Raw genomic sequence first — 72,089 nt, 5'->3', positions numbered from 1 at the left:
GAGCTACCACAGGAGATGTCAGCCATCCATAATGTATTTCATGTCTTTACGCTGAAGAAGCACATCCCAGATGCCACCCAAGTGATTGAGCCCCAGTCGGTACAAGTTCGCGAAGACCTCAACTATGACAGTCCGCCTATTCAGATAATAGACCGAGCAGTTAAGAAATTACGGAACAAGGAAGAACCATTAATCAAAGTTATTTGGCACAGTCACACAGCAGAAGAGGCAACTTGGGAGACAGAAGCCAGTATGAGACAGAAGTACCCAGAGTTATTCTAAGTTCGAGGATGAACTTTTTATAAGGTATGGGGGATTGTAATGCCCAAAAATTCTCAAAATTATTTTATAAATATTCTACGATTTTTCTGGAATTTTAGGATATTTTTATAGAATTTTTAGAGCAGCGGAAGTAGCAAAAACAAATAGAACCGTAAATAGCCTACGCGGGAATTGAACCCGAGACTTATTTGGTCCTATGACTTATGGTGAACCATGGTAACCAAGTGAACCCAGCAGAGCCGTGCTGAAAGGAAAGGGGAACAATTTTATTTAAGTTAGAGTTGGGCCGAAATTACCAGTTAATATAAATAGGGAATTATTAAGTGAGGTTTTATTTTTGATCGGGAATTTTCTTCTCCTCAAACCCTCACCGCCGCCCACCTCTTCTTCCTCTCTCTCTCTCGGCGCACCAAGCCAAGGGTTCTAGGAGCACCTCCCGGCAACATCAAGGATACGGGGACGCTCCTCTCCGCGTGAAGAACGCGTAGACGCGAAGAGATCGTCGAAGAGATCTCTCCTCCGGAAAATCTAGCGATTAGAATCGTAAGAAACTACGAACAGAGGTAAGAAACCCCTCACCTGCAGTATAAGTAGCTTTCGTATGAATTGTAAGCTTCAGTTTAGTAATATGTAAACTTTCGGCACAAAGGATGCGAACTAGCGCATACCAAGTGTTCGAATAAATTGTTAGCACAGTTAAAATGCAACTTAGGCATTTTATTAACTTAGATAAATGCAATAGAAGCATTTTCACAGCTTATTTAGTCTTGCTATAGCTCTTATAGGACTAGATGTCCAATGGGTGGGCTCCCACAGTCGCCTCTAGGTTTAGACAACCTAGCTCTAGGTTCAGATAACCTAGAAAGAGCAAGACAAGTAATAATTAGCTATGCTCAGTATTTTATTTTCTCAGTGGCACTGTACTGGATTATATATCCATTGGATTGAGCTCCCATAGTCGTCCCTAGGTTCAGCTAACCTAGTAACCCTACTAGATTCGGAATTTGCAACCCCGGGTTTAGTTAGGGATGCGCGCACAGCAAGTACAGTTGCCGGGCCCAAACAACAGCTTGATTATTATTTTAATCTACTTATGAATATAGTTTTCAAACATCACAAAATAATTATGTGAATCAGTACAACTTTAGTATCAGTTTAGTATTAGCTTAGCTCAGCTTTGGTATCAGTTTAGTTTCAATTGATACAACATGATAGATTATGATTTGCATTTATTGCCATGATCAGTTTCGATTTCCATGTGTTGTATGCCATGCCATGTTTAGCATATTCAGTATGTTCTTTTCAAATAGCATGTTTTCAAAGCATAAATAGCATCGTATGCATGTCTTTGTGAGGTAGATGGTTTCTTACTAAGCTCTCAAGCTTACAGATATTATTTTCCTTATACTGCAGATAAAGGTAAAGGGAAGATGGACTAGTGGAGGCTGGAGGTCAATGCAGTGATGAAGATGTGTGTGGATGGAACTTGGAACAAAGATCTTAGGGATTTTAGCAAGTTTAACTATTAGAACTTTGTTATTTTAGTTTTTGCCGTTCAGTTTGCTTAAATGTTATGAATTAGTGGATTATGCACCATGACATGTGTAGAATGCTAGATAATTGATGTTAGGAGGCATTTCATTTAGTTTGGAATTGATATGAGTGGTTTTGGCACGAAACAATGCTGAAATCAGGCTTCTGGTGTGAAATCAGAAACCCCAATCGATCGGCCGATCGATTGGGGCTTCTCAATCGATCAACCGATCGATCGAGAAGTTCGCACCGCGAACGGTAAGCTCCTGGATCGATCAGCCGATCGATCCGGATGCCTTCTATCGTGAACAGAAAGCCCTAGGATCGATCACTGGATCGATCAGCCGATCGATCCAGAATATTGCCCGGAGCACAGTAGCGTGCTGAATCGATCACTGGATCGATCCAACCTAAGTTCCGTATACAGTAGCTACCTGGATCGATCAATGGATCGATCCGGCCATTTCAATCGATCCGTGGATCGATTGGGAGGCCTGATATCAGCAGGAAACTCTTAGTTAAGTTCCTTGACCATTGGGGGATGTAATATATGTCATGAATGGTTTAGATTACACCTCTTAGCACATGTAGAACCAAGAAATGATAATAGTTTAGGAAAATTTTAATTAGTACAGCTTCCGTACTTAGATTTAATGATGGTCATGGAATAGTTAGCACAGCATAATGTGACGATCGTCCTCACAGCCTAGTTAGTAGGAGGCGGGTCGTTACTCTGCCTTCGGTCGGTTGGTAATATGCTGAAAATCTTATATAAGGCTAAATGCCTTTATGCTCGGGCAGGATTTGCTCAACCGAGCATATATGAACGCGGAGGCACTTGCTCGGCCTTTATTTGACCGGCGATATACCTTTCCTATCTTTCTAGACTTAAATCCCTCCTTCACTCGCTCAGTCGATCTATCATAACCTATATCACTAGCCTCCCCTTCGAGTCTAGTCGAAGGAGGTATTGCTGGTTGGTCCTAGAAAGATCGTACCGGTTCCACTATACAAAATTTTGTACAAGTGTTGAACCTTTCCTAACAACCTATTATGTTCTTTAGAAATTAAATTCGGAATTACAAACGGAACTTAATATTATTGATTCCAAATTTAACTTATATGTTCTTAATGGTTTAGACTTGGATCGCAAGCGGAACTTAACAATATTGATCCAAATCTACCTATGTTACAAATTTAATTAAATATTTATTTCGGAAATTAGCTCCCAGGCCAAACATGGCGAGGCACATGACCTTCTTGGGTATGGGAGCATCCACCACTATCTCGACAAAGCCTCTTAACGAAATTCAATATTTAATTTCCTAAAATAACATTAGGTTTAACAAAAAAAAACAATCGAATCACAAGATCGAAAAAAATAAAAAACACAACTTCGAATATCTAATATGAAAATCTAGAATTATATGTCTCTTGTGTTTGGAATTCATACAAAGAAAACCTAGTATGATGTGGAAAATAATTACTAATTATACCTTTCTTTGTATGCAACGACCTCTTGATTTTCTACCGTATTCCTCTTCTTATCTCGGACGTTGTGTGGGCAACGATCTACTGAGATGAGAACCACCCAAGCCCTTCTTCTTCCTCACCAAGTTTTGACCACCAAAAACTCCTCCAAGGATGTAGAGGTTCGGCCACCACCACCAAGCTCCAAGGGATGCAAGAAACAAAGCCTCCTTTCTCTCTTTCTTTTCCAAGCAATATCCAGCCACCTTCCAAGCTCCAAAGAATGAAGAGTTTCGGCCAAGGAGAAGAAAGAAAAAGGAGAAGGGAGAACTAGAAGGGTCGGGCACACCACCAATGAAAAGAGGAGGAGAATAGAATAGAGTTCTTTGCCATGAAGGCACCCCTACCCCCTCTTTTATAATCCTTGGTCTTGACAAATAAGGAAAAATTAAATAAAATCTTCCTTATTTTCTTTGCCATGAAAAGGAAATTTTAATTAATTAAAACTTATTTCCTTTTCTTAAAACAATATGGTCGGTCACCTTATAATCCCAAACAAGAAAAGTTTTAACAAGAATTAAAACTTCCTAATCTGTTTCCGAAAATTTTAAAATAAAAATTTCTCTAATAGTTTATCCCGTTGGTTATAAAAGGAAATATATAAATTAAAATTTCTCTATTAAAACATGTGGATGATTTTCAAAAAGGAAAGTTATCTTTAAAATTCAAATCTCCTTACAATCTACAAATAAGGAAAGATATCAAATCTTTTCTTAATCTTTTGTAGAAACTTATAAAAGGAAATATTTAATTTTAAACTCTCTTTTTAAATCATGAACATGGTTACAAAAAAAGAAAGTTTTATCAAAATTAAAATTTTCTTTCAATTTACAAATAAGGAAAGATATCAAATCTTTTCTCAATCTTTTGTAGAAAGTTATAAAAGGAAAGATTTAAATTTTAAACTCTCTTTTTAAAACCATGGAATCCACATAAGAAAATTTTAAAAATAAAAATCCTTTTAATTTTCTTAGGGTCGGCCACACCATGCTTGGGCTCCAAGCATTGGCCGGCCACATACTTGGCTCATCCTATTAGTCTTGGTCGGCCCCTAGCTTGGGTTCCAAGCTAGCTTGGCCGGCCCCATTAGGATGGGTATAAAGGTGGGTATAAGTGGGTATAATACTTTATAAATAAGAGGCTACGATAGGGACCGAGAGGAGAAATTGGTTTTGGTCTCCCGATGAAATTAAGCTTCCCGTGTTCGCCCCGAACACCCAACTTAATTTCATCAATAATAATTCATACCACTAAAGAATTATTATTGAACTACCGCACCAATCCCAAATTACGTTTTGGGCTCCTTCTTATTATGAGTATGTTAATCTCCCTGTGTTTAAGATGTCGAATGCCCATTAATTAAATGAGTTACTGACAACTCATTTTAATTAATTTCTTAGTCCAAGAGTAGTACCACTCAACCTTATCGTCATGTCGGACTAAGTCCACTTGCAGGGTTTAACATGACAATCCTTATGAGCTCCTCTTGGGGACATTATCAACCTAGATTACTAGGACACATTTTCCTTCTATAATCAACAACACACACTATAAGTAATATCATTTCCCAACTTATCGGGTCTATTGATTTATCGAGCTAAATCTCACCCTTTGATAAGTCAAAAAAATAAATACTAAATATATGTGCTTGTTATTATATTAGGATTAAGAGCACACACTTCCATAATAACTAAGATTTTATTCTTTTATTAAGTCAGTATAAAAAAAAACTTACCTTAAATGGTCCTACTCAATACACTTAGAGTGTACTAGTGTAATTTATTAGTCAAGATAAACTAATCCCTAATCACACTATGACTTTACCGACGGTTTGTTCCTTTCCATCTTAGTCGTGAGCTATTGTTTATAATTCATAAAGAACCGATAACATAATCTTCTGTGTGTGACACTACACACCATGTTATCTATAATATAAATTAATTGAACAACTACATTTAGCATATAAATGTAGATATTGACCAATATGATTCTTATTTCTAAGTAAATGTTTATACAAAACATTAGGCTTTTAGTATACATTCCAACATGTATAGCCGATTGACTAGACCTAAGTTTATTTATGCCCTTTTGCTATTTTCTATAGTGATCCCGTGACAACCTCTACAGTGATCCCGTGACACCTCCTACAGTGATCCCGTGACCCTTTTAGCAAGTTAAATAGAGATGTGATCCCACCTTTTACACCATCAACCTTTGTTCTTTCTCGCTTTACCTTCCTCTAAAGATTTTATTGGGAGTTATGGCTTCAAATCTTCCCCTCTGGGATCAACTATTGTTCGAGAAGGAGAAGTCCTTAGCTGAGGCTATGCAAGCTTTAGATCTACATCATTCATAGCAAAGAGAGCTAGAGGCACGTTTGTTAGCAGCTCAGTCTCAAGTTCGGTCGAAAGTGACTTTAAGGGACAAAACTTATTTGGATTTGAAGCAAAAGAATGAGGAGTTGGATGATCTGAAAGTTCAACACGCTTCAGAGATAACCATTTTAACCAAGAAGGTTCATGTAGATAGTTTGCTAATATCACAACAACAACAAGACTTAAACCAGCAGAAAGCTAAGATGGATTTTCTACAAGCTGAGCTGGATCATATTAGATCAGAGATAGCTTCTCAGTCACAGGTCTCAGAGGGTGAGTCACACAAATGCAAGAGGATAGGATGAGTTTCTCCCTTTTGTCCAGGCTGTCATTCTATTACATGCCCATACCTAGGATGGGAAGAATAATCTGGTGGTTCCAAATAAAAGTTAAATTTCGTTGGATGACAAATTTTCCTATCGGCAACCATACTGGGTAAAATATTCCTGATCTTTAGAAAGTTTGTTTTCATCCCACAGAACATGATAATGAGTCGGCTTACCTGCCCCCTACTTGAAATGGGTAGAATGATTCACTCACTCCAGGTAGCAAAATTAGTAGAAGTTTGTTTATTTACTGTATTTGTTTATGGAAGTTTAAGAGTTATGATTGTAACATTACTACTGTTGATGTAAAGTTCTGTGTTTATATTTGATTTGTTGGAGTGCATACTAAAAGCCTAGCTTTTGGTATAAACATTTATCTAGAAATAAGAATCACATTGGTCAAATGTCTACATTTATGATAAATGTAGTTGTTCAATTAATTTATATTGTAGATAACATGGTGTGTGGTGTCACACACAGAAGATCATGTTATCAGTACCTTATAAATTATAAACAGTAGCTCACGATCATGATGGAAAGGAACAAACCATTGGAAGGTCGTAGTGTAATTAGGTATTAGTTTATCTTGACTATATAATTACACTAGTACACTCAGAGTGTATTGAGTAGGACCATTTGAGGTCGTTTCTTTTATACTGACTTTATAAAGAAACAAAGACCTCGGTTATTATGGAAGTGTGTGCTCTTAATCCTAATGTAATAACAAGCACATATATTTGATATTTATTTCTTTAATTTATCAATGGGTGAGATTTAGTTCGTTGAATCAATAAACCCGATAAGTTGGGAAATGGTATCACTTATAGTGTGTGTTGTTGATTATAGAAGGAAACTGTGTCCTAGAGATACTAGGTTGATAATGTCCTCAAGAGGAGCTCATAAAGATTGTCATGTTAAACCCTGCAGTGGACTTAGTCCGACATGATAATAAGGTTGAGTGGTACTACTCTTGGACTTAGATATTAATTAAATGAGTTGTCAATAACTCACTTAATTAGTGGACATTTGATATCTTAAACACGGAGACTAACACACTCATAATAAGAAGGAGCCCAAAATGTAATTTGGGATTGGTGCGGTAGTTCAATGATAATTCTCTAGTGGAATGAATTATCATTGATAAAATTAAGTTGTGTGTTCGGGCGAACACGGGATGCTTAATTTTATCGGGAGACCAAAACCAATTCCTCCTCTCGGTCCTATCGTAGCCTCTTATTTGTAGAAGTTCTATACCCACCTATACCCACCTTCTATACCCACCAATAAGGGGCGGCCAAGCTAGCTTGGGAACCAAGCTAGGCCGGATTATTGGGTGGCCGGCCTAGCTTGAACCCAAGCTAGTGGGGCCGCCAAATTAAATTAAAAGGGATTTTAATTTTAGTTTTTATTATGTGGAAGAAATAATTTTTAAAGAGAATTAAAATTAAAATATCTCTCTTGTAAAAGATCTACAAAGATTAAAGAAAGAGATTAGATCTCTTTCCTTATTTGTAGATTAATGAGTTATTTTATTTTCTCTTTAAAAATTATCCACATGTTGATAAAATTAAAATTATAGAAATTTCCTTTATCAACCATGAAGAGATTTTTAAAGAGAAATTTTATTTTTAAAATTTCCGGAAACAAATTAGGAAGTTTTAATTTGTTGATTAAAACTTGTCTAATTTATTTCCTCTAGAAGTGGCCGGCCATTAGAGATTAAATTGGGAAATTTTATTTAATTTTTCTCAATTAAATCATGTCAAGGAAATTAAGGAAATTTTATTGTAATTAAATTTCCTAATTTGCCTAGGCCAAGGAATATAAAAGAAGGGGTGAGGGTGCCTTCATGGGTGAACCTCTATTATTATTCTCCCTCCTTTTTCCTTGGTATGGTGGCCGGCCCTTCTCTTTCTCTCCTCTCCTCTTGATGGCCGAAACCTATCTTCTTGGTGGAGCTTTTGTTGGTGGCCGGATCAAGGAAGGAGAAGAAGGAGAGAAAGCAAGTCTCGTCTCTAGCATCCCTTGGAGCACTGGTGGTGGCCGAAATTCTTCATGCTTGAAGAAAGTTATTTTGGCCGGCCATCTTCTTCTTTTCTTCCTCTTTGTGGTGGCCGAAACTTATATCTTGCTTGGAGCTCTTGTGGTGGCCGGATACTACTTGGAGAAGAAGAAGAAGGAGAGGAAGCTAGCATCTCTTGGAGCTTGGTTGGTGTTTTGATTTTCTTCCTTGGTGAAGCTTCCTTGTTGTGGCCGAACCTAGCTAGGAGGAGAAGAAGGTGGTTGGTGGTTTCTCATCTTGGTAGATCGTTGCCCACACAACGTCCGAGGTTAGAAGAGGAATACGGTAGAAGATCAAGAGGTCTTTCTAGAAGGTATAACTAGTAGTTTTTCCTTTTCCGCATCATACTAGTTATTCATGGAAATAATACCAAATACAAGAGGCTTACGTTCTAGAATTTCGAATATATTTTTCGATGTTGTGTTCTTTTGTTTTTTCTTTTCCTTGTGATTTGATTGTTCTCTTTGGTTAACCTAAAGTTATTTTAGGAAATTAAATATTAGCTTTCTATAAAAGGTTTTGTCTAGTCGGTGGTGGTTGCTCCCATATCCAAGAAGGCCATGTGCCTCGCCACGTCAGTACTGGGAACCAATTATGGAAATTAATATTTAATGGAATTAATAACTTAAGGAGACTTGGGTCGAACGTGTTAAGTTCTGCAGGAGATCCAAGTCAAAACCTAAAAGAACAAATAGATTAAGTTTTGGATCAAACGTGTTAAGTTCCGCAGGCGATCCAAAATTTAATTTAAAAGAACACATGGTAGCTAGGAAAAGGTTCAGACCTTTGTACAAAATTTTTGTACAGTGGAACCTATAGGTTTTCCGAGTAGCAACCAACATGATTATGCTTTTTACCTTGCTAAGTGTTTCTTGCGGTCGATCGCGTGAGGATTAGTCGAATGAGGGATCCCATGTGTACTCCCAACCGAATATGAGTTCGACCGGACTTTGGGCTTCTCTTCTACACACACGGTCGGTTGGGATTACAATCAATCAGGGTAGCTTCCTTATTTACAAGTTTTGTTTATTCATCTATATTTTAAGATTCACACCATTTTTCCCAATGGTCTTATTGGTAATTGATCCTTCAACGGAAAGAGAATGTTCGAAGATATGGTGGTTCAGTGTATGATTCGATTTGTTCTGTCTATCATAAATGCCTCTTCCTGGGCAAGCGTCACGTATTCTTTTCTCTCCTTTTTCCGAGTAACCTCGGTATGTTTTTCATGTTGGTTGCTACTCGAAAAACCTAATGGTTCCACTGTACAAAAATTTTGTACAAAGGTCTGAACCGTTTCCTAGCTACCATGTGTTCTTTTAAATTAAATTGGATCGCCTGCGGAACTTAACACGTTTGATCCAAAATTTAATCTATTTGTTCTTTTAGGTTTAGACTTGGATCTCCTGCGGAACTTAACAAGTTCGATCCAAATCACCTAGGTTATTAATTCCATTAAATATTAATTTCCAAAATTGGCTTCCAGTACTGACGTGGCGAGGCACATGGCCTTCTTGGATATGGGAATAACCACCACCGACTAGACAAAGCCTTTTAAGGAAAGCTAATATTTGCCTTCTTGGCTTCCAGTACTAGATGCTCTTTGCCTTTTTCAATGAACCCTTCTGATTGCTTCATATGGATGTTCTCTTCAAGACTTCCATTAAGGAAAGCTGTCTTGATATCCATTTATCAAATCTCATAATCCATATGAGCAGCAATGGATAAGAGTATCCGGATAGACTTAAGCATGGCTACCGGTGAAAAAGTTTCCTCATAATCGATTCCCTCTTTCTGAGTGTACCCTTTCGCAACAAGCCTAGTTTTGAAGGTTTCTACCTTTCTGTCTGTCCCTCTTTTCCTTTTGTAGATTCACTTGCATCCAACGGCTTTTACACCATCGGGTGGTTCTACAAGCTCCCAGACTTTATTAGAGTACATAGACTCTATTTCAGAATTCATTGCCTTTTGCCAAGATGCTGCATCTATATCTTAAAGTGCTTCATCATATGTTCGGGGATCAGGTTCATGTTTACCCGGGATTAAGTCCGAAGACTCTCCCAAAAACATGAATTTATCAGGCTGCCTTACAACCCTCCCATTACGACGAGACACTGTCTGTGGTTGTGTATCATGTGTGACACGTGTTGCAGTCTCTTGTGGTACTTCATCTTGTACTGTTGGTACTAAGGTAGACGTGTCCTCTCTAAATTCTTCTAAAACAACTTTGCTACTGGGCTTGTGATCCATTATATAGTCTTCTTCTAAAAACTGGCATTGGTACTAACAATGACCTTCTGGTCTTTAGGACTATAAAATAAACCACCTTTCGTTCATCTGGGATACCCTACAAACATGCGAACTTCTGTACGTTCTAACTTATCAGCATCTGGTTTCAGCACATGTGCTGGACTACACCAAATCCGAATATGTCTTAGACTGTGCTTTCGCCCATTCCACAATTTTGTGGGAGTAGTAGAAACTAATTTAGAAGGTACTAATAAGTTCAGAATGTACACTGCCGTTTCCAGAGCGTATCCCCAAAATAAATTTGGTAATTCTGAATAACTCATCATCGATCTAACCATTTCCATAAGAGTCCTATTCCTTCGTTCTGCCACACCATTCTGTTGGGGTGTACCAGGTGCGGACAGTTGGGATTGAATCCCGGCCTCTGATAAGTAATTCCTAAACTCTCCTAAGAGGTATTCGCCACCACGATCAGACCGTAGTGTCTTAATACTTTTACCTAGTCGTTTCTCCACATCAGCCTTGTACTCTTTGAACTTATCAAAGCACTCGAACTTGCGGCGCATTAGGTAAATGTATCCGTATCTTGAATAATCGTCTATAAAAGAGACAAAATATTCAAAACCACCTCTTGCCTGGACAGACATAGGACCACACAAATCAGAATGAACCAATTCTAACACTTCTTTGGCTCTATACCCCTTGGCCATAAAAGGCCTTTTGGTCATTTTACCTTCCAAGCAAGATTCACAAGTTGGAAAAATTTCCAACTCTAATGAACTCAAAAGTCCATCAGCTATAATCCTCTGAATCCTACTTAAGTTAATATGACCAAGCCTTAGATGCCAAAGATATGCTTGGTTCATTTCCAAAGGTTCTTTTCTCTTATTAGCGTTAGAAGATGAGTTATAAATTTTCATGTTTTGCTTTGTGGGAGAAATTAGATTTAAAGTATATAAATTGCCAACTAATGTACCAGAACAGATAATCACTTTATTTCTCTTAATAACTACATCGTTACTAAAGGAAACTGAATATCCATCCAAAAACAGTTTAGAAATTGAAATTAAATTCTTTCTAAAACTGGGTACATAAAGACAATTTCTTAAAACCAAATTTATATTTCTATTAAAAGATAAGTAGACGTCTCCCACTGCAACAGCCGCCACCTTAGTAGCATTGCCCATGTAGACAGTAATCTCTCCTTCAGTTAGTCGTCGGGTTTCCTGGAACCCCTGCAAGGAATTGCAGACATGATCAGTGGCTCTCGTATCTACACACCAGGTGCTGGTAGATAACACCGCTAAACATGTTTCAACAACTAGAGCATGAGATATACCTTTATTATTTTGATTCCTACGAGGACAGTCCGCCTTCCAATGCCCTGACTGCTTGCAGATGAAGCACTTACCCTTTGGCTTCTTCACTCCAGCTTTAGGTCCTATACTCTGAGATTTATTCACTTTCTTTGCTGGACCAACTTGCTTCTTCTTCTTCTTTCCTTTCGGTTTAGAAGTAGAACCATTTTCAGCATAGTGAATATGAGAATTGTGACGAAACAAACCTTCTGCTGCCTGAAGTTCTGTCAGTAGTTCCGCCAATGAATATACCCTTTTGTTCATATTGTAATTCAGGCGGAATTGCTCAAAACTTCTAGGTAGTATTTGGAGGATCATATCGATCTGGGTTTCCCCATCAATTTCTCCTCCAAGGATCTATATTTCGTTCAGATAAGCCATCATCTTTAGGATATGATCTCTCACAGGAGTACCCTCTTGCATGGTGACTGTCATTATTTTTCTCATGGCTTCTTGTCTAGAAGTCCGATCCTGATGACCAAAGAGTTCTTTGAGATTGTTCATAATATCATAAGCTGTTGGTAAATCTTGATGCTGATGTTGCAATACATTTGACATTGAAGCCAAAATGTAACACCACGCCATCTCATCTGCCTTTACCCATTTCTTATGATATTCAATCTCCTCTTGGGTAGATTCACCAGTGGGTGCATCAGGACAAGGCTCAGTCAGTACAAACTTATAGCTTTCAGCAGTAAGAACAATGTCAAGGTTCCTTTTCCAATCTATGTAGTTAGGACCAGTAAGTCTATTCTGTTGTAGTATGATGGACAGTGGGTTGAAAGTCATCCTAAGAATCACAAATAACTTTTGGTCAGAACTCTAAATTTAGAATAATATTGATTCCTCAAACAATACTATTTTAAATTAACCAACACCTCAAAACAACGTGAATTTTGTATGCCACGATAGTGTGGACGTATACAAATTCAACATTTGTAAAAGGAGGGTTTTAACCCATTAATTTTATTATCTTGTCAACCTAACATTTTGACAAATAAAATTAATAGTTGGTATCCTTTGGTCACACAAATAATAGCAGTGACTCCGATGGGGAGGATACTATTAGTTATGCCTAAGTGTATACCATTACTTGACACTAAGCCCATTAATAAGATTGTGCCCCTTCCGATGGGGAAGATCACACGCTCTTAATTAACTTCCTATAGTCATCCCAAATGGAAGTTTGTTCTAGTGATCTACAAACAAGCTCATCCGATATGGAGGAAGGCACTCAGAGCCAACGCGCAAACTTGTTTGCATCACTTACAAACCAGTAATGGAGACCGTGGAATTTATTTAAAATCTATCTCTCACTTAGTTATTTATAAATGAGGAATTTTAACTATGCTAGCCTAGTAAACATGTATACTAACATGCACAAACAACACAATATAAAAGCAATAAATAGAAAATCTAATTTTCAACTATTATGACTTTTATCTATGGTTGTCTTCTGTGTTGTCATCCCAAGCTGCTGCCATATTTGGCCACCGCCACCGGGTCTTGATGTCGCATCCATCTTGCTCCTTGTTCCGCTGCGCCTCTGGTCCTCAAAAGGTTCCACGCCTTGCAAGATTCGATCCGCGACACAAATAAAATTTTACATTTTTCGATCCTATATTCCTCGAAGGAATGCACATGTAAACTAGATCGAACATAAAATAAAAATTTACATCCATCGATCCTATATTCCATAAAAGGAATGTACATGTAACTAGATTAAAAATAAAATCCTAATAAAACTAAATACAGCTCCTGCTGTATTTTATAATACAATCATGCACACACATATAAATGCCCTTGACATGTCCAAGGGTCCAATCACACACATAATAACTAAAAGCCATAATAGTTGGATCTTGCATCCATAAAGTTAGCACATCCTACTATTAACCTGCCTAAATTATGTATGACATGTGCATAATTAAACTAATACAAAATATACAAAGGCAAAACCCTAGCTCTGATACCAATTGTTGGTTGCTACTCGGAAAACCTAATGGTTCCACTGTACAAAAATTTTGTACAAAGGTCTGAACCGTTTCCTAGCTACCATGTGTTCTTTTAAATTAAACTTGGATCGCCTGCGGAACTTAACACGTTTGATCCAAAATTTAATCTATTTGTTCTTTTAGGTTTAGACTTGGATCTCCTGCGGAACTTAACACGTTCGATCCAAATCACCTAGGTTATTAATTCCATTAAATATTAATTTCTAAAATTGGCTTCCAGTACTGACGTGGAGAGGCACATGACCTTCTTGGATATGGGAACAACCACCATCGACTAGACAAAGCCTTTTAAGGAAAGCTAATATTTAATTTCCTTAAATAACTCTAGGTCAACCGAAAAGAACAATCAAATCACAAGGATAAGAAAAACAAAAAAAAACACAAATTCGAAAACTATTTCGAAATACTAGAATCGCAAGCCTCTTGAATTTAGTATTATTTCCAAAAATAACTAGTATGATGCGGAAAGGAAAAATACTAGTTATACCTTTTAGAAAAACCTCTTGATCTTCTACCGTATTTCTCTTCTAACCTCGGACGTTGTGTGGGCAACGATCTTCCAAGATGAGAACCACCTAGCACCTTCTTTCTCTTCCTTCAAGTTTCGGCCAAGCACCAAAATCCAAGGATGAAGAACTTTTTCCACCAACTAAGCTCCAAGGGATGCAAGATTTCTCTCCTTCTTCTTCTTCTTCTCCAAGTAGTATCCGGCCACCACAAAAGCTCCAAGCAATGGAAGAGTTTCGGCCACCACAAAGAGGAAGAGAGGGAGAGAGGATGGCCGACCGCAACACCAAGGAAAAAGAAGGAGAGAATAATAGAAGTTGTGTCTCATGAAGGCACCCCAACCCCCTCTTTTATATTCCTTAGCTTTGGTAAATAAGGAAATTTAATTACAATAAAATTTCCTTAATTTTCCTTGACATCAATTAATTAATAAAAATTAAATAAAATTTCCTAATTAATTATGTAATGGTCGGCCACCTCATGGAGAGCAAACAAGACAATTTTTAATCAACAATTAAAAATTCCTTATTTGTCTTCGGAAATTTTAAAAAATAAAATTTCCCTTTAAAATCCCTTCATGGTTGATAAAAAGAAATTTCTATAATTTTAATTTTTCAACATGTGAATAATTTACAAAGAGAAAAAATAAAATATCTTTCCCATCAACAAATAAGGAAAGAGATCTAATATCTTTTCTTAATCTTTTGTAGAAGAGATATTTTAATTTTAATTCTCTCCAATAAATTATATCTTCCACATAAGAAAATTTTAAAATTAAAATTCTTTTAAATTTAATGGGGGTCGGCCACCTAAGCTTGGGTTCAAGCTAGGGCCGCCCACCCATGAATCAAGGCTTGGCCGGCCCTAGCTTGATCCACAAGCTAGCTTGGCCGGCCCCCTTATCATGGGTATAAAGGTGGGTATAGGTGGATATAGTATTCTATAAATAAGAGGCTACGATAGGGACCGAGAGGAGGAATTGGTTTTGGTCTCCCGATAAAATTAAGCATCCTGTGTTCGCCCCGAACACACAACTTAATTTTATCAATAATAATTCATTCCACTAGAGAACTATTATTGAACTACCGCACCAATCCCAAATTACATTTTTGGGCTCCTTCTTATTATGAGTGTGTTAGTCTCTCTGTGTTTAAGATGTCGAATGTCCACTAATTAAGTGACTTACTGACAACTCATTTAATTAATATCTTAATCCAAGAATAGTACCACTCAACCTTATCATCATGTAGGACTAAGTCCACCTGCAGGGTTTAACATGACAATCTTTATGAGCTCATCTTGGAGACATTATCAACCTAGATTACTAGGACACAGTTTCCTTCTATAATCAACAACACACACTATAAGTGATATCATTTCCCAACTTATCGGGCTTATTGATTTATCGAACTAAATCTCACCTATTGATAAATTAAAGAAATAAATATCAAATATATGTGCTTGTTATTATATTAGGATTAAGAGCACACACTTCCATAATAACTGAGGTCTTTGTTCCTTTATAAAGTCAGTATAAAAGAAACGACCTCTAATGATCCTACTCAATACACTCTAAGTGTACTAGTGTAATTATATAGTTAAGATAAACTAATTCTTAATTACACTACGACTTTCCAATGATTTGTTCCTTTCCATTTTGGTCGTGAGCTACTGTTTATAATTTATAAGGTACTGATAACATCATCTTCTGTATGTGGCACCATATACTATGTTATCTACAATATAAATTAATTGAACAACTACAACTAAATGTAGATAATTTGACCAAATGTGATTCTTTATTCAAAATAAATGTTTACAAAAGCTTAGACTTTCAGTATACACTCTAACATTTCATTCATGTCTTATCATACATTCTCTGTAAAATATGGCACCCAAATAATAATGAAATAACAAGATTTAATATGCAAATAGCATTAACAAAATTTTTAGGATTTTTTTAAAATTTTTTGGGATTTAATCAGAGCTCGTATGACGAGTTTAAGGGGATGCATTTATAGACATGGGAAAAATCTGTTTGGAATATCCAAAAGTGAGAGTTGATTGAGGAGTGTACTTAGGGGTTGTTAAGCAAACCTAAGTTCATTTTTCTTTTCCTATTCTTTTCTTTTTCTTTTCTTTCTTTCTCCCCATGCACCGAACCCTAAGCTTCCCGATTCCCTCTTTTCCCTTCCGATCTTTTCTCCTCATAACTAAAACTTCTCCTCTCCTCATCTCCCTCACGCGACGCTGTGCCACCCTGACCTGTGAGACGCCGGCGCTGACGCTGCCAGCCCTCGACGTCGCTGGCCATGGGAGGTTCAGTGCCACCTTTCCTCTCTCGATATCCTCCCGAATCCAAAATCATTGATCGTCCTCTCTTGCATCGTCGTCGACCGCCATGGTCCGACGCTGACCATCGTGAGCCCAACAACTGGTGTAACCCTTTGCCAACCTTCTTTCCCGATCTCACTGTCGTCGTTCCTCTTCCTCCTCCCAATCGACGCCGACACCCACTCCTTCGATCAACTGCCATTTAGTTTTTTTTCCCTCCAACCAACTGTCGATGATCCTTTTTCCACCTTCAAATCCAGTGTGCTGCTCCTCTTATTTGTGGTCCCTGAGCAGCAACGACTACTGCCATAGCAAGGTCGTTGCCCGATTTCTCCACTCTACTCATCTTCGTCGTCGTCATGAGCTGTGGTGGGCATTACCGGCTGAATGGTAACTAGTTCCTTAGCCTAAGCTTTGATTAACCTATCTTAGATCTGATTAGAAGTTGGAATTAGACTGTGGATTAAGAATTGGGTCTAATGCTTGAATGTGGATGTGTTGATTGTGATTTAGGTTTGTCGATTTGGGAGATCAGCAGTTTAACCTAGCTTTGGCTATTGAGTTGCGGCAGCAAACACCTCCGGTCGTGGGTCAACAGCGGTGCAATCAGATTTAGATAAGTTGTGGAGGTAATTTTGTATATGAACTAGATTTGATTCTATTTGTGGAATGGATAGGGTGTCCTAATTCTATTTAGCGGTGATCTGATGCTTGAGTGGATTTGAGTTGTTGGGATTGATTCAAGTTAGTTTAACCTAATTTGATTATGGTATGCTTAATCCAATGCAATTATGATTTGTTTATGGGATAATTGATTCAGGATGGTTATCTTGTTGATTTGGTTGATGTAGAAGGTTACATGATCATTATTAGGATTATGAGATTAGTATTATGGTTTGTTATAATGGAGTGTTGATTAAATTGATATTATGATTAATAGAATCATTAAATTGATGTTGCGATTTAATTGGGTGGATTTCCATGTATGGATCAGTTGATGAAAGGGTGATTAATAGAAGAGTTCATGATCGATATCAAAGATCATTGGATTGATTATAAAATGTGGAGTATTTTGGAAAGTTTAAAGGATTCATGGATGATTTGATTAGGGTTTCTCTAATTAGTTTGGGTTAAGATTTAGCTAGTTGTTGCATGTGTAATTAGCTAAATTATAATCATGTGATTTGCATGACGTTGCTTCGAGACGAGCAGCACAACGTGGATTTTATTCTGATACGATCTTCAGTTAAAGGCGGATACCTTTGACTTATCTTTTGATATTGTCTTTCTGATATGCTTAGTAGGTTATAACTAGTAGTAATAGTTATGTTTATATCTGTTTGGTATGCCACTACATGTTACCTATAGCATGCCTTATTTGTTGCATGTTATGCATTCATGCGTATATTCTCTTGATTGTTGTTATGTGTACTTTTGTTCATAGAAGTAGTGACATACATTGCCCTACTGTGTACCGGACTAGTTAATTGACTTACCTGATTTACGTACCTAGATTTATGATACTTAGATCATTGTATAGATTTGTTTCCTTTTTGGTACATATTATATGGAAGTGTATACTGTCAGGATTTACATGCTTAGTGTCATGCAACATCTTGTATGATTGAATGCTGAGCGATTGTCGACTCCATTATTGTTGAGCACATCACCAGTTACATGATCTACACACACAACCACTCATGAGTTAGTGGTACATCAGGCAGGGTGTGTGCAGTTTGCTCTGTCAGGCTCCGATAGTCCACTCATGGGTAGTGTTGACTGCAGCGTGGTAGCGGGCAGGGATCCCTCCTCTGGGCTGACTTAGGGAGATGAGAGCATTGAGCTCCCCCACTCTGTTTGGGGTAGGAGGATAGGTATGCTCCAACAACATCCTGTCCACTCGGTCACTCAAGAGTGGTGATGGCAAAGTGCACAGTTGTCATAGCCCTACCCACTCGATCTCACCATCGTGTGTGAGATGGCTGACTGACGTTAGGGGTGACCATGCCATTTTTGCATCATATGCATGGATTACATTTATTATTTGTGATTGTTGCAGTTTGGATGTTGCATTTTTATGGATGCATATGTTTGACATGCATATAGGATACATTATGTATTTTGGTCAGACGACCCTTATATTAGAATAGGAGGCCTTGGTGAGTATAGTTCCTCTCCCCTTGTTCAGTTTTTCATTTTATGTTATTAGACAGGAGACTGTACTCTATGATTATCACCGGTAGTTATATTTTACTATGTATGTCAGCTTGATATCCGCTGAGTTGTTAAACTCACTCCGTTGCATTATTCCTATTACAGGTAAATGTTTAAGCAGTTGCTTGGAGGTATCATGTCTGCCGGTCCCTCGTCACATCAGAAGACGGTTTTACTTCGTTTTGATTTCTTTTATATATATTCTTAAATGTTTTAGCATTGTATTGGTGTTTAGCCATGTGACTATTTTCTTTGATTTTGGTATTGTATTTGTGTTTAAGTTGTGCCGACACGCATTGTGTTATTTTGGTTGTATGGATTTCCGTTTATTTTTCCATTTTGTTTGGCATGATGATAATTTCGTTCCAATATTCGATCACCGATTCTCGATGAAGAGACTATCCTATCCGATCAAAATAATTAATTAAATAATATATATTAATTTTTTTCTTTTCAAAATCTACTCATTATTTTTATGATAGTAAGAATAAGTTATATATATATTTAATCTATTTTTAATTATATATATATTTTAATATGATATTAATTTTAATATGTTTTTATTTAATTATTATAATTGGATGACAATAAGAAAAATCATTAGTATAAAAGATATTTAATTTTTGAATGAATATGAATATGAGTACGAGGATGATGAATGATAAATATAGAAATGAATGATATAAAATCCGACTCTAACTCATAAGGTCATTCCTTATGCAGCTTTGTGTTTCCAATTCATAGATGAAAGGAAGTACTAGATTTTTTGAACTAGAAATATAGAAATATTAAAACTTTTTCAACGTGTTGTACGTCCAAACGAATTAAAAAATATTTAATTCATATTTTAAATTTATTAAAATCGAACTGAACTCTACTATATTAAATATTTTTTTTGAGTTAAATTTGAACCCGCTAAAAGAACCGGCTGCTTAAGCTTAATTCCAACGGAACGTGTGGTCTTGGGCGATGATCTTTCGATCTCGACCGTCACTATCGCTTTAAATCGCATCCCAGCCGTGAATCAGCCAACTTCCTTTGAGGGACTTATCATATGTTAATGGGCCGGTTTGCCAATTGATCTAATTGGCTTTCAGTGGGTTTGGATTCTATCGAGCCTCGATTGGGGAAGAAAAAGGAAGGAATCACTCGACCTCACCTCGCAGTCTTCTTTTCGCTTCCTCCTTCAATCGGCGACGTCCAGCCGAGAACCGGAGCTCCGGCAACTCAACGTGTCTACGAGGTACTGACTCTTCGAAGATTCGGCCTCTTTCTTTTCCTTCTCGCGTTATTCCTCCTTTTTGTGGGACTAGGAGGATTTTTGGGTGTTCTCTTTGGTGATTGCTTGGAGTCGATTGAGATGAGCAGCTCTGAGCTGGTTTTCCTCTGATTTTTCTCAATTTATTCGGGTTTTTTCTTTGTTTCCTTGATTTTTATGGCCTCGATAAGCGGTCTGTGCGTCGCTGGCTAGACCTCCCGAGCAGATCCTTTACCATCCCCTTGTTAGGTTAGGCGGTGAAGAGATGCAACGTAAACTTTTAAAACCTTTTATTTTTGCTCTTGCAAAAGCAAGGCCCAATAATGCTGGGTAAGATTGCGTTAGGTAAAGTTGTTGTTATGGCCACTTGTTCGAATCGCGGAAATGACCTATTGTAATTCAAGATAAGGCTGCATACAATAGATATAATGTAGCCCGACCCTTCTCCAGGATCTCTCATTGACAGAACTTTTGTGTACTGGGCTGCCTTTTAAAAGCAAAGCCTACTAATAGGCGAGCAATTAAATATTAGAAATATAAGAAAAAAAATAGAGGAAACAATATTCAATTCTAGCATAGAAATTTAATGTGGTTCGGAACCTAGATTCCTACCCTACGTACTATGATTCTTTAAGGTTAGTCACCCATCACAATCCCCTACATGAAAATATTTTTTACTTCTCGGAGGTGTAGAAATTGTTGGATACCGTTTGATGCCGGCTATCGGAGGGTTGAATAGCCCTGCAAAAATAAAGCCAAAATACCTTTCTCGGACTTTTAAAAGAAACACTTGTGTAAATTAAATAACGAAAGAAACTAAAAAGACGAGGCTCACGGTTTTGACTTGGTTACAACCGGGGAGGTTGTTAATCCAAGGAATGGATCTCACTAAGTATCTCCTTTAGGCGGAGAAGCCTCTTACAACAGTGAAAGTACAGAAATGAGAAGCTTAAACTGAAAGAAGAGCGCACAAGTGTTGTAATGCTAATTGCTTGACTGAATTCTAGCTTTTGGACCAAGGCTGTATTTATAGTCTTGGTCGGAGCGCCTGGAGGGTTCCAGGCGCCTGGAAGGGGGATAAAGTTTTATCCCCTTTGCAACGGATCGCGGTCAAACGCGATCTGGTCAAAATTGGGTTCCGGGCGTCCGAACCACTGACTTTTGGTCTGGGCCCTCTGCTCCGGTGCTGCTCACTTCGGTCCGGGTCTTCCGCTTTGGGTCCGCTTGTTTGGGTGATTTTAGCCAACCGAAATAAGGCTCACCGGAATCTAATTTCGGCCTTTTCGAGCAACCTTCCGCTCCGGCTTCTCTTCCCTTGGAAACGCCGTGCGCTTCCTTCTCGTCCGCCCACATACTCTTCCGCAGCATCTCGTCCCTCGGACGCATCGAGCCCGTCGGCTCTCTCCCGTGCCGTCCTTCTCGCTAGTTGCGTCTTTTGCTCAACTTCTTGTGCTCCTAAGCTTCTGCACACTTAGACATAAGGTTAAAACACCACAGTACCTAACCTAACTTGGTTGATCACATCAAAACATCCTTGGGGTTCCAACAATCTCCCCTTTTGATGTGAGCAATTCAAGTTAAGTTAGGGTAAAAAGACATAAAATTATAACAATAAATTTTGTAATAAAGTGAAAAAAATAAAAAAATTGAATCTACCTCCCCCTAGACTTAATCTTTTCCTTCTTCCCCTTTGATCACATAAAAATGGGGTACCAAGAAAAATCTAAGGGTACTAAAAAAAACTTGGAAAAAATTTGAAAATTACTTTGTTATCACCAAAAATTTGCAATAATTCTAAAAAAAAATTTTAAGATAAATTTTCTAACAAAAAATTTCTAAGTTAGACAACTTTGCAAAAAAAATTTGAGAAATTTTTCTAAGTAAAAAAATTTCAAGCAGCAAAATATTTTTTGACTATTAAAGAAATAATTTTGCTAAGTTTTTGCAAAAATTTTATTTTTTTAAAAAAATCTAAGTTAGACATTTCCAAGTAGAAAATATTTGAAAAAAATTTCTAAAGCATTAACTGATCCTAATTTAATGATTTATTAGTTAGTCAATTAAACATTTTATTTCAATATTTTGGCTTCCAGGCTGTGGCGAGGCACTAGACCTTCTTGGTTATTGGATCCTCCAACCACTTCTAGACAAAGCCTCATAAAGAAATTAAACGTTTAAAGAACTCTCTGAAAGCCCTAAATCTAAATTAAGGTTTAAGTTAAACACGACTTCGGAACCCAATATAGGTTCCAGTCAACTGGGTTAATTAGGTATTTCTTAGGGATTTATTTCTTTGAAATATTTCTAATTTGTCCCTTGTGATATCTAAAATACCAATTTAGATTATTGAATTTTCTATAACTTGTATTAGATGAGCATGCAAGATTTTTTAAGATATTTATTTCTTTTTGCAAATTATCATTTTCTAATTTTACTTTGTCAAACTCTTCTACCGGGCAAGATTTAGTTAGAATTAATTTCAAATTTTTAATCTCTTTTTCTAATTTGCAGCAATCTTTAGTTAATATTTTAACAAACTTAGATAATTTATCGGACGGAAGAGATCGTACCTGACTTACCTTATCGATCTCGTTATTCGTGGCTCCCCCTAAACTGCTGCTTTCTTCCGACGTAGCTCCCTCTTCATCGATGCTCTCGATTCTCATTTCGGACGAGCTTGAATCATAGTCCTCGTCTTGATGACTTGCCATTAATGCAAGTCCGGAGAAGGCATCGACTTCCGATTCAGACGATGTATTGTCCCACGACGCTTTTAGTGCCTTGAACTTCTTTGTTTGGATAGACTTCTTTCCTTTGTCCTTGTCCTTGTTCTTTAGCTTGGGGCAGTTATATTTGACGTGCCCTTCTTCGTTGCAGTGGTAGTATCTGATCGTCCTTTTATTTCTACCCCGTAGATGGTTAGTTTTACTTGAATTAAACAACTTTTTAAATCGCCTTACCATCATAACCATTTCCTCGTCGTCGAGAGAAGATTCTGATTCATGTTCGTCTCTCGCTGCCTTGAGGGTGATGTTGTGCTTCGGCTCCTTTGTACCTGCACATCTCGATTCATGCACTTTAAACGTAGAAAATAATTCTTCTAAGGTAATATTTTCTAAGTCCTGAGAGATATAAAAAACATCTACTAGTGAAGTCCATTTCGTATTCCTTGGAAATGCATTTAACGCGTACCTTAGCGAATCTCGGTTACTTACATTTTCTCCGAGATTCGATAGTCCGGTGATGAGCTCCTTAATCCTCGAGTGGAGATGCGCAATTGTTTCGTCTTCTTCAAGCCATAGGTTAGTCTGGTTGCGAAGTAAGTCCCGTCTTGCGAGCTTGGCTTTGGACGCCCCTTCGTGAAGCTCAAGGAACTTCTCCAAAAGCTCCTTTGCTGAGTCGTAGTTGTCAATCCGGTTGACTTCTTGTGGCGGAAGGACGCTCAGCAGATGAAACTCTACTTTGCCGTTTGCCACGTAGTCGGCCTGCTCCTTTTTCGTCTACTGGTATTTTTCTTTCCCTTTCGGTGCTGTAAAACCGAACTCCATTATCAAAAGTAATCGAAATCCGTTTTGAAAAATACATGCATTCGTTTTTTCCAGTTAGCGAACTCCCCCTCGAATTTTGGCGGGTATATGCTTGGTCCGTCCATCGTCTTTGCTTCGATCGGCGGTTAGTCCTCCTGAAGCGTCCTAGATCTGATACCACTTGTTGGATATCGTTTGGTGGCCGACTATCGGAGGGTTGAATAACCCTGCAAAAATAAAGCCAAAATACCTTTCTCGGACTTTTAAAAGAAACACTTGCATAAATTAAATAACAAAAATAACTAAAAAGACGAGGCTCACGGTTTTGACTTAGTTACAACCGGGGAGGTTGTTAATCCAAAGAATGGATCACACTAAGTATCTCCTTCAGGCGGAGAAGCCTATTGAAAGTACAGAAATGAGAAGAGCGCACAAGTGTTGTAATGCTAATTGCTTGAGTGAATTCTAGCTTATGGACCAAGGCTGTATTTATAGCCTTGGTCGGGGCGCCTGGAGAGTTCTAGGCGCCTGGAAGGGGGATAAAACTCTCCAGGCGTCTCGAAGGGGGATAAAGTTTTATCCCCTTTGCAACGGATCACGATTACACGCGATCTGGTCAAAATCGGGCTCCAGGCGCCCGGACCACTAATGTCAACTTAGTTGACTTTTGGTCCGGGCCCTCTGCTCCGGTGCTTCTCCCCTCGGTCCAGGTCTTTCGCTCCGGCTTCGCTTGTTTGGGTGATTTCAGCCAACCGAAATAAGGCTCACCGGAACCTAATTTCGACCTTCTCGAGCAACCTTCCGCTCCGGCTTCTCGTCCCTCAGAAATGCCGCGCGCTTCGTTCTTGTTCGTCCGCGTACTCTTCCGCAGCACCTCGTCTCTCGGATGCACCGAGCCCGTCGGCTCTCTCCCGTGCCGCCCTTCTCGTAGCTGCGTCTTTTGCTCGACTTCTTGTGCTCCTAAGCTCCTGCACACTTAGACACAAGGCTAAAACACCACATGACCTAACCTAACTTGGTTGATCACATCAAAACATCCTTGGGATTCCAACAGAAATCTTGTACAATATTTTCTTTTCTCTTTTACAAATAGATAGAAAAAAAATAAGCACACGAGAATAAAATACGAAAATGAATTTTTTAGAAGAATCTCCTAGTCAAGGTCGTTGGAAGCACTTCAAAACAAAGAGTAGAACTCACAATGTAAGTTGTGAATATGTTGATGTTCTAAGTCACTTCGCTCCTCTATTTATAGTCATGTCTGTGAACATCTAGTCAACTTAGTCTTTCGTATCAATCAACTAAAATCTCGATCTCGGAATGTGATTGTCTATTATCTAGTTGATTCAAAGTGCATTTAGTTAACTTAATCCATACTAGTTGATTCGATTGGATAAATCTTCAATCTTTTCTTCATTTTATTCAATTGTCCTTTAGTTGACTCACCATGATAACTTCGTGAATTTTCTCCAATGACTGCGTGTTCAGTCGATTCACTTGGATAGTTTTGTAACCTTACAGTCGATTCAAAGTGCATTTAGTTAACTTAATCCATACTAATTGATTCAATTGGATAAATCTTCAATTTTTTCTTCATTTTACTTAATTGTTCTTTAGTTGACTCACCAGGATAACTTCGTGACTTTTCTCCAATGACTGCATCTTCAGTCAATTCACTTGGATGATTTTGTGACCATACAGTTCTTGCATAGTGAAGGGAGTCTTGGTGCAATGATAAAGTTATTTCCGTGTGACCTAGATGACATGAGTTCGAGTCTTAGAAATAACCTCTTGCAATGCAGGGTAAAGTGTACTGTAGGACTCCACATTAGCGGGAGCTTTGTGCCCTTTATTGTTCATGCATCGTGTTTTGACCGATTTTTGCATACTTTTAGTGATGCACAGACTAAGGATTTTATAATGGTAGTACATTGCATTCACCTTATCCATTTTATTATCATCTATCTTTACTCACCTTATCCATTTTATTCTCATCTATCTTTACTCTTGATTTTTTATGAGAGACTCTCCTGTTAGTTTCCACAGATTTCTTGTACTGTAAATTCAGTTTGACATGAGCTCTTAGGCGTACTACTACTATTGTTGCTTAGACGCCATTACTTTTGGCATTGGAGTTTTGCGTGACATTTCTAGCCTTTTCCTTTGATATATTGCATATTTACTATTTCTATTTTGTATTTATTAGATATATGTTGGTCTAAACTCTAAATATTGTTAGAATATCTACTTGCACGATCATTTAGTATATACATAGTGTTGTTGCCATGCTTCAATGCTAATAATCCTTTGTTTATTAATGATTGTTGTGCAAGGATTTATGAGCATTGTTTATTAATGATTGTTGTGCAAGGATTTATGAGCATTGTATGACATCTCCACAACATGGTCCAATAGTCACTCAAGAGTGTGCCTACGGAGTTGTGCACAAATTGAGAAGAGCTCACTAGGAGTGTTTTATATGTTGTTACGACTAAACCATGGTTATGCTTCAATGATATATATTGTGTTGTTATTGTGCTCCAAGGATAATCATCCTTAGTTTATTAATCATTGTTGGTCGAGGAATTATGAGTATTGTTTAGCATCTCCATGACATTTTCCAATTGTCAAACAGGAGAATGCCAGTGAAATTGTGCAGAGTCGAGAACTTAATATATAAATCTTCTTCCTTGATTTCCCCTTCAAACTAAAGAATTCACGGGTTGCATGGTGATCTGTGAGAGTATATGCAAAGTGAAATAAATAGATTAGAATTTTACTATTCATTCTTGAAACTAGGAGTTAATATAGGATGAGAGACGGAGTAAAAGTTTATATTTCTTTCAGAGACTAGGATGACACACATGTACTAATTAAAGTTTTGACATCTACTCAGAGTTTTCTTGAGAAAGACTACTAATCTCTCTCACTAAAGTTTCAACCAAACAAGGATACTTGTTGCAATAATAAATGAGATCAGAAATCAATGTGATTTCCTTATCATTTTACTACTAGAGAAGTAGATGTTGGAAATGACAGATTGTAACTAATCTCATTTTAGATCATGCACACAAATGAGTGAAAGTAAAAGAAACAAAAATTGATGAAATTGGACTCCTAATGATAAAAAAAATTGATTAACTAGGCTGGGTAACGTCGAACCTGGGGTGACCTAAATCCTAATGATAATTGAGATAGAAGGGAGTAGGAAAGATGAAATTTGAAGATCAACTTTTTTTCTTATCTCTCTTATTTTATCCTTTTTAATCCTTTTTTCTTTTTGAATTTACTCTCCCCTCTCTTTTTTATTAGTGTCTGGGGATAAGTTGTTTCTGATCTTTAAGTAATGAGGAGGATGAGGTTGCAGGACTATCTGCAAAGGCAGGGGTACTTTGACAGGAATGCAATATTGTCTTATTGATGTACAGAGTTGCAACTCATGTATTTGTAGCCCTTGAACATATTAATTCTATTAATTCTATCTAAAATTCAGGCATAACTCTAGGTATAGGTTATATCACATACTTTTATTTAACATATATTAATATGATGTCAAATCTGCCTTTTTGTCATCCTCTAGAAAATCTTATACAAGGATGGTCAATTTTGCCAGTTTGCTCACAATTCTTGATACTTCAACTCTTAGAAGGTTCTTGATTTGTGTACGGTTGGCTTGACTGAAAGTCAATTGTTTGTATTTATTGAATTCTATATTTTCTAACCGAAGTTTTATGGAATCTATTAAACAGGAAATAATTGTGAAGCCTACAACTGCAACATTTAAGGAACTTAACATTTTTTTTATATGTTGGCAGTTCTTAAACTTTTTAATGTCCAAATGGATTTCAAACAAGATGTAGTTTTCTGTCAAAAGTTGACACTGACAATTATTTTCAATTCTCGTGGACAGAGGTTAGAGCTATGATCTAGCACTTCTTAGATAGCTGGTAAGATGGGTAGTGTTGGTCCTGCTAGACCACTATACGGACGTTGCCTATAAAACCTGAAATTTTTTTATAAGACTAGTACCATTAGTCTTTTCATTGTTGGTTGAGTATGTACTGGTTATGCTACCAGAATATCAGTATCAATCAATTGAGTGTTAGGACCTTGACAAAATTCCTCTACCAATTTCATCACAAAAACAATTATTGTTTTCATACCATTGATATTCATGCTCATTTATCTTAGTGACCAGATATGTGGTGTAACATTGGCCCTTTTATCTGCTCAAGCCCCTTTGAAGAAAATCATTTTTTATGCTTCTGCCTTTCTCCTCAATATGATCGTGGTATCATTTATCAATTTATTTCTTTAAATTTATTTTTTATGTATATGTTTTTTTTTTACTTTACACGTTGTGACTTTGTTGATTTGTTTCTGTTTGCCATAATAAGCAGCGTTGTTGGTGACTAGTTTTTTTTCAATTGCAAGTTTGAGATAATGGGGTTTCTAGAGAATTTAGAATTCTATCTCAAAATGTCGAGAAAGGAGCTTCAACAATTGTGCAAACAGAATGATCTTCCTGCAAATAGGAGTCATTCTCAATTGGCTAAGTCCTTGGTTTCACACTTACAGGTAGAATTAGAGGCAATGAAAGACATTTACCCTTAATTTCTCATCTGAATGTGATACACGACTGTTTTAATTTTCCCTTTTGTCAGAAAAGAAATGCTGTTTTGGTAGCTTCACTGGAAAAATCAGTTTATTTCATGGATGGATCTTCTAAGAAGCCATTTGCATCAGAGTCAATCACTAAACAAACAATCAATTGTCCTGTTGAATCAACCACAGGTAAAATTGACAAGCTTTGACATATGCAATGCACAAGAACCATTGTTCATCAATATTACCACACTTTCTTGAAGTTTGTGGGTGATCAAATTGTGCTAAGTTATGCATGGTTAGCCTATTGATATTATTGAAATTCCAGGTGACAAGCGACTATTATGTCAGCTTGATAGCGAGAAGGAAGTTACTGAGTCTCTAGTCAATATTACAAATGAGAAGGTGTAAATAATGTGTCTGGTTCTTTATACTTTCCATAGTGACCTTTTCTTGTGTGGTTCATTTAGGACATCATTTGCATTTAGTTTACATGAAAACCTCTGTTTTCTGATGCAGCCAGAAACTGTAACAAAAGTTTTTTGCCCATTATGGCCTGCAAATAGTAAAGGTATGGAATCTTTTAGTTGTTCTATTTTCAACTACTGTAACATGGGAATGAGATCTTATAATGTTGCTGAAGCCCAAGAAGTTAGAACGAACCAGCTTCTTGATTTGAGGTGCAAGAATATGGGTGTCAGAAGAAATCTAACAAAGATGTTTTTTGGTATGCAGAGCAGAAATATATCCAGGATATTGTTCCATGTAGACATGATAGGCCTCATGAATACTCAATGGAAAGTGGGTTTGTTTCTGGTGATGAAATTTTGACTAGAATTCCTCCATTTCAATTCTTTGTGATGTCAGAAGGTGGAATAGATTTATTTGTTGACTTGAGTTCTAGCCCATTGGATTGGATCAATAGCCTAAAAGATGATGTGTGTGTTCATCAAAATGCAAAACTTCATGAATCAATGGCTCCTTCCAAAGACATCAGTAATTTACCAGAAGCTGATGATCATATGAACATTTCACCATCTGTTAATACTGGGCTAAACCTTAATGACATTGAAATTGAGAGGAACAGTGGTTGTACCAATTCATCATTGAGTTCTGTTGTTAGTGAGAACTGTAATTCTGAGGCTTACCCACCAGATACAACTGTGGCGACATCTGGATCTTCTGTTTTAATATCGGGCAGTGTCCCTGCTGGGTCATCAGGACTTTTGGAGGAAATCCAAGTAGTTTCGTCCTGTGCACCGTACACAGTCCAAAACCACATGGCATCACGCATTGCATCTTGCCCCCCTGAAGAGCAAGAATCTGCTATTGTTTCCTTTGCAATGGCCAAGAGCAATGCATCACTAAGCAACATGCCTCTTCAATCAGCTGCTGACATGGGCAATGGGGTCAGTAATCCTGTTGCAGTTGGTGACTGCACTCCTAAAACTGCATCTGTTAATTTTGTTGATTGCGAAGTTGAAGCTCCATATAATACAGAATCTGATGTTGCAGACAAAGATAACCTTGCATCAGCAAAAGAAATGGCAGATAATATAGACACAGAGAACTATGTTCATAAAAATCATGGGGGAGCAAGTGAGTCATTTACAGATTTTATAATTGAGCAGCCAGACAATACAACTCACGGGAAGTTGTCAAATTCGTGTCAGCATAGTGGACAGATGGTACTGGATAGTTCAATGGCTGATGCACAATCGGAAGTCGGGACAGTGGATCTTCCTTTCTGTCAGCAATCATGTACTAATTGTGAAACATTGGTTCCTGAGGGATCAATATCAACGTTTCAAGATGAATCGGTAATTGATATTTCTTACAGTAAATATATTATACCATTTTGGTCAATAGAATTTCAGAAGAAATCTGTAAGTCCATACCACATAAAAGCTATAGAATATAGTAGAGGATTATGAGTAATCGTTGTAGATAAGCTTTCATAAAAAAACTAAAAATATCTGCATCTTCATTTTGGACAATAGTACTAAGAATTGAGATGCACTCTTGCTGGTCAGTACAACTGTAAAAAGAATGCTTCACCTATAATGCGAATACTGGAGTGAATTGCAATCATGCTACTATATTTTATATTTTGTACACAGCAGAAGATAGTGGCTGTTTCCATGTGTTAGCTAAACTGTGCCTTTTGAAGCAGGGTCATAGTACACCAATGGAGGAAAAGGATGCCTCAGAGTAACTTCTGTTTGATTAAAGCTCAATTTATATATATATAGATTCCAGAAAGCATCCAGTCACTTAAAATGAGATTTAACATGCAGATGCTCTAGAATCCCTTCAACCTCAGCTGACACTAAGAGACCTAACAACTTAAAGAATCCCAAGGATCCCCATGTTAAGAGGCATCTTGTTTGTGACAAAATCATGAGTGTAGAGATTGTCACAAAATTAAGAAACAGCAGAAGTTCAGCAAAGAAAATTCTGTCTGGTGCTATAGTTCAGCCTAGGCGGTCCACAAGGCTTGCTTCTAAGGTTCATGCCGCTCCTCTACTTTTGTCCTCCAGTACAGTTGTTTACCATTGTTGCTAACAACATTTTTTTTCACTATAGTTTCATTGAAAAATTCAATTTATCAGCTTCCTTTTTTGCCACTATAGTTTCATTGAAAAATTTAATTTATCAAATAATTAAAATTTTGTGTCTTCAATCTGTGGTATTAGCTCTCTGCCTCTTATTATAGTTTGGCTCTTCTCTGATCCAAGACTTGTCTGCATCATGCTTGTTGCTAAAGCATCCAGGTGTCATCCAATGTTGGATCTTGTGAATAGAATCAACAGATATTGGAAATGCTGAACGTTTTTGGTTTTTAATACTACAAGAATTCTTTTAGGTTAAATTTACATGTGGGTTGGAAGAAAGGGTGTAATTGCTGAGCAACAAACGTATTGGTCAACTGTTATTATAGATGGGTTTCTTCACAGTTATCTTCAATCATTTTGTTTGGTTGTGGTGATTATGCTTCATTGCATGGTTTAACCTCGTCCTTGTCTGATTCCTTTGCCTATCTTTGGTTCTGTTTCCCCATCTTGTTGTTATAAAGGTGTTTGCGCCCTTTAGTTTGACCCATTCGTTATTTCCATTGTAGTTTTCATTATGTTCCTCATCTCCTTTTGCATTTCGCTTATTCAGAGGATCTTTCACCCCAAATAATTACTAATATCTGCTTCAATACTCAAGTGAGGTAATAATGACTGATAATGCACACTGAGGATGATTAGTGCAGTCATCTTTCTTCTCACCGTATACTTGTCTATGATAGAAAAACATGCTTTTGTCTGGAATATCTTAAGCAAATCATTAAAGGAGGCTTATGTTTCTTTCATCTAAAAATTGTTTATTCTTTTACTTGGAAAAACATTTCCTCATCGCTGAGCATTTTCCGGCACTGTTGGTTCTGCATGTGATCACTAATCATGTAGACCCTTGACTCTTTTGGAACGACAATGGTAGCTGGTATTGAGAACCCATATTCATGTATTTACTCAGTCTAGTATATTGAAAAAAGCCTACTTGCAAAAAGGATGTCAAATCTCTTTTCTCTTCCAAGCATGAATTCATCGAGAAATACTGAACTGTCTTTTCCATTTGTTGATGTACTAAGTATCTGTCACTCTATATATATATAGATGATCTTGTCCAAAAACGGAGAAGATGGTTCTCATGTCACAAAGAAAAGATAGCTCTAATTTTGGCCAAATGAAGACTCCTTGCTCGCTTGCATGTCACAAAGAAAGTTAGCAATCGGGCTAGGGAAAAGGTTCCCGGCGTAGGTCCTCCGACACTTAAGTCAGTGATCGGGTCGAGTAGATGAATAGTCGAATGAATAGTAGCTACGAGTGTGTAAAATTATATAGCATCGCATACCTGCGTCTATAGATGGAAATTCCCTTTTATAGTGTCACTCTTTTTGCATGAATCTCAAAGCGTTTCTAGAAAAGGATAGATCATAAAGATGTTCCGACACTTTTCTTAAAATATACCCAGAATCTCTGTATTTGGCAAAGAGGAAGCTTTTAATGTACTACCATAGTTGTAAAAAGCGATTGCTTCGCTCGCTTAAGCGCAAGGCGCAGCGAGGCGCAAGCGTCTCGCTTCTGAGAACTCAGAAGCGCAAGACTTACAAGAAGTGCGCGCTTCGCTACGCGAAGCGTTCACTTTTGCGCTACTTTCCTTTTTTTGATCTGTTTTTTTTGTTTGTTTTTTTATAAGTTTAAAGCCCTAAACCTCATTAATTTTCATCTGCTTCAAACAGCCTCTGCCTCTTCATCTTCCTTTCGCTGTCTCGATCGCCTCTTCCAGGTAAGTGTTTCGTCTCTTCTGTTATCTGTGGAATTTTCCAACGTTTTCGAGGAAATCCTGCTGTTGCACAGTCACGAGGACATGAGACGCTTCCAGCGTCGCCTGAGGCGTTCGACGACGCTTTTGGCGCACCTGAGGCGTCTGACAAAGCTTCCAGCACCGTGGGACGTGTCACGGGACGATTCCAACGACATCGGAGGCGCCCCGCGACGCCTCCGTCGGCGATGGAAGCTTCGCCGGATGCCTTCGGTGGCGCTGGCAGCGTCGCCGAACGCCTCCGGCGGCGTCGGTAGCGTCCTGTAGTGCTTTCGGTGTCGCCGGGGCATCGCGGCCGCGCGTGAGCACTGTTCGCATTTTTTTTAGCATTTAATTAAATTAAAGAATTCCTCACTTAAATGGGGCATTTCAAATAGGTTTTTATAATGGCTATTAAATTATCCCAATTAAATATATAAAATTATATTTAAATTAAAATTTTAATAATTTTTATTACTTAATATAAATCAGATTTAAAATTTATAAAAATATATTTAAAATAAAAAAAATCTAATAAATTTTATTAAATAATATAAATCAGATTTAAAATTTCTAAAAAATATATTTTAAATATAAAAAACTAATTAATTTATAGAAATCATATTTAAATATATAAAAAATATATTTAAAATTTAAAAAAATAATTTTTTTTATTAATTCAAATAAATCAGTAAATCAGATTTAATATTTAAATATATAAAAAAATATATATTTAAAATATAAAAATCTGATAGATTTTATTAATTAGATTTAAATATATAAAAAATCTAATTAATTTATATAAATCAGATTTAAATATTTACAAAATTTATTTAAAATAAAAAAATTATTAATTCAAATAAATCAGTAAATCAGATTTTAAATTTAAATACATAAAAATTATATTTAAAATAAAAAAATCTCATAAATTTTATTAATTAGATTTAAATTTTAAATATATAAAAAATAAATTTAAAATTTAAAAATCTAGTAAATTTTATTAATTCATATAAATCAGATTTATATTCTATAATTAATTTTTTTCATGTTTTATATTTTATATATAAATCAGATTTATATTCTATTTTTCTATAATTAATTTTTTTTCATGTTTTATATTTTATGTATTGATTGATTATTATTGATTTCGTTTTCAGCCGTCTTGATTTTTAATCATGTCAAATACAACAATTCCACCAACTCGAAAGGATATTGCTTGAAATTATGCAACATGTTCGGATCCTAAAAATCCAAGTATTGTCAGTTGTATTTTCTGTTGTAAAATAACAAATGGCGGAATTTATCGACACAAGATATATTTAGTTGGGGGCAATAGAAATGTGAAAGTTTGTCCGAAATGTCCCGAGCATGTTAAAGAAGAAATTAGGGGGTTCATGCAAAAAAAGAGTAATTTGAAGAATCAAATAGATGAAATTCCTCATTCTGATCATGTTGATAATTTGAGATTCTTTCTATAGATGAATATTGAGTTCCTCTTTCTAAAAAAAAAATTGGGGTTAAATTTATTTCGAATAATAATTAAACTTAAAATGATTGTTTTTTAAAAAAAATCAATTGCAAAAATAATTTAATACAAGCATGATTTTGGAATCCAAAATAGATTTCTTCTTACTGGATTAACAAGAAATTTTTTAGGTACATGCTTTCTTGACAATTTTCTAATCTGTCCATTGTGATATTTAAATTTCCAATTTAGTCTATTATAATTTCTAAAATTCGAAGCAGAGAATTTTGAACATGCAGAAACTTTTAAAGTTTATATTTGTTCCTTTAACATTTCATTTTCTATTTTCAGTTTGTCGAAATCCTCTAATTGACAAGCTGTTGCTAGAGTTCCTTTTAACTCATTATTCTCTGTTAATAATTTTTTATTTTCAATTTCTAATGTGTAAGAATCTTTCGACAATATTTTTATGAGTTTAAACATTGGGTCAGGAGGTAGAGACCGTACCTGACTTACTTGTCAACTTCTGATGCTCCTCCTGTGGAGCTGTTTTCTTTCGAAGACTCTCCCCCTTCATCGATGCTCATCTAGGATGAGCTTTTTGTGTCCTCAGGAAGGAATTCGGCTATAAGGACTGCCCCGACAATTTCCTCGGTCTCGGATTCTTCTGATGATGACTCTGTGTCCATCGAGGAGTTGGATTTGACTTCAATTGGTTCTTCGTAGAGCTTCAAGAACTTTTCCCAAAGTTCTTTCGCACCTTGGTAATTTCTGATTCTGTCGAGATCCTCCACCGGTAGTACCCTTATTAGATGATATTCAGCCTTACCGTTTGACGTAAAGTCGTCGTGCTACTTTTTGGTCCAGAGGTGTTTTCCAATTTCTTCTCTGTTTGTGTTCTTTGGAGTTTCATAATCAGATTTCATTATTAATAAAATATTAAAATCTGTTTTAAGAAATACCTCCATTCGTCGCTTCCAAAACGCGAACTCCCCTTCGAACGTTGGTGGGTAGATGTTAGCTCCGACCATCTCGTGTGCTTCGTTCGACGGTTAGTTCTCCTGACTCTAATACCACTTGTTAGGACCCTTGGCGGTCGGGTAGAAGGGGGTGAATAACCCTTGTACAAAAAACAAAACAACATTTCTCGGCTTATAACTTAAATAAAATAAACACTTGCATAAGAATAAATAAAAGACTAAAAGGAAAGAGGCACTGAGAATTTACTTGGTTATAACCGGGGAGGTTGTTAATCCAAGGCAGTGAAGTTGCACTAATTTCTCCTTCAGGCGGAGAAGCCTCTTACAGCAATGAAAGCACAGAAAAAGAAAGCTAAAACAGAACAGTGAATGCGTACAAATGTTGTATTGATCTTTCTTATTCTACTTAGCTTCTGCAACCAGGGCTGCTTATATAGCTCTACTCGGGGCGCCTGGAATGGGATAAAACCTTATCCTCGACGCAATGGTCAAAGACCTCGTTGAAATGACTAAAACTTGAGTTTCGGTCGCTTGGAAGGGTTCCGAGCGCCCCGGACTGATCCGGGCGCCCCGAAGGGGAAAGCCAATATTTTGTTGACTTTCTCTTTGGGCCTCCAGCTTTGGCTTCGCTTGATTTGGTCCTGATCTTCCGCTCCGGCTCTCCTCGCTTAGGTGATTTCGACCATTCGGAATATGGCTCACCTGAACCCAACTTCCGGCCTTCTCCTCGAGTAAGCTTCCGCTCCGACTTCTCGTCCCTCGGAAATGTTGCGTGCTTCCTTCTCGTCCGCCAGCGTACTCTTCCACAACTTTTCGTCCCTCGGACAGCTGCGGACAGCTGCGTCTTTTGCTCCTCGAGCAATCTTCTGCTCCGGCTTCTCGTCCTTTGGAAACACCACACGCTCCCTTCTCGTCTGTCGGTGTACTCTTCAGCAACACCTCGTCCCTCAGACGCACTGAGCACATCGACTCTCTCCCGTGCCGTCCTTCTCGCTAGTTGCGTCTTTTTCTCGACTTTCTGTGCTCCTAAGTTTCTGCACACTTAGACACAGGGTTAAACACAACAGGACCTAACTTAACTTGTTTGATCGCATCAAAACTACTTTGGGGTACCAACAATACTGGACTCCATGTGCAGCTCATTGTTTAGATTTGTTGCTCGAGGATATATTCAAAATTCCTCATATCAGAAAATTGCATGAACGGGCGTTAATGGTGAATGGTTATATTTACAACAGACCACAAGTATTGAGCATGATGAGAGAGTTTACTGGATAGAGAGATATGGTAAGAACCGCAAAGACACGTTTCGCAACCGTTTTTTTGACTTTAAAGTGGTTCCATGTACAATAAGCAAATCTGAGAAAGATGTTTATATCTAAAAAGTGGGCAAATAGTCGATTTTCTAATGAGGTTGCAAGAAAACGTGTAACAGAAGTGATATTGAGCCTTCTTTTTGGAAAAATATGGTTTTTGCATTAAAGGTTAGTGGCCATTGGTGAAAGTATTATGGCTGGTAGACGGTGAAAAAAGGTCTCCTATGGGTTATATTTATGAGTCAATGGACAGGGCTAAAGAAGCTATCGATGCGTTATTTAACAATAATGAAGAAAAATATCGTAGTATTTTTGAATTTATTGACAAAAGATGGAACGTTCAACTCTATCGACTTTTGCACGCAGCTGAATATTTCTTGAATCCAGAGTGTTTTTACTCAAACCCTGACATAGAAAATGATACAGAAGTGATGGAGGGGTTGTACGAGTGCATATCTAGATTAGTGAGAGGTGAGGATTTACAAGATAAGATTACGAATCAATTGGAAAAATACAAGAAAGCAGGACTTTTTGGTTTGCTAATGACTATTCGACAAAGAACTTTAAAATCACCAGGTAAATTTATAAATAATATATTATGCAATATCAATATTGGATGGTAATAAAGTTAATCTTATAATTTATATGTTTTTATATTTCAAGCTGATTGGTGGTCTTCTTATGGTGCATCAACGCCTGAATTAAAAATATTTACAATGAATATTTTAAACCTCACATGCTCTTCTTGAGGATGTGAACGTAATTGGAGTGTTTTTGAACATGTAAGTTGGAGTTTTTTTTAATACATATTAAAATTTATATTATGAACTTAACCTTTTACTTTTTAATTTTTTTTTGTAGATACATTCCAAGAAAAGGAATAGGTTGTCTCAACAACAATTGAATGATTTGGTATATATCAAGTACAATAGAGCTTTGAGGAGAAGATATGACATTCGAGATAAGATTGATCCTATTACTTTGTCAGAGATAGATGATAGTAATGAATGGTTGTTGGGTAAATTGAATAACAGTGATAAAGACAATGATAATGATTTTGTCTATGAAGGTGAAGATTTGCGTTGGAGTGATGTAGCACGAGCATCTGGGGTTGGTGATAGTGCATATATGACTTTCGATCTCGAAATGCGTCTTCTTCAAAAGGGGTGTCATCATCTGCATCAACAAAAAGAAAATAATCTTCAGCTCAAACTAGTCTTGTAAATGAAGAAGAAATTAATCTTGATGATGAAATTGAAGAAGAAGATACTGATGGATACAAATCAAGCGATGGAGCTGATGACGTAGATTTGGACAATGAAGATGAAGAAGATGATTATTTTGATTAGGTTGTCTCAACAACAATTGAATGATTTGGTATATATCAAGTACAATAGAGCTTTGAGGAGAAGATATGACATTCGAGATAAGATTGATCCTATTACTTTGTCAGAGATAGATGATAGTAATGAATGGTTGTTGGGTAAATTGAATAACAGTGATAAAGACAATGATAATGATTTTATCTATGAAGGTGAAGATTTGCGTTGGAGTGATGTAGCACGAGCATCTGGGGTTGGTGATAGTGCATATGACTTTCGATCTCGAAATGCGTCTTCTTCAAAAGGGGTGTCATCATCTGCATCAACAAAAAGAAAGCAATCTTCAGCTCAAACTAGTCTTGTAAATGAAGAAGAAATTAATCTTGATGATGAAATTGAAGAAGAAGATACTGATGGATACAAATCAAGCGATGGAGCTGATGACGTAGATTTGGACAATGAAGATGAAGAAGATGATTATTTTGATATTTGATATTTCCTCTATCATATTTTCAAAGACTTCTGATTTTCAATAATCTACAACTTCATCAAAGAATATTTTTTTATGGTTATTTGGATTTTCAAAGATATTTTGAAAGATTTTAATAAATATAATAGTCCTATTGTTTATTATGTTATTTTCCGTAAAGCCCGCGCTTCGCCTTGCACTTTGTGCTTTAAGCCCCAAGACCCTTGAGCGCTTTTTTGCGCCTTGTGCTTTTGACAACTATATGTACCGCTTGCATGTATAATATTCTTTGTCCTCCGTGACATAAAATGGCAAAAGAGGAATATTGAGTTGATGGACCATTAATGTGCTATGAGGATGAGCCAGCTGAGTCCCCTCCAGCGTCCGATCAAACCTCGCTCTTGGATGGGGTTGGCTCGGCTAAGGAATGTTGACCATCCTGAGGACTCGGCCTCTGTAAGGACTCGACTCAGCTAGGAAAAGTGGTCGGTCGGTCGACCTTGAAAGAGTGGTGGGTCGGCTAGGATGAGTGGCGGATCGACCAGGAAGAGTGGCGGATCGACCAGAGTAGTGGGTCGACCAGGATAAGTGGTGGATCAGTTAGAGTGGTAGGTCGGCCAGGATGAGTGGCGGATCGACCATGAAGAATGGCGGATCGGCCAGGCAGACTAGTTGGCTCGGCTCAGCCAGGAAGACGGGAGGATCGACGAGGAAGAGTGGCGGATCAGCCAGGAAGAGTGGCTCGGCTCGGCCAGGCAGAGTTGCAGATTGTTTAGGAAGTGGTGGATCGGTTAGGAGTGGCAGATTGGCTAGAGTGGCGGATCGACTAGGAAGAGTGGCGGGTCGGCCAGGAAAAGTGGCAGATCTACTAGAGTGACGGATCAGTAAGGAAGAGTGGCAGATTGACCAGGAAGAGTGGCTCGACTCTGTCTGGTGGAGTGGTGGATCGGCCAAGAAGAGTGGCGGATCAACTAGGAAGAGTGGCGGATCAACTAGGAAGAGTAGCGGGTCAGTTAGGGAGAGTGGCGGATCGATCAGGATGGTAGATCGGCTAGTCGGGTCAGTTGGGAGAGATGGTCATTGACCTCTCTTGACCTTATCACAACTTAACTTGCCAATTTAACTTTCTGTGCCCTCGTGGCCGCTCTTCCTATTCTCCGTATCACAATCCTCCCCTTCAAATCTAGTGTAAGGAGGTGCGAGTCCAACTAACTAGACAACCTATTGTTCAGCCTAATCGCTCTTGACTGACTGGATTAAGCTTAGTCGAAACTGTGAAATTGATTGACTTTTGCTAATCGATTTATTGTTAAATTGGTGAGTGGCTGGTGGAGGGGCTGCTGCTTAGAAGTTGGTGATTTGATGATTTACCGATCGTCCTTTGAGCAGATTGTCGTTATTTTGCAAAATGGAATTTTGTCGATAAGAAATCGAGTTATTGGAATTTGAGTTTGAAATGTCGATCGTCGAGTGGTGCCGAGTGAGTGGCTGAGTCGTGTCGAGCGAGTGGTCAAGGGACCAAGAGTCTGGATTTTATATCCGATCGGACGATCGTTAGGCATGGGCAACCCCACTTATAACCTGGCTAAGGGACCAAGAGTCTAGATTTTCTAGGTGCGTGAGTAGGCACGCTTATAACTCGGCCGGTTGACGCGAGAGTCTGAGACTTGGTCGTGAGAGCAGGCACGCTTATAACTCGGCCAGTCGGCTCGAGAGTTTGAGACTTGGTTGTGAGAACAAGCTCACTTATAACTCGGTCGGTCGGCTCAAGAGTTTGGGACTTGGTCGTGAGAGCAAGCTCACTTATAACTTGATCGGTCGGCTCAAGAGTTTAAGACTTGGAGCACACTCACTTATAACTCGGTCGTTCAGCTTAAGAGTCTGGAGTTGGTCATGAGAGCAAGCTTACTTATAACTCAGCCGGTTGACTCGAGAGTCTAAGACTTGGTCGTGACAAGACTCACTTATAACTCGGCCGATCCGCTCGAGAGTCTGGGACTTGGTCATGAGAGTAGGCTCACTTATAACTCGATCAGTCGGCTCGAGAGTCTGGGACTTGTCAAGTTGGAAGTTGTTGACTAAGAATTGCTGATTGAAGCTGATAAAGCTTTTAAACACTGCTGATTGAAATACTAAACGGTTGATTGAAGCTGAGCTGTCGATCGACCTGGCTGCCTAGAAGACCGATTGACCTTTTTCCCATCTTTGCTGCCGATTGAATTTTACTTTGGATGCCAATCCCAAAAATTTTCATTATTTTTAGATTTGAAGGTGAGCTTATTTTGATTGGATTGGGAGTCAATCGACTGATCGAACTTTACTTTGGATGCCGATTGGATTCTACCAAAAATTTTCATAATTTTGTAGATTTGAAGGTGAGCTTATTTTGATTGGATTGGGGGTCAATCGACCGATCAAACTGTACTTTGGATGGCGATCGAATTCTGCCAAAATTTTTCATAATTTTGTAGATTTGAAGGTGAGCTGATTTTGATTGGATCGAGAGTCAATCGACCGCTGTCACTTTTATTTAGATGGGTAATTTGATTGGCTTGGCTCGGCCAGGAAGAGTTGCGGATCGGCTAGGAAGAGTGGCGGATCGGCCTGACAGACTGCTTGGTTCGACCTTGGCGAGGAAGACTGAGCCATGACAATGATAATGGCAAAGAGTTTTTCGGCGTCTTCTATCTTCACGTTCTAGATCCGGTGTAGTTCTCACAGACGGTGTCAAATATAATCCTGTCCAAAAGCGGAGAAGATGGTTGGCTGAAAAAGATGACTCTGATGGTGATCAAATGAAGACTCTTCATTGTCCTGCGTGTCACAAAGAGTGTTAGTAACTAAGCCAAGGAAAAGATCTCGGGCGCAGACCCTCCGATGCTCAAGTTAGTGATCGAGTTGAGTAGATGAATAGTCGAATGAACAGTAGCTACGAGCTTGTAAAATTATGTAGCGTCACATACCTGCGTCTGTAGATAGAGACTTCCTTTTATAGTATCTGTATGTTCACGAATCTCAAAGCGTTTCAGAAAAGGACAAACCATAAAGATGTTCCGACACCTTTCCTAAAATGTATCCACAATCTCTATATTTGAAGGAAGCGTCTAATGTGCAATTTGTATGTAGAATATTTTCCGTCCTCCACCGTACAAAATGCTAAAAGAGGAATATTGAGCTGATGAACCATTAATACGCTATGAGGATGAGCCGATTGAGTCCCCTTCAATATCCGATCAGACCTCGCTCGTAGATGGGGTCGGCTTGACTAAGAAATATTGCCCATCTTGAGGACTCGCCCTCTATAAGGACTCGGCTCGCCCTCTATAAGGACTCGGCTCGCCCCGGAAGAGTGGTCGGTAGGTCCACCTTGGAAGAGTGGCTGGTCGGCCAGGATGAGTGGCGGATCAGCTAAGAAGAGTGGTGGTTTGAGTGGCAGATCGGCCGGAGTGGCGGGTCGGCTAGGATGAGTAGTGGATCGACCAAGACTGGAGGATCGACTAGGAAGAGTGGTGGATCGAATAAGAAGAGTGGCCCGGCTCTGCCAGGAGAAGTGGCGCATCGGCCAGGAGTGGCGGATCAGCTAGGAAGAGTGGCGGATTGGTCAGAGTGGCAGATCGGCCAGGAAGAGTGGCTCGGCTCGGCCAGGTGGACTGGCAGATCGGCCAAGAGTGGTGGATCGGCCAAGATGGTGGATCTGCTAGTTTGGTCAGTTGGGAAAGATGGTCATTGATCTCCCTTGACCTTATCACAATCAACTTGCCAATTTAACCTTCTTTGCCCTCGTTGCCGTTCTTCCTATTCTCCGTATCAGTAGATATTCGTCATCCCCTGTACTAGGGTTATTGCTAGCTAAAATTTGAGTTAGTAACATTCTATCAGTGATGCAACTTCGGATAATTGCCTCATCCCGTTTTGTTGAATATTCTCATAGTAGTCAAGAAATTTTCTTCATCCACCCTCCTTAATCTTCATAGAAGTTATACAAAATTTTCCCAGTGAAACTCTAGTAGGTCGTCTTGATGCTACTCTTGATTCACTATGTGGCTCAGTTACCTACAGTTTGACGCTACTCTTAATTCACTATGTAACTCAGTTGCCTGCAATGCCTTAATTTCTATCTTAGCACACTCTTTGTAGCTACAACTAGTTTCTTTCTTTAATTCTTAAGCATTCATTTAATCAAGATTTATTGTGTGTCAGATAGTTAGAGTAACTTAGATGTGCTTATTTTTGTGTGAGACTTCAAATGGTTGGATTTATGCACTTGAACTAATTATAGTTTTCTACCAAACAGTTTTTTGTATATTGTAATACGAAGTTGTCACACTGAAGTACTTCAGGTATAGATAAAAGCATTGTTTTTTTTGTAGATCATATGGATCTAGTAACCTTACTGCTCATAATTGGCTTTGTGCACACAACTAGAACTGTCTTAAAAAAAATTACATTTGATTTATTAATTAATTTAAATCTAACACCAAAGGATTCAATGATCCACCAACAGCAATTTCACAAAGTGATTTGTACAAATTACAAATAGAATTTGAAATACCATTTTTGGGCATAAACTACAGACTTTTTAATTTTTTTACAGTGATCTTTAGTTAGGCATCCAAAATGACTATTTTTGATATTTATTTGTTGACATATGTTACTTTGGTATATTTGCAGTAACAAACTTCCACCTAAAACCCTGTACCTGTATTTTGTTGGACAAAGCTGCTATTCATCTTTTGCTCTAAAGAACATGAGAACATGCTTTCCGTTTAAGAACCGAAGAAAACAACACTGACCGATTGATCCAGCACTTGCCCCTATCATCAAGGTGATTTTAGGTCAGGATGTTACCTTGTATAGTTTAGAAATAAAATTCAGATGCCAACAGGCTGCAGCATTGTAATCTGAAGTTTGTTGAGTCACAGCATCTGAAAGTGAATTTCCATTTTTAACCTTTAAGACCCTGTCTCTTCGGATGGCAAAAGGAACAACTCCTATCAAGATCAACTTTATATTCTTCCTTGTCCCAGATTCTTCACATGGCAAAAGACCCTGTTTCAATTTGTTCAATATTCATACATATGAATCTATATTTCAGTGACAATTATTGGTTGTTTCATTCTTGATAGATGATTATTGTAAAAGTTTCTGTATTTGGATAGATCATCAACCTGTCGGTAGATTTTCATTGCTTTGTTTGAGTTTGACTAAACTACGACTTTTCATCTTCCTTTTGCCATTATTCTTCTTGGATCTTTCTCTAACTGTGACTTTGAAGGACCTTGAAAGGGTAAGCATACAAAAGAAAGTGGGCGGACTTTTCAAAAGCTTGGATTATCAGCGGGGTTGTATTCGTCACCTTGGCATGAAGAACTAATAATTGTTCTCTCTTTGGTGTTGGTTTTTTGTAGTTAGCCATCACATTAGCCAGAAGCATCGTCCCACATGGGATTGAAGGGGATGAAAGGATGTGCGCAGGTCCCTGGCACCGAGTGGTTATCGATACGCTCGGTAATGTAGATTTGGAAGAAACTTCTTTACTGTATCTTGCTAGTACTGGACAGACTAATGGTGAAGGGAAGGTCAATTGTCCCAGCGAAGGTCGCTAGGTAACAAAAAAAAAAAAATTGTTATCGAGTTTGATAGATGTAAGTTTGCCTTGTGTTAACTGATATTGGTACGTTGAACCTCATTTTTAGCCAGATTTTTCGTGGCCGATTGAAGTGTGCATCTTATTGAATATCATAATCAATAGACAAGTCCTTAAGGGTTTCCATCCAAATCACCAATCCCTCCGTAGCTCACACGCCACTTGTGACCCCAGGAGAAGATCCAATCGTTCCCACTGTTGAAGGAATTACTGGATTGTGTTTGTTAAACCTCATTTGGCCAACTGATTGAGCAAATTATATATCTAGATGTCAACTTAGAATAATTATACATCACTCTAATTACACATCTAATAACGCTATTTATAGATTTAACACGATCAAACTGTACGTAATGGAGATCTTTCTTCGTAGTTGTGGGTGTCACTGTCGTCTTCCTCTTCATGACGAGGCCGATGAATGGCGTCATGTTGGAGAGGTCTCGGAATGGACGCGGTGGACGGAGATCCGACGTGGCCGCATATCATGTTGGTGGTCGTCGAGCACTTGGCGCTCGCGGTCACGGGCGTCTACTTCGTCTTCAGCCAGCTCTGGAAAGTAAACTTGACAAAATCACAGGATGCATGTGAATTTTCCCCGTTTAGGACATACAACAAACACGTAGAGCTCGTGAACCGGGAGAGTCTGGCGGCCACTTCGACTAAAACTATGAGCTCCTAAAATACTTAATATATGGCGGTCGTCAGGACGAGAAGAGCTAAGGGATTTGTTAAAATGGATTTCGATTCAGGAAGAGAGATCGAGGTAGAGGAACGACGGGTAACGACTCTGGGAGAGGACTAGTAAAAACAAGGGAAGGAAACAAGCAAACCTGAACAAAAATGGTGCTGGAATAGTAGATGGCTGTGAAGAGAATGGCGGCCTGAGACTTTGCTAACCCTTTGGATCTTTTTTTTTTTAATTTATTTTTTTTTTTAAAAAAATTATGATTCATTATCTATCTAGGCCGTCGGCCTTCCTCATAGTTTGTACACCGAATAAATCTGAAAGAGTGCTCCTTACCTAACAGCCAATGTTTAATTGTGAACATGCATGGGCATAACTTCTTATTAGAGTGGCATATGATCATACCAACTAATTATATTCCTATTGATATCCATTTATGTTTTGCAATTCTTGATACTTACCTTTATAATCAAATTTAGATAGGTGGTTAAAATAAGAGCTAAATTAAACAAAAAATTAAGAGCTAAGATAAATTACAATTAAGTCTTGTAATTAAATTAAGGAGGAATAAGTGGATATAGAATTAAGTCATTTTAGCATAAAATGATTTTATTGGTGGAATTATACTGAAGTGGAGTATTTGACGTAGTAGACAAAAAAAAGTTTAAATTAGAATTATCTTTGGGATAATGGGATCCTTATATATTAGTCAAATGTAATATGTAAAAATTTGACTACTAACTTCAGATGTCCTAATGACCGAGGGTTGACCAAGAGCTTAGAAGGTTGGTGACTTAATTGGTGTTAAGCAGAAAGATTAAAGAAATCCAAGGAGGTCTTGGCAAAATTCAAGGAGATCAAAATTGATTGAATGCTAAAGGAATGTTGGAGAGGTCTTGGAAAAAGTCCAAAAAGATTAAAATTGATCAAATGATGAAAAAGTGCAATAAGTCTCCAACGAGTGGTTCTTTATGTAGGTTAAGATTGATCATATGATAGATGAAAAAGTTTAATAGGTTTTAATAAAAATTTAAGGAGGTTAAGGCCGATTAGATGATTAGTAAAGGATGCAAAAGTCTAAAAGGTATTAGCACTATAAAATTACAAGACTTGGAGGTAAATTCTCTAAACAAATAGAGTGGAGAGGTCTCTAGGCAAATGAATGAAAACCTAAGAGTTGTAAGAGTTTACTAAGAACTGTCATTTTCATATATATTTTCGGAACGGTCACAAGTGATTCTTTATCATAGTTTGCGAATCAAGTCACAAGCTAAGTTAGGGCGAAAATAAAGATAGAACAAAGCTCAAATGCACGTGTTTGGAAATTATAAAGGTAACAGGAGATGTTTCAAAATATAGAATGAGAAACGAAAGCAAACGAAAGCCTAGTAACTTTTGAGGTGCCCAATTAAACAATCTCGAGTCATTTCTCAGTATAGAGTAATTTGGAAGACCATAAATATGCTTTCCATTTGCTAAAGAATGCATCCTCCCCACCTGTTAATTTGGATGAAAAGCTACTATTCTCATGTAATAAAGTTCAAATATGACCTAAAAAATATTCTAAGTTCCTCTTTATTTACTTCCCTCCAGTAAACAATGAAAGAAAACTCTATTTCTTTTCTTCCCTAAGAAAATACTTACTATAGCAGCCGAATCAGAGATCATATAAAACTTGAAGATAAGAGCATACTTGAAATTGCAGTGGAATCACAGATCATATAGGCATATAAAATAAAAATTAATACACCATCTTTATCAAGATTGTCTGTTACTGCTGACACTTCCAAATGGTTGGTATATAATTTCCATATAACAATGGTTCTTCAGGTGAAAACACCAGAGTACAATTTTCCTCTTTATTCTAATTAGTTTCGACAATAATGGTTCTTAAGGTGGTGACACTAAGCCAAAGTTTCGATGTAAAAGTATACTCTAAATGGTTCTCAAGAAAGCTGTAAATATACCCTCTTTACCCAGCTATATAAAGATTTAAGCCCAAAAATTAAACCCAGGTTGAATAGATGATGATTTCAGATATGCAGATGATGCATGACCTGTTGTGATGATTTCAGATTTGAATCCAAGTATTGCTTTGCTTTTATGTAGTTTCAAACATTTGTCTCTAAATTCCCTCATGAATGTTAACAGCATCACGAGGTACTAAACTACTGCATGCAATATATTCTATGCCTCAACTCACATTAAACTCAACAAACAAATCAATTCAAAAGACTGTTTGTGATAAATAAAGAGCCAATCAGAAGCAATATGAGTACCAAATAATAAAATAGTTGTGACATCTCCCACACGTCAAATGGAAGTGCAGAGCTTTTATTTTGAATCCCAAATTGATGCTAATTGTTAGAAGGAACAAATAGTCCTTTGGGGACAGTTCATTGAAGCTGAAGCTTCTTGATTGACTCGATTTGCTTTGCAGGATTGAGTCCCTTGGGGCATGCATGGGCACAGTTCATGATGGTGTGGCAACGGTACAGCTTGAATTCATCATTTACAGCATCCAGCCGCTCCTTGGTGTACTGATCTCGGCTGTCCTGTATCCACCTTCAAACATAACAAAACAACAGTCACGATGAATGTGCTGAGACAATAGAAAGGTACTCGAAGATTGATCTGAATGTGGCAAGACAAACCAGAAGGAAGATGAACACAGAATAAGGCACAAGGTCTGTATCATGTTTATCATCACAATGTTTAGTTGTTTGCATCGTTGATACAATTAATTTACTATTTTGTCCTAGCATCTTCATAGTAGATAATAATAAGAACCATTAACAATCAACTGCCAAGTTCTACCATCAAACTTTGCTGGAAATTCCGCACGTTCTAATATAGTTGTACACCTTCAAATGTGTGTTAAGGAGTTCTTGATCGACCAGAATAATAGCAAATTTGTAGTAATTAAATAACCATCCATTACCGAATTTCCCTTTTGTTTATTCCATCTATGTTCAACTTGTAAGAAATCAAAATGTCATGTTAGCTTGTCTATACCCATAAAAATATAATAATATAAGTGAATATCCTGGATTTCCACAATGGAAAGCTAGTGTGTCTGCACTCATAAACCTTGATTCAAATGAACTTTTGAAGGAAATTTTAGAAAAGGAACAAGTAGGATTTTTTTGCCCACAAATTCCTGAGTTGCATTGGCATGAGTAAGGAGGAGCAACTGCTAAAAGAGAAGTACCCAACACCAATGCAATAGAAAAAGAAACCTCATCTTGGGGATAAGTCTACTTTGCATCTTTCATTCAAAGACTATATCAAGAATGTTACTCTCTTGCTCATTCCAACCGCATGGAGTCAGACTATGCTTCCTTAGTGGTAAGATATGACATCAGGCTTATTTTTTACTTCCTGCTTTATATGAAAGAATTCAAAGAAAAAAAAAGTAGAAAGAGATATTTAAAAATTCATTAACCGTGTACAAAAACATTTTTTTTTAAAACCTAGAATTTAAATTTTAGTTTTCTAGTTCCCTACAATATCAGAACTTAATCAAAAGGGAATAAATAGACAAGAGACAAATATTGAACGAAATGATCATAAAGAAATGGAAGGATTGAAATAATCTTTCCTACTTTCAGTTGCCTCACAAAATACATGTAAAAAATTCATATTTTCCAAGTAAAAAAAGGGAATAAAAGAGAATGGTCATAGTTGGATGCTATTTAATAAATCCTACAGTGAACATTCTATTGTATTACATGAGAAAGAGTTAAAAAGATACAAATTATACATTATGTTCACTCCATTATGCTAGCATACAGACGTGTTGATTTTATTTTGCAGGGATGGAGAGAAATCTTCCTGATTTTTCAAAGCAGCATTCCATCAATGTTGTAGTCATGATTAGCTTATGGAACATAATGGGAATATAAATTTGCTATCGAACTTAAGCCTTCCCTCATAGATACTTGCAAATAACAATGTGATATTAGTATTTCTATGCTACCATGAAAAATCATCAATGCTAGTTCCCAAGCTTGGAAGCATGAGGTTTTCATTAGGACTAGATAGCTAGCACTAAAATTTATCTGAACCTGTGAAGATGAATCACCATCCTATTTTCATAAGGCTGGGGAAATGCAACTTCGCATATAGCTCAATGGAGACAATCCCATATAGCTCAAATAATTGGGACAAACACAACTTGATGATAATGATAATGATATATAGCTACAGCATATTCAGATTTTAAATAGACTTCCTTTAGAAGGCAAAACCACCAAGTTCTATACAATCATCAAAGATTTAAAGCCACTGATTTCATTAATCTTTAATCACAATACACAACATGATATCTAAAATACAGATTTTCATCAATACCAACCTGAAACCATTGTCCTGTATCAGTGATTAAGAAAGCAAGGCATCGAGGTTATTCTTTTAAAGATTCAACCATTAGGCAACTTGAAAAATATAAATAACAAGGAAATCGTTTTAAGGAATCAAATAAACAACGTGTCATACCTATTGGCATGGAGGAGGGCAGCTGGCCCGAGATAGGTCTCAGGGTTCCACCAGTAGCTAGGGCAGGAGGTGCTGCAGCAGGCGCAAAGGATACACTCGTACATACCATCCAGCTTGGCGCGATCCTTTTTGCTCTGAAGGATCTCCTTCCCTGGGGTTGGCGAGGGGTCCTTCCTCTTAAGCCATGGCTCCACGCTCTTGTACTGGCTGTAGAAGTTTGTCATGTCTACCACCAGATCCTTGATCACGTACATATGCGGCAGCGGAGTGATCGTGCTGGCACCGGAGGAGGACGAGATCTTGGTGAGACAGGCAAGCCCGTTGTCCCCATCGATGTTCATTGCGCAGGACCCGCAGATGCCCTCACGGCAGGAGCGGCGGAAAGTGAGGGAAGGATCGATCTCATTTTTTATCTTGATCAGGGCATCAAGGACCATGGGGCCGCACTCACCGAGATCGATCTCGTACTGCTGGAGCTGAGGCTTCTCGGGATGATCCGGATTCCATCGGTAGATGGCGAAGGTCTTGCTGCGCTTGGGCTTGGCCGCGGCGGAGTCGGACTGGAAGGAGTGGGCCTGCGCCAGGAGGAGACGAGCCGCTGTGGGGGACGCAACGGTGGTCGGAGGGCCATAGGTGGGGAGCAAGCCACGCGCAGCGGAGGAGCCTCGGCGGAGAAGAACCCTCGCAGCGGCCATGATACCGACGCTTCGAAGGTCGCGAAGCAGCAAGTCGGAAATAATAAATAAGGAAAAAAAGAACAAATAAAACACGACTAGACTAGTGAGGGTGGTGTGGTCACTTTCCCGTCCGTATGTTGGCGGAGGCGCGTGGGAATAAATATTGCTATCGTGTCATGAAATTATCTGCATATTGCCTTTTATTTTGATCCAATTACTTTTCTTTAACAAAAAAGAAAGAAATTAAACTGTTAAACAGCAGAATTAATTATGCCATCAAGTTCGTTTATGCAGCAAGTTCCAGGTCTAAGTGCAGATAAAGCAATGATATATAATCTTTTTCAAATTTCCATTACAGTTCCAGAACTTAATTAACTTGTCTACTTATTTTCCAAATTACTTAGACCAAAGACATTTTTTTCAGATACAAATGAGACAATGATACTATTGGAAATTAAAATAAGTCCATCCAGTAAAGTTCAAAAGCATAATTATGCTTCATAACTCATTATATATATATATATATATATATATATATATATATATATATATATATATATATATATATATATATATATATATATATATATATCCTTATGAAAAAAAAAGAAAAGAAGGAATAGGAAGTCTTCACCTAAAAAATTCCAAACATTGAAGAAAAATCACACAGAATAGATGGTAGTAACCAAAATCCTAATTTCAGTTTACACAGTACATGATCAATAGATATTGGTTATTAGAGCATAGACATGGCCTAGTTCCCACCAAAGAGAAAATAATAGATATAGCCTAGTAAACAATCCAAAACTAAGATAAAAGAGACAATGACGCTTATGCACTAGCCACTGGTGTAACAGTAACCATTGGAGGACTTCTGATATAGTTGAGCAGAGATGCAGAATATGGTGATGATGCCCTTTTTGCCCTCCCCTACATCAATCATCGGCATTATCATTAAATCATGATGATTTCATCCATTGGAAGACGGCTTGCAGGTACACCAGTCAGAAGTGAGTTTCGCTAAATATGCAAGTGTCTGTGAGAGGTATCTTTTCCATAAGCCTTCATACTATAAACACACTTTTATTTTCTTGTTGCTATACATCTCTATATTAATCATAATCAAGCATCAGTAAAACACTGCATCTTCAGCTTCAACTGTTCATTCCCTCAAGATAGATATCACACCTGGTGTCTACCTTCTTGCCTCTTACATCTATGAGCTCCCACTTATTGTCTCAAATCCCGAATGCATTTGCCAATTTAGTTCATCACACCAAGTATCCTCCGCCCTTGCAACTTTGCTTGACTGCCAAAGAGTCGAGGAAATATTGCAGGCAGTATAACCTTTCATAATCATTGTAGCACCGGAAGCTTTGCAGCATTCGCCTATGTGGAATAGTCAATCTTGACATGCTTAGTTTGGGCATCATGTATGAGCCTGCTCAATCCTAAGTGATATAATAGCGAGCCGGCAGAACCACACTGAACAATATTCACAGCCAACTGTACCTTTGAAATACTAGTGAAAGACAATTCGAACAAGAAATGCAAATAATAATAATAATAATAATAATATGGATTGAATTCCTTGATTGGAAAGTGAGTTGCAGCAGCTTTGACAAATGTGTCAATGATGATGTTCCTTGTTGGAAGACAATGTTTGATCAAATTCTAGATATTGTCTCATATACACCTGAGAGAACTTGCAGAACATGCTATTATCCATCTTCTCTAACAATCAATTGAAAATGAGGGAAAGATTGTCCATTATTTCCTCTGGAAAAGTTGTGAGGTTAGGCTGTCTCATAAGTCACTATGAACACATCAATTTTATATGTACAAGTCACACAAGGAGAAATTGTTGATGCAAAGGGAAAGCTTCACATGAATCTAGAATTTTCAGAGCATCCTGCCACATAAATTTTAAAGTAAATGATTATGCTTGATCAAAATTCAGATCTATGTTGAAGGTTAAGTACTCGATACTTACTTGTAGGGAGGACAGGGGCAAGAATTGGTCTGATATTAAGGCTCTGAATAAAAGATAAAATTTGCTCATTGCCAGTTGCCATGAATAACTTCAGTACCTTCTCTGTCAGTTTGCCTGCCTGCAGGGTCTTCTGGAAACATCAATTTGGTCTTCTCAGTTAAGTGTACAAGCTTAAAAAGGCAATAGAGAAATTACCTATGTGATAATTAGTTTTGCCTTAAAGGAATAGGTTGACAAATTCAAAGGTTTGCAAGCCATAACCATACATTGAGATGCCCATTTATTTACATTTAGGTGACTCAATCAGACTTAATATCAGGAATATATTCAATGTGAATCTCTTACAATACGGGAAGTGCTACTGACCAGTTAAACCTTTGGAATCAGAAAGAACTTCAAACCTCGATTCAGTAAGGAATTGAGATAACAAATGAACAAGCTTAAAAATACTGTTATGTTAGGCTAATAACAAGTTGAATATGAAGAAAGCAAAGGCCAAGTTGTTAACCTCATGAAAAAGCTCATGAATAATTCAAGAGTAGTGTTGCTGACCAAGTTCGTTTGTAAGCACATATGCAGACTTGTTTAACAGTACTCGTGTGTACTTGAAGTTTATTTGCAAGTGAAATAAATATTTGCTACACACATTTGTTAGTATATATAAATCCGTTTACTCATTTAATCAAATAAATTCCGTTTTCTTGCATTCTGAATTTCTGCATAATAATTCAACATCAATTTGACTTGTTATCTTTTTTTAGAATACACACAGGCTAGTGCCGAGATAACCAATAACAAGATTAGTTGTAGCTTATAAAATGATTTGAGCAGGCACCAGACAAGATGTCAATTTGAGTACGGGAGGAAGATGGCATGAAATTCATTATCTTTTGAACTAGAACCGTGTATTTACTCTTTTACTAATTTGATCTATATGTCTGTACCAAAGTGGCAACTCTTAGACAACAATCTAACTGAATAAACAAATTAAACCCTCTCTTTCTTTGGTGACCGCTTAAATACATCAAGATCTTCAATTGATTGCAGTCAGATAGACTATGATCTATGACCTCTCAGAAATTACAGTTCGAAAGACAAAAACAGTGTAGTCCTCGTTGGATACAAGCCAAGGAGTGGTTGAAAACCTCCGATAAAAACGAACCGGTGACAGAATCAAACAACAGATCCACTTCAAACATAAACTTGTGAATCAAAAGCATTCGGCTATCAAGAAACATTAAGGGCGTTCAAGAAAGAGATTGGTACCCAGAAGAGCTCGAGGAGGATTTGGTCGGGGATGGAAGAGAGATCAGTGATGTGAGCGATGTGGCGGAGCGCGGAATCGATGGTAAGAGAAAGCAACGAGGGAGGTCGCATCGTCCAATCCTTCGCCTTCCCTCTTCGCAAACCTAACGAGGAGCCACGATAACTCGCAGCCTTCCGCCTCCGAGCCTCAATTGTGTCTCCCTTCCGAGGTTTGAGTCGCAGTCGCCCTCTATTTTTATATTCGTGTTAATTTTATAATACTCTTAAAATTTAATACTTTTCAAAGTATGTTTAGGTTGCTAACTAATTCTTGGTCTTCTTCTTTGTTTGATTTTAGTGTATTTCGATAGTAAATATTAACATATTCTTAATATTAATAAAATCTCTGCTGAGTATTTTAACAGATCGTCTATGTATTATGATAAAAATAAAGAAAAATATACTATAAGTTATGTTTGAAGGGAAATTTTAGGAACTAAATATTCCAAGTTAAATATAACTAAGGGAATTTCTACATCCCATTTCCCATCCCATTTTCCAAAGTATCTGAAACACATTAAAATCGTTTTGATTTAAATTATTATTGGTTGATGGTGTCAACATTTTTCTCCCTCTCTCTCTTAGCGCATGCAAGCCTTGCCGCTTTTCTTAACTCTTCAATTATGAAAATCTTTCGCTTTGTTTTAGTTACGAGATCATCCCCCACTGAAAGCTTACATAAGTGTCTTCATGTGCCCCTCAGGCGGCATCAAGAGTTTTCGACGAAAATTCACACTAATCGTGTCTCTCTAATGAAGGGTTTAGGGTTTCCATCAATACTCTTATTTTAGAATGGCACAAAAAAATGGGTCGAGTGTTTATCCTCTATTATTTAATTATCCATAAAGGTATCACTTTCGAAACTATTGGATTTGCAAAAGCTCAACCAGTTTGTTAGTTTTTTTTATTATTAATTTTATTTTTTTTAAATTGTAGGATTTAATTGATGTTGGACAGAAATTGCATTGAAATAGTATGTTAGGTTACTTTAACAATTTTTTTAAGCATACATAGAGAAAAGAAGACATTATAGATTTGTTATTTGACATGATCGAAACATAATAATGACCAAACAATTCTCTTTTAGTATTTTTTTAGACATACAAGTTATACAGCATATTTGTGATATATTGATCAATCAGAGGATTGCTACTCTAAGGAAAATAAGTTCAGTAAGAAAATCTCCTTTTCGAACAAAATATTGGAGGCGGAGAAGCCTCTTACACGAAAATGAAACTCGAAAGGAAAGAACTGACTAGAACTTGAAGTAATGTTATTTGAAAAGGAGAAAATCAGAGCTCTATTTATAATCCACTAGTCGAAAATGACCATTTGCTGACGTGACATAGTTTGGGTGCTTATACCCTCTCCTGGCGCCCTAAGCGTGGCAAATCTTATCTTCATGTAAACAGCTACGCAACAGGCACGAGATAAAATTTTATCCCAGTCCGGGCGCCAGAAGTAGGTCCGGCTACTTGGACACCCTTCCACGATGAGGCAGGCATCGAGGTGCCCCTAGGCTGACCCTGGGGGCCCGGTCGCCCGGACCCAATCCGGGCGCCCAAAGTATATCTTAGCTCCTGGACTTGGTCTAGGTGCCTGGACAGTCAACATCTCGTTGACTATCCAGTTCTACTCCGATCCGGCTCCGCTCGCTTGAGTGATCTCAACAATCCAGAATAGGGCTCACCCGAACCCATTTTTCGACCTTCTCGAGCAGTCTTCCACATCGGCTTCTCGTCCCTTGGAAACTTTGTGCACTTCCTTCTTATCCACTAGCTTACTCTTTCGTAGCACCTTATCTCTCGGACGCACCGAGCCCGTCAACTCTCTCCATGCTGTCCTTCTAGCTAGTTGCATCTTTTGTTGACTTTCTGTACTCTTAAGTTTCTGTACACTTAGATACAAAGCATCAAATGACAATAGGACCTAACTTGACTTGGTTGATCACATCAAAACTATCATGGGGTACTTACAATCTCCTTCTTTTTGATGTGAACAACCTAAGTTAAGTTAAGGTAAATCAAAAATAAATAACAGTGGAATAACAAGTATTTAATATGCAATTAATAACATTTAATGTAAAAAAAATTACCCTCCCTTTAAACTTAATCTCTAACTCTCCCCCTTTGATCACATTAAAAATAGGAAAAATGTTGAAAAATAATTTGGAAATAAATCTAAATTAAACTCTAAGAGTTAAAAATGGCGAACTTAAAAAAAAATGAACTTTAAAGTTTGAAAATATGAACTTTTGTGATTTATTAAGTAGTATTAAAAAAATATTTAAAAAATATTTAAAAAATTATTTTTAATTATTACAAAATTCTAAAAATAATTTTTATAACAGTTAAGCTAATATATCTAAAGTTGTGATAAAATTTGCACAAAATATGAAATTGATTTAAGCAATAATAAATTATTTTCTACCGAAAGTTGTATTTTTTAAAACATGCTTAAACATAGTTTCTGAACTCAAAAAATTGTAATTTTTTTTTTAGAATGTAATAGAGCAAGTATTTTTGTAAAAAAAATAAATTTTTAAAAATTGAATCTTCAAGAATTTTTTATATTAAAAATTAGTATTTGGATAAATAATTCATAGAAAATTCATTAATAGTTGAAAAAGTTTAAAAATATTTTCTTGGAAAGAGAATATGATAATTTTTCACAAGAAAATAAAGTTTATAAAAATAACACTGTGAAATATTTTTAAATTAAAAAATTCATAAAAAAATAATTCAACGATAAAACAAATTTAAAATTTTTTATATTGATAAGCAGTGAAACTCTCTTTCTCGAAAAAATTAATATCAAATTAATTTCAAAGAGAAACCATACGAAAATAAATGTTAGACAATTTTAAGTAAAAATTATGAATTCAAATTAAAAATAAAGCATGTATAATGATTTTTAATTTAAGCATAATTTTAGAACCCAATATAGGTTCCTGCCTACTGGATTAATTAGAAATTATTTCAGAATATATTTTGGTGATAAGTTTTTAATTTAGCCCTCATGATATCTAAAATGCTAATTAAGTCCTTGATAATATCTAATTTGTTGAACATGTGAGCATGCATAATTCTTTAAATTTTCTATTTCTACTTTCAAATTTTCATTTAAAAATTTTATCTTGTCAAAATCTTCTAATCGACGAGATGTTGCTAAGGTTATTTTTAATTCTTCATTTTCCTTTTAAATATTATATTTTCAATTTCTAATTTACAAGAATTTTTCGATAGTATTTTTATAAATTTAAATAACTTATCAGGAGATAGAGATCGTACATGACTTACCTTGTCGATTTCATTATCTGATGCTCTCCCTGTAGTGCTGCTTTCTTCTGATATTGATCCCCCTTCATCGATGCTCTTGATGCTCATCTTGGATGAGCTTACTTCTTCATCTTCTTCGTGACTTGCCATCAACGCAAGTCCGGCATATGCTTCAATTTCTGACTTTGATGTTTTGTCCCATGCCACTTTTAGGTTATTGTGCTTCTTCAGGGTCAGTCCTTTATCTTTGTTCTTTAGTTTTGAGCAGTTATATTTGGCGTGCCCTTCTTCATTGTAGTGATAACGTTTCACTCTCCTTTTTATTCTTTTGGCTTGCACTTGATTGAATTTATTAGCTTTAAAGAATTTTTTAAGCTTCCTTACCATAAATGTAGTTTCGTCATCATCGAGAGAAGTTTCAAACTTTGGTTCATCTATTTTTGCCTTTAAGGCTATATTCTGTTTGGACTCCTTCTTTAGATCTGCACATCTAGTTTCATGTATTTCAAATATAGAAAATAATTCCTCTAAATTACTTACCTCCAGGTCCCTAGAAATGTAATTTGCATCTACTAGGGTTGACCATTCCAGTGTTCTAGGAAAAGAGTTAAGCACATACCTTAGTGAATCTTGGTTGATTACCTTTTCTTTGAGATTCGTGAGAAAAATTGAACAAATCAAGAAGAAGAAAACAAATCAATAATCTTGAGAAAAATTGATTAATCTTGAGAAAATCAATAATTAATCTAATTCAACAAATCAAGAAGAAGAAGAACAACCAACAAAAATTGAACAAATAGTAAAAACCAATTCAAGAATAATACATCTAAACCCTGATCATCAAATTGAACAAATAATAGAAAATCCTGAGTTAAGAGTTTAAACTCGATCAACCTTTAGGAATTTTAAGCCAAATATCACTAATATTTAAAATTGAATCCAAAACTATAAATGATGCATTGTCTAAACCTAACTAGGTAATCGTAATGCAAGAAGAGTTAGGTTAATTCGAAAGAAATCAGGTTTGAGACCTAGTACCTCCACCAAAATGTAAGTCGATTATTGACACTAAGTGGATCTTTAGAAATAAATTAGACGACAAAGGAGAAATCATTTGGAACAAATCCCGATTAGTTGTCAAAGGGTTTAGTCAAGTCAATTACGATGAGACTTATGCCCGGTAGCTAGACTTGAATCCATAAAGATGTTGCTAGCCTATGCAGCATCAAAGATTCAAGTTATATCAAATGGATGTTAAATCTGCATTCCTAAATGGGAAAATTAAGGAGGAGGTCTATGTAAGTCAACCACTAGGTTTTAAAAACCTAGAATACTCAAACTATGTTTTTTAAACTAAAAAAATGCACTATACGGATTAAAACAAATACCTGGGGCTTGGTATGAAAGATTGCCTAGCTTCCTAAATTCAAAAGGGTTTAAAGAAGGCTAAATTGACCCTACACTTTTTTATAAAAACTCTTGACTTAGACATATTCATTGCCCAAGTGTACGTATATAACATAGTATTTGGATCAACGAACTCAAAATTTTTAAAAGAATTTATAACTTTTATAGAAAATAAATTTAAAATGAGTTTAGTTGGAGAGTTAAACTATTTTCTAGGACTACAAATTAAAGAAAAAAACTACGTGCACCAAAGTAAATATACAAAAGAACTAATTAGGAAATTTAGTATGGAAAACTCTAAAGAACTAAAGACACCTATGTCAAGTAACATAAATCTAGACAATGACCCAAATGATAACTCAGTTGACTTAAAATACTATAGAAGCATGATAGATACCTTACTATACTTAACTGTAAGCAGAACTGACATATTATTTACAGTAAATATGTATACTAGATATCAAACATGCGCTAAAAAATCCCATCTATCAAATGTTAAAAGAATAATTAGATATCTAAAAGGAACCATAAATGTAGGAATGTGGTATTCGAGAACATCACACTTTAAATTAGTTGGCTATTCTGATTTGGATTATATCAACTAAAAGTTAGATAAGAAGAGTACTAGTGGAGGATGTCAACTATTAGGATCTTTTTTATTTAGCTAGTTTAGTAGAAAATAACATTGTGTTGCCTTATCTATTACTGAAGTTGAATACATAGTAATGGGTACATGCGTAGCTCAATTGTTATGAATGTCCCATACCTTAAAAGATTTTAATTTAGAATACAAAAATATGAAAACCTTCATTGATAATATAAGTTCTATAAACCTAACTAAATATCAAGTACATTACTCTAGAATAAAACACATAGAAGTTAAACATTATTTTATTAAGGATCATATTATTAAAGGAAATATATAACTTAACTATATTGAATCTAAATCCAACCTAGCTGATATATTTATCAAACCTTTACCTGAATCTAAATTTAGTAACTTAAGATGATAATTAGATTGTGTTTTATAGAGTAGTTTTCTTTGTTTCAAAATTTGTTTTTGAAAATTTTACTTATTAGCTTTTAAAAAATTTGTCTTCAAAATTATCTTCAAAATTGTTTTAAAATATTTTATCTTTATGGAGTAGCTTAGGATTACCTTAGAATTGCATTCTCCTATAGTTTTTGTCACGCCCTTAGGGTAAGGCTCTCCGATGGAAATCGAACAACACCTCCCCTGTAACAATAAGAATTGATACATAACCACAAATATATTAAATATCCCACATGGGTAAAACAAAACACCACAGAAGACAATAATCATACCAACATAAAATATGTACATAGATAAATATTTGCATGTGCACATATCTAAAAAAAACCATACACTCAGAAATAAATAAGTAGAACAACTATATGGAAAATCAATCCTTAGTAAAATTCAAATACTAGAAAGTCAAAGTGCCCCACGACAACATAAGAATGACTATGAGACATCTCAGACGATAGGGGACCGACAGCTAGGATCTCTGAGTGACAAGACTTTATTTTCTACCTGAAACATAAGAAAATAAAGAGGTAGTGAGTACAAGATACTCAGTGGATAGATCACATAAAGTGCATAAACAAAGTAACAAGAACCAAGAGAGCAATCTCAGTGTCTTCACTTACAAGCTCCAGCAAGAGGAAAATATCGACCCTGAATTTCAACAACCTGAGCAACCAAACATGACACACACATATAACAAGTATACAACAACTATTGGCTGCAGCTAAACTGTCAGCCAGGGTATGTAAGATGTCACTGTCTACTTGAGAACACTCTACCGTAGATGGTCCCGTGGACTGACTATTGGCCACTGCCTACGGGAGAACACTCTACCATGGATGGTCTTGTGGGCCGACAGGGCATGTAGCTATCTAGCTACGGACTGCAGGCGAACACGCTACCATAGATGGTCCTGTGGGCAGTCCAAGTCTACAAGTACCCAACCAATAAGAACAAGAAACAGACATCACCATGTACTAGGATACACACCACTAGCTATATCACTGTTAAAAGTATCGTATGAGTACCAACAATCAACATAACTACAATAAGGCTGCATAGATATACCATGGATAACACATAAGAGCAAATAGGATAGGTATCAATATCAAGAATAAACCAAACATAGATTCAAGGTGAGTCATGCATACTATAATAACAATAACATTAAACAATCATGCACAAAGTACCAGAGATCTAATTAAGAGCAAGAATGGTCTACCCACCTCAAATGTAGATTGGCCCAAATGTCTTCATGTCAGAATGCTCTTCTCGTATCACCATCCTACATCACAGGATATATTTTAGCCAATCCTATCATAAATCAAATAACTAACTTAAATCCTACTCCAATTAGAAAACACTAATTGTATCAACCTAATCATCGATTAGCTCAACCTAATCTGACCAGAATTCTTCCTTCACATGCTCCAATTTAATCAAACTATTAATAACTCAGTTGATATATTTAAACTACACCAAATTCTTAATCACTCAATCCACTAATCATCATTTCATAAATCTCATTAATCACTCAACTTAATTCTAGGATTCATCAACTAGCTAATGAAGTTTCAATTGTCCAAATTAATCCAAATTTATCCATCTGTATATACCTATTAATTTATCCATACATGAGATCATTAACTTAATTAATAAATCACTTAACTAGAAATTCAAACTTCTATTAATCCAATCTAAATTAACAATCGAACTTAATGTTACCTCCTCCATTCTTCTTCTCCTACTTCTATAAAGGTAGTAAATGTTGGGGTTACAAGGTTGTAAACATAGTCCCATATTAAAAACACATAGGAAAAATCATGGGTTTATAAGAGAAAAGTTATCTCCATTGGTATGAAGCCTTTTTGGTAGAGTCCAAGAGAAAAACCATGAGAGTTTAGGCCCAAAGTGGACAATATCATGTCATTATAGAGATATCTAAATTCTTTTCGATCCTACAATTGGTATCAGAGTCCGAACTGTTAGAAGGTTTAACCGCCGACTGTGGGGACTTTTATGTTCGAATCAAGAGGACCAGACACCAGGCAGGAAGTCTTATTTGTGACTAGGCAATGAAGTCCTAGTAGGTTGGGTGGATCGAGGGGCAGGAAGACTTGATGGGTCGAGGATCGGACGTGGGAAGCTTGTGGTCCTTTGTTTGAGGGGGGGGGGGGGGATTGTTGGGGTTGCAAGGTTGCAAACATAGTCCCACATTGAAAACACATGGGAAAGATCATGGGTTTATAAGAGAAAAGATATTTCCATTGGCATGAGGCCTTTGGAGTAGAGCCCAAGAGTAAAACCATGAGGGTTTAGGCTCAAAGTGGACAATATCATGTCATTATGGAGATATCTAAATTCTTTTTGATCCTACAGTAATGACTTCGGCAGTGGCTAACGATCGATGGTGGTGATGTAGCAACAATGATGACAACAATCTGTGCTCGCGATGGCTACTCGTCAGAAGGAGAGATCAACGACGGCAGTGGACTGCCAACCTCGACAACTTGCATGAATGGTGGCTTGTGAAAGGATGGTGGTCGGCAGTCGAAACTGTGGCTAACTTTACAGTGAGTGGTGGCTTGTGTGTTAGTGAATAGAGGAGGGAACAACTGTGCAGCCAGATGCTGACGATTAGGCAACATCAATCCCTCTCATGGCAGATTTGCACCATTGGGCGCGTGAGTGGAAGAGGAGATGCGAAGGGGTGAGTGACGGCTTGGATCAGGCTTAGGGTCGTCACGACTCCTTGCTTGTGTCTGGAGAGGGGTTGCCAACAGGGGAGATTGCCGTCGTCTTACTTGCAGTGATTGGGAGAAAGGTAGAGGTGAGAGGGTGACGGAGGCGTCGAGTGAGAGAGGGGATCGGGGGAAAAGAAAGTAAAACCTAGGTTTTTAATTAAAACCTAGATTAATATTTATAATCAACTTCCGCTTAAATGAGTATTATAAACATGTCTCAAAGTCTAATAAGTTTTATCTCCTTAAGTATGTCATACAAACTCTGTTTAAATCTCAAAAAATTTCTAAAATTTTTCAAAAAATTTCTAAAATTTTTCAAAAATTTTATATGGCTATCTTTCAATTTACACTTATTATTTTATTATTATTTAAGTGTCATATATAACGTTCTCTCCTACTAATAAAAATTTGATCCCCAAATTATTACTCAAATTAAGAGATTCTCATCTGCTGGTAACAACTAAGTAGTACACCCCATATACTAGTTTATCCTAGTATCATGAATAAGTTTCTAACCATGAGGGATTTAAGGTTCCCTTAAAAAAAAACTATATGATGATCCACTTTTAAGTAGATAGTGATGACTCTATGGGTGCGTTTGGTTCGGGGTTATTTTTGATAACTTTGGTTATCCATCCAAGGTTATCAACAAAAATCTTGTTTGGTTTAGGTATTCGATGATTCCTGAGTAATGTTCTATGCCCGACACGTCAGCAAAAGGGTCATGTAGCCCGGAATCGAAAAACCTCAGAAAACTAAGGTTTTTCTTGATTCCGGGGTTAACGAATTTTTTTTATCAAAAATATCCTCCGATAAGAAAAAACATGAAAAAAAGAGAAAAAATGTAAAAAAAAATATATTAAAAAATATAAAAAAATGTTTAAAAAAATTTAAAATTTTAAAAATTTATTTTTTAAAAATAAATAATTTTAAAAAATTTAAAAAATATAAATTTTAAAAATAAAATTATTTTTTTTAAAAAAAATAAAATAAAAAAATAAAAAATTATAAAAATAAAAAAAATTTAAAAATAAAATAAATAAATAAAAATTACAAAATGTAAAAAAATATAAATATAAATAATATTAAAAATATAAAAACATTAAAAAATAAAAAAAAACACATAAAAAAGTAAAAAAATATAGAGGAAAAAGAAAAGTAAAAAAACATTAAAAAAATAAATAATAATAATAATATTATTATTATTATTATGTATAGTTGGTTTTGTAACTGAGGGTAATACGGTAAAATATTAAACTAGGGTATTCATTAAAACCTTCAAACAAACAAATTTTTGTTGCATTACCTAGGTTGAACCAAATAACATTTGATTATGTTTTATTTCCCATAACCTTGGTTATGTGATTATCTGGTAATCACATAACCAAGGTTATATATGATGACTTGAACCAAACGCACCCTATAAATTATAAGCTCACACAACTTTTTCTGCACAACTCTTATATCCTTTTCATGGCTAGAATAGTACGATTTGAATATCCTTTTCTTTTTTCTTTTTGTGCTGACACTAGACACACAAATGTAAATATTCCACCTTGAGGGATATCCCTTCTTTAGGAATAGTTCCGACGTTTACCCTGTGTATACTATATAGTTCTACAAGATTTTTTTTTTTTTAAACCTAGTTCTTGTTGAGAATCGTAGAAAACAAAAGCTTTTCCACATGTAACCTCAAAACAATAAGTGCCCGTTATAAGCAATCATTATCTCATGTTGGAAGGGAGAGTTTAGTGAAATTTAACCTCTAAATTGCAAACTTATTGCTTGTTTGATAATTCATTTTCAGGTCCCTCAATGCTTCCACCCTCATTCAGTTTCATGTTCATGCTGTTCCCTCCAGAGTAACTCACAGTTTGACAAGGTGCATGTTCCTAAACCCCTTTTTTCCCTTTCTATTCGGTTGCACATCAGCACATGATTTTATGCGTCTATCTTTAGCTTTTCCTTGAATTTTTTTCCTTGAACATATCATTGCTATATATATATATATATATATATATATATATATATATATAGGACACTGATAGGGTGCCCGACTAGCCGTCCGCGTTATGTTTTCACGATTGAGACGACTTGGAATGTCTGGAATCACTCGGGGCTAGTAAATGAAGTTGATGGGTACCAAGGTCTTGTTTCCTGTGTTGCTGTGTTTTCTCTGGATGTCTACAAGGTCTTCGTCCAGGAAAGGATTGCCACTCTACACCCACATAGATGATTCTACCTTCCAATTTCCAAAATCTTGGATCCCATAACACAATACCCATTCTTTGTTTAAATTCTCTTGCAAAAGAAATGTCAGCCCATTCCTCGGATGCAAATATTGCCCTAAGAGTCTTCTTTTCTGGCAGACTCTTTAATGTGATATAATATGGAAAATCTTATCACAGTAAGTCTTGCTAAATCACCTATTTCAATTTTTCAGTACAAGTACAGTACTAATATGTGATGATAAATAAAGACAGTGATATGCTTTGCTTTTGGAATAGCGAATAAGATCTAAACAATGTACAAGTCAAGGGAACCATTTTTTTTTTCTTCTCTTCCAACAATCTTCTTGCTGCTACATGATAAAATGCACTATCAGTCATGAACTGGATAACATTTTCCCACCAATCTAATCTATCAATTCATCAAGAAATTGAGATTTTTTTTTGAATCTTTAACATCAGACACATACTTGTATGTCTCTTGAATCGTAAGTTTACTTATTTTCTCATTCTTATTCCTTGTAACTTGCTTTTTACCAAGTTCAACTCCTAGTACAAACGCTTTCATTCCTCTTCCTGCTTGCTTAATACCGACACTAACACATTTTTTTTTCACTCAAACATTCTGTCATATCATCTTTCAAGCCACTAAATATCTTCAAAAACCTAGTAAATTGAGTATATCAGTATAATACCACTATCCCATATACAGTTTAATACTTTGATTAAATCAAAGAAATAGAATAGTAAATCACCCATCACTCACCAGTTTAATGGTATCATTACACCTAATCCACATGATCATGGTGTCGGAACTCCCCCAATTTTACTGATAAATGCTCGGTCTACTGCCTCTCTGACAAGTACCGACCAAAGGTCCGAACATCCTAATTCGAATGAAGGAATCAAGTCCTTAGAGGAAATGAAACCATGTGGTCCTAGTAGAATAGAACTCCATCTAATCAGAGAAATAGACCGTTGAGGAGCAAACCTTCCCCACGGTGCACCATCATTGATTCCTCTCCTAAAGTGATGGATGTCCTTCGATGATAGAGCCTCCATTGACTCATTGGCAATCAAGTCATCTTCTGAAACAGAACTTAATCTATTAAGGAGAAGGGAAGGTGAAGGTGAAGGTGGCATAAAGAGCACAACTTGGTCTACGGGTACATAACAAACGGCACACGCTGCAAAGGGAGAATGTAATGGTTAGGTTATAAATATAGCTACAATCAGTGTTGTTTACAAACGTTGAGATTGGCATACATCGTGGACTAGTGCGCTTTTTATCAGCTATCGGTGGAGGAAGAGATAAATTTTCACAAGGATTTGTTGAGGGAGGAAACATGGGAGCAGAAAGCTCAGTTATATTGTTGATAGCCGTAGAATTTTGCATAGAAATGGTATCGCTATTGACCTTAGATTCTTTTGCAGGAAAATCAGCAGGCTTGTCGTTATAAACTAACAACCTATTAGGATTTACAAAATTTTGGATAGGATCTGCGAAGCCCATGTGAAAGTCAAGATTTCTAGATTCATGGGCTGCTCTCCAGTGGTATTAACCATGGTATCTTTCTCAAGAATAAAGGGATGCCTGACTTTATCCAACGATGACCTACAAACAACAACCCACTACTCAAACTGCACATAGTCCTTACCAATGTTATCATTTTGTTAATCACTCTACAATATCATTTACACTAACTCAGCATCATCAGCAATCAGCAATACTACTCTCTATAAAGACTTCAGTCTGAAATATCTTTGAAAATTATTTCCTCAAAAATCCAACAGGCCATTTTAAGATACCCATCATCAATGCATGTATCATAGGATTACGTGCAGTGGCATTACAAACCACATTTCTTTAATTGATCTGTACATGAAGGGCATATACCCCAAGGAAAATGTGCCAATGTCAACACAAGCAAAGAGGAGTCCCGAGCCTGATCAAGAATGTGATCCTCTAATTTCTATTTCTATTTCTTCAAGTCGATTACTTCACTTGAGGATGCAGATTCTAATCCCACTTTAAGTACCCATGCACACACAAAAGACGTTATGAGCATACTCCATTACATTTATCCACTACACTGCTAATACCGTATCATCTTACAAGCTCCAATGGGACACCCTGTCATGAAACACCTTTCAAACTAAATTTTGGTTGATCCAAAACCCAAGAGGGCTCCATTACATTTATCCACTACACTGCTAATACCGTATCATCTTACAAGCTCCAATGGGACACCCTGTCATGAAACACCTTTCAAACTAAATTTTGGTTGATCCAAAACCCAAGAGGGCTCCATTACATTTATCCACTACACTGCTAATACCGTATCATCTTACAAGCTCCAATGGGACACCCTGTCATGAAACACCTTTCAAACTAAATTTTGGTTGATCCAAAACCCAAGAGGGCTCCAACAGCAAAGCTATTAGGATAGCCACCTGAGTGAATGACCTCAGAGATCAAGGATACTGCTTTGAACATAGGATCTAAAGCAAAGCAAAACTAGTGATGGAGATAAGGCAAATAAAGTATCTTGTAAAGGTTATAGGTGTTAGCAGTGCCATCAAAATAGGAATAGGCGCTATGGCTATTTCCAGATAGGGTTTCGAAGTGGGGAAGGAAGCCTATCCATGGTTCAATTACTTCAAGGTGGAGGATTTCCTTTGGAGGAAGTGGCAGTAGGCAGTTAGACGAGAATATTCTATTTTATGAAAAACAAAAAAATTATACTGTTCTCTTAATGAACGTAGCCAGATCAAACCGTTCCTAAAATAAACATGGCAAGATTACACAATTAACACAAGCAGGAGCTCAGACTACTATATGAAAGCCATTTGTTATTGCTCATAGAAAAAATCAATCAGTTAAATAGGCTTTTCATCACTAAATGTCATCATACTAAACTAAATCAGCGAGTACCTACTAGCCAAGTATAGACACTGTCACACAATATAACTATATTGGAGATAGCTCAATCAGTCATACTTTAATTCCTACGACATTCAACTTGTCTAACAATAACTTAAACAAATAGGGTATACAAAAGGTAAGATAATCACCAAAGGTATACCTTACTTTCATATAGCTTAGAGATGTCCTTCAGCTTGCCTTGTCCCCAAAACTTGAAAAGTTACCTCGAGAAAACAAATTGTGAAAATCCAAAAACACGAGAAAATAGGTCTCGTAAACCTATGACTCTAATACCAATAAAATTATCACGCCCCGAGGGTAAGGTTGTCCGATGAAAATCGAACAGCACCTCCCCTGTAACAATGACAATTGAACCCTAGATACATAGCTACAAATATATTAAATAGCCCATAAGGCTAAAACAAAACACCGCAGAAGACGATAACCATACCAACATAAATGTACATAGGAAAATGTTTGCATGCGCTCATGTCTAACAAAAACCATACACTCAAAAATAAACAAGTAGAGCAACTATATGAAAAATCAATCCCCAGTAAGTTTCAAATACTAGAAAGTCAAAGTACCCCACGACAACATAAGAAACTACGAGACATCTCAGACAATAGGGGACTGACAGCTAAGATCTCCGAGCGACAAGACTTTATTTTCTATCTGAAACATAAGAAAATAAAGGGGTAGTGAGTATTACTCAGTGGATAGATCACATAAAGTGCATGAAACAAAATAACAAGAACCAAGGGAGCAATCTCAGTGTCTTCATTTACAAGCTCCAGCAAGAGGAAAATATCAACCCCAGATTTCACCAACTAGAGCAACCAAACATGACACACACATATAACAAGTATACAACAACTATTGGCTACAGCTAAATTGTCAACCAGGGTAAGTAAGACGTCACTGTCTGCGGGAGAACAGTCAACCACGGATGGTCCCGTGGGCTGACAGGGTATGTAGCTATCTAGCTACGGACTACGGGCGAACACGCTACCATAGATGGTCCCATGGGCAGTCCAAGTCTACTAGTACCCAACCAATAAGAACAAGAAACAGACATCACCGTGTACTAGGGTACACACCACTAGCTATATCACTGTTTAAAGGTATCATACAAGTACCAACAATCAGTATAACTACAATAAGGCTGCATAGATATACCATGGATAACACATAAGAGCAAGTAGGGCAGATATCAATATCAATAATCAACCAAACATAGATTCAAGGTGAGTTATGCATACTATCACAACAATAACATCAAACAATTATGCACAAAGTACCAGAAATCTAATTAAGAGCAAGAATGATCTACCCACCTCAAGTGCAGATTGGCCCAAATGTCTTCATGTCAGAATGCTCTTCTCGTATCACCATCCTACATCACAGGATATATTTTAGCCAATCCTATCATAAATCAAATAACTAACTTAAATCCTACTTCAATTAGAAAATACTAATTGTATCAACCTAATCATCGATTAGCTCAACCTAATCTGACCAGAATTCTTCCTTCACATGCTCCAATTTAATCAAACTATTAATAACTCAGTTTATTCATTTAAACTACACCAAATTCTTAATCACTCAATCCACTAATCATCATTTCATAAATCTCATTAATCACTCAACTTAATTCCAGGATTCATCAACTAGATAATGAAGTTTTAATTGTCCAAATTAATCCAATTTTATCATCTGTATATACCCGTTAATTTATCCATACATGAGATCATTAACCTAATTAATAAATCACTTAACTAGAAATTCAAACTTATATTAATCCAATCTAAATTAACAATCGAACCTACTGTTACCTCCTCCGTTCTTCTTCTCCTACTTCTATGAAGGTAGTAATGACTTCATTAGTGGCCAACGGTCGATGGTGATGATGTAGCAACAACGATGACAACAATCTATGCTCGCGGTGGTGGCTCGCTAGAAGGAGAGATCAACGACGATAGTGGACTGCCAACCTCGACAACTCACATGAATGGTGGCCTGCGAAAGGATAGTGGCCAGCGGTCGAAACCGCGTCTAACTTTACGGCGAGTGGCGGCTTGTGTGTTAGTGAATAGAGGAGGGAACAACTGTGCAGCCAGATGCTAACGGTTGGGCAGCATTGATCCCTCTCACGGTGGATCAGCACCATCTGGCGCGTGAGTGGAAGAGGAGATGTGAAGGGGTGAGTGACGGCATAGATCAAGATTAGGGCTATCATAATTCCTTACTTGTGGCTAGAGAGGAGCTGCCAATAGGGGAGATTGTCGTCGTCTTGCTCGCAACGATCGGGAGAAGGCAGAGGCGAGAGGGTGATGGCAGCATTGGGTGAGAAAGGGGATGGGGAAAAAGAAAGTAAAACCTAGGTTTTTAATCAAAACCTAGATTAATATTTACAATCAACTCCCACTTAAGTATTGGTGTAGGAAGCATTCGACGATCGAACCTGTGTTTTGATTATATCAAAGGGTTCAAAGTTAAGTTGTTTTGTTATCTAATGTATTTGAATAAGTTTACAGGAAAATCCTAAGTGTACTTAGACAAAAGTCTTATCTGTGGTTAGGCAAGTGAAAAATCCTAGGGGGTGGTAACTCTAGTCGGGAAGTCTTGGCGGGTCAAGGGCTTCGGGGAAAAGTCCTAGAGTGAAGGACTCTAGGTGGAAAGTCCTGGTGTCGCGAACCAGGTGAAAGATTGGGCGGGTTTTGGAGTGGACGTCCAGGGGAAAGTCCTAGAGCTTCGGACGATGAGCAAAAGTCCAGTTGGTCTAGAGGATCAACTGGCAACAAGTAAACATTCCTGAGTGGAGTACGTGAGGATGCATTCCCCGGAGAGGGAACAATAGGTGTCGGTTCGACCTAGGATTTTTAGTCGGGAATCCGAAGTCAGAACCGGATAGTCCAGAGATTGTCAAATACTTATATTTGACTTATTTTGTTGTGCTAAACTTTGTATTGCAGGATATGGTTTGTATTTTGGACTAACCCATGTTGCAGGGGTCAAAAAAAAAAAGCAAAAGGCTTTGATGAACAGTCCTGAATTGCCCTCCATGGAGCTTGGAGGCACCTCGAGTCACTAGTTGATGACCTTCACGTAGCAGGGCAGAGGGTGCCCTCATGGAACTTGAGGGCGCCCTGGACATTGAGTAGAGGGCGCCCTCATGGAGCTTGAGGGTGCCCTGGACGTAGGTGGAGGGCACCCTCCATGCGGTTGGAGGTGTCCTCCGGCGGATAAGCCATGAAGTGGTCAGAGCTCATCCACGCTACAAATTAGGCGCGGATGAGGGCACCCTCCATGATGTTGGAGGCACCCTCAACAGGCTATATAAGCCTGTCTTGAGCAACATCAAAGGTACAACACAATTTGGCAACTCTTCTTTCGTGTGCTGCTTAAAAGACGATCAGACAAAGTTGTAAAAAAACTCCGACGACCAGAAGATTAAAGTTTACTATTTTAGTTGTCGGTATAAAATTTTATTACTGCTTTAATATTGTACTTGAAATTGTAAAGAATTTTCGAGCTTATAGTGATTGTCTACCGAGAGCGATCAACGATCGCGGACCTTGGAGTAGGAGTCGCCATAGACTCCGAACGAAGTAAATCTTGGTGTTTGCATTATTTCTGTGTTTGTGTTTTATTATTTCTGCTGCGTATTACTCAAAGTTTTCCAAAACGAACATGAAAACCACGAGCTCTATTCACCCCCCCTAGCGCTTTCTATCCAATATTAAGTAGGTACTCTAAACATGCCTCAAAGCCTAATAACTTTTATCTTCTTAAGCATATCATACGAACTTCGTTTAAATCTTGAAAAATTCTTAATTTTTTTTTTAAAATTCTATATGGCTATCTTTCAATTTACGCTTATTATTTTATTATTATTTAAGTATCATATCTAATAGTTTTAGCAACCAATATCTCACAAGCATAGTAGGATTTCTTACATGTGTATTATGAAACATAGAATAATGTGAGATGCTTAGGACTTATCTTAAGATTTCAGAAGTTTATGTCAGTGCATTGCTATAAATATGAGCTTTAAACAACATATATTGATCAATTTGAGTAATTTAGCTAGTAACAAACTAGTTGAAACCAAAGCTCAAATTGATCAACCTGAGTTAGCAGCTATTATCTAGTGGTAGTCAGCTAGATATGAAGGTTAGAAATTTCAAAATAAGGACATTTTTTAGCTTTTCACACTATGCTCGGACTTTTAGGAATATATCAAATTAAGGGGAGCATTCCATCCAAAACTTTAAATTTTTGTTTTTTCAAAATATTCTTCTTTTTGAAATTTCAAATTTTAATTAACAATTTTTTACTTAAAAATGTTCAAAACATTTCTTTGAAATTATTTAACTAACAAATTTTCAATACTTTATTTCCAAAATTTCTTTTTTTCCTTTACATTTTTTAAAAGACTTTGAAATGTTTAATAAAGATTTCTCTTACATTTTTCAAAAATATTTTTAAAACTTTTCACTGTATAACTAAACTTTGTTTTTAAACACTCCGAAAATAATTAAACTTCTATTCTTACTTTGAAAATTTCTCTTAGAATTTTTTCTCAAAAACATGTTGTCTTTCAAATTTTTTACTTTACCTTAATTTTTTTTTAAAAAAAACTTTCATAACATTTCTTTTAAAATATTTCTAAGAAATTTTTTCAAAAGTTTTATTTTCAAAACTTATTATTTCAAAACCTTATTCATTAGATATTTTTCTAAAAAAAACTAAATCTTTTGGCATAATTTTCAATCTTATGCTTAGTAATTTTAGGTTTCAAAAATAACTCCAAAACTTATATCTTGGAATGCTTCATACTAATTGTTTATCTTTCTCCTATTTTTGATATATGTCAATGGAAGGGAAATAATGAATTCATGAATTCAGGGGAAGTTAAAAAACTCAGGTGGAGTTAAGTTAAAATGTTTGTTTACTTATCTTTGCATGTGTTATAAATTTAACTGTGAACCTTGGTTGCTAAATATCAAAAAGGGAGAGATTGTTAGTGCAGGGTACACCAAATCGAACCTGAGTTTTAATGTTGTCAAAAGTTCAAGTTAAGTCTTATTGTGATCTAACAAGTTAACTAAGTGTGCAGGATTTTATTCAACTGAGAAAGTCTTAGTAGATCGTGAAAGCCAGGTAGGAAGTCCAAATGGGTCAAGAGGACCCGACACTTGGCAGGGAAGCTTGATAGGTCTGGAGGACCTACGATCGAGAGAAAGCCCTAGTGAGCCAATTTGATGCTAAGCTGTGAAGTCCCAACAACTGTAGAGGACCAATGTTTGGCAAGTAGGTTGAGGTAAGTAATTGGAGAGGAGTGACGATGAGTTTATGTTTCAGAAAGGAACAATCTTAGGTCGCTGATCCAACTGAAGAAACCAAGAAGGTTTCTAAGTTGAAATCAAGACAGTTTACTGCCAATTACTATTCATGCATATTACTACTCATGCATCATATATTATCATTGTGCTATCTTTGTTTTGTAGGAGTATTTATTTTAACTCTGTTTTGTAGGAACCAAAGTTATAAGTCGACCGAACAATAGGATC

General features: G+C 36.9%; 2 protein-coding genes and 1 long non-coding RNA gene across 3 annotated transcripts; 1 reads left to right on the top strand and 2 right to left on the bottom strand.

The window, feature by feature from the left end:
• The first annotated feature begins 19,871 nt into the window (after positions 1-19,871).
• On the top strand, positions 19,872-43,777 carry LOC122026857. The gene is made up of 9 exons (XM_042585563.1): positions 19,872-20,029; positions 28,006-28,149; positions 28,236-28,365; positions 28,505-28,581; positions 28,696-28,747; positions 28,912-29,996; positions 30,350-30,387; positions 30,474-30,684; positions 42,750-43,777. Exons 2-9 carry the CDS (start codon positions 28,015-28,017, stop codon positions 42,750-42,752), a joined length of 1,731 nt encoding a protein of 576 aa, XP_042441497.1. The 5' UTR covers positions 19,872-20,029; positions 28,006-28,014; the 3' UTR covers positions 42,753-43,777.
• A 2,855-nt stretch (positions 43,778-46,632) lies between these two features.
• Positions 46,633-49,680, bottom strand: LOC122027704 (succinate dehydrogenase [ubiquinone] iron-sulfur subunit 1, mitochondrial-like). The gene is made up of 2 exons (XM_042586703.1): positions 48,908-49,680; positions 46,633-46,975 (listed from the first exon to the last, which is right to left on the bottom strand). The coding sequence occupies exons 1-2, from the start codon at positions 49,600-49,602 to the stop codon at positions 46,807-46,809; spliced, it is 864 nt and encodes a 287-aa protein (XP_042442637.1). The 5' UTR covers positions 49,603-49,680; the 3' UTR covers positions 46,633-46,806.
• A 9,179-nt stretch (positions 49,681-58,859) lies between these two features.
• On the bottom strand, positions 58,860-68,854 carry LOC122027685. Its single transcript, XR_006124495.1, has 4 exons — positions 68,349-68,854; positions 67,851-67,909; positions 59,842-59,900; positions 58,860-59,122 (listed from the first exon to the last, which is right to left on the bottom strand). It is a non-coding gene; the product is annotated as an uncharacterized LOC122027685 (long non-coding RNA).
• Positions 68,855-72,089: the final 3,235 nt, after the last annotated feature.

This window comes from Zingiber officinale, chromosome 10A (assembly GCF_018446385.1).
Source record: "Zingiber officinale cultivar Zhangliang chromosome 10A, Zo_v1.1, whole genome shotgun sequence".
Classification (NCBI taxonomy): Eukaryota; Viridiplantae; Streptophyta; class Magnoliopsida; order Zingiberales; family Zingiberaceae; genus Zingiber; species Zingiber officinale.
The sequence above is the reverse complement of the archived record's forward strand: the minus strand, read 5'-3'. Positions and strand labels throughout refer to the sequence as shown.

What these genes read in the sequence shown, in the direction of transcription:
- LOC122026857 (XM_042585563.1), top strand. Translation starts at nt 28,015, where the DNA reads ATGGGGTTTCTAGAGAATTTAGAATTCTATCTCAAAATGTCGAGAAAG. An exon ending in CAACGTTTCAAGATGAATCG is followed by an intron (nt 29,997 to 30,349) that starts GTAATTGATATT and finishes CTTTTGAAGCAG; the next exon opens with GGTCATAGTACACCAATGGA. An exon ending in GAGGAAAAGGATGCCTCAGA is followed by an intron (nt 30,388 to 30,473) that starts GTAACTTCTGTT and finishes TTTAACATGCAG; the next exon opens with ATGCTCTAGAATCCCTTCAA.
- LOC122027704 (XM_042586703.1), bottom strand. Translation starts at nt 49,602, where the DNA reads ATGGCCGCTGCGAGGGTTCTTCTCCGCCGAGGCTCCTCCGCTGCGCGT. An exon ending in GCCCTCCTCCATGCCAATAG is followed by an intron (nt 46,976 to 48,907) that starts GTATGACACGTT and finishes TTATGTTTGAAG; the next exon opens with GTGGATACAGGACAGCCGAG.